This window comes from Panicum hallii, chromosome 7 (assembly GCF_002211085.1).
Source record: "Panicum hallii strain FIL2 chromosome 7, PHallii_v3.1, whole genome shotgun sequence".
NCBI lineage: Eukaryota > Viridiplantae > Streptophyta > Magnoliopsida > Poales > Poaceae > Panicum > Panicum hallii.
In genome coordinates this window covers 45899330-45969305 of record NC_038048.1, presented here as the reverse complement: position 1 = coordinate 45969305, position 69976 = coordinate 45899330, and the positions used below count along the sequence as shown (strand labels likewise).

Sequence of the window (69976 nt, the reverse complement as noted above, 5' to 3'; positions counted from 1 at the left end):
CGTTTGAGTAGGAGATAAAGCTAGTCGGTACAGAAGAAAACTACTCGAGTTATACCCGGGTATGACTACTTGGCTTGTATTGGCTACGATTCATGTAACCTTGACCTCCCGGATATATAAGGAGGGTAGGGACCTGTCGGAGGAATTCTCCAGCCGGGTGGCGGAAAGCACCCGCCTAATCCTAGTTAAGGATGGGTTTGGAGGGGACTTACGAGTGCTCGATCGGTGGACAGATGAACACAGGAGGGACACGAAGATTTTAGAGTGGTTCGGGCCGCCGGAGCGTAATACCCTACGTCCACTATGGTATTGTATTGACTGTGAGAGCCCCTTGGGTTGAACTTAGTCTGGACTTGTGCTTGTATATCTGACCCCCCCATTCTAACGAGTGCACTCTCCCTTTTATAGTCCAAAGGGAGTGCTTACACTGAGCGGGGCCCCGACAGGTGGGCCCGGCCAACAGGGGCTGTTCTATGAGAGGTATGGAGGTCATCTCCCCGAGCTCCTCTCCGTAGTCTTCTCGATCGAGAAGTTGATGTGCGTATCTTTAGCCAGGATATGGCCGTGTACAGCCTTGTCTTGTACAGTGTCCGGCGTCAGCGTTGCATAACAGTGAAGCCGTGCTGTCACTGTTAGGATGGGACCTCCCGTCAGGCGGTGAAGCAGCACTGACCCGTTGCGTGTGCACTGTTACAGCGCACGCCTTGGCTTTGCCTATTACAGACCATCATCACGCGCGCAGAGCCGTGACGGGACTGTACACAGTCCGCGCACTATGCACGGTGATACGACGCGCCGCCTTGGAAACAGATGGCCTTACCGCGGTGTCAGCCTACCTGCCCCGTGTGTCAGTGGCAGGCTGCTCTTTTTGACTTGGGCGCGCCCGGCCCAGCTACCGCATTAAATGCTGGTAGGTGGGTTGGAGACCCGCGAAGGGCCTTCAGCCGCAGGCACGTGGCAGGGCCAGCCCCGCTCCCTCTATAGGACGGCACATGGCGGCCCCGGTCCCCTTCCCCGGGGGGAAGGGAGTCCGGGCCCTCCGAGGCCGGTTGTAGCAGTCTGGCCCGTGATGGTCCGGCCATCACACGTAGCAGCCCCGGACCCCCTGGGGAGTCCGGGTCCGCGGGGGCAACCCGTGAGCCCTCCTGCCCTCCTGGGTGCGCAGAGGCCCCGGACCTCTTAGAGCTCCGGGAGGGTCCGGAGACCGTGGTCCCAGCTGTCAGGCCCGGGTAATGTGCCTCGTCACCCAGAAGGCGAGGGGGAGATTATGGATTATGAGACGCCAAGGGCCTGGACACCCTAGCAGGAGGCTCCCCTGTCTGTATGTACAGACAGAGGCCCCCGGGCCCACCTTGGGTGAGGGATGAACCCGCAGGTGGGGCTAAGTCCCAGCTTCGCGCTGGGTGGACAGCTCGTTCTCGCCGGGTAAGGGTATGGATGTCCTTTCGCCCATAGCGGGATCCCCGAGGGGGCCGTCCTCCGCGCGCGCCGTGCGCGTCAGACAGTTCAGATTCTTGTCTTATTCGAGCCCGTCCTGCGGCCTGGGCGGTTCGGATTCCGCCTTTTCCCCTTCCCTCCAGTGGTCACGCCTTTGACTGGCGGGCCCGGGCCCACCAGTCATAGGGTGCGAGAGGAGGGGCCTGGTGTAGACAACCGTTCGGCTTCTCCTCGGTCGCCGCGGGCGAGAAGGCAGCGGCCTTTTGCATAAAAGGTATGCGCCGAAGGGAGCGGCTACCTTTTCGCTCTTGCCAACAACAGACGCCGTAGCGCCCCTTCGTCTCCGCATCCCTTCTCACGATCGGCTTTCTTGCGCTCGGCTCCCTTTTCTTCCCTGCTCCTTAGCAATCCATTCCCAACAATCACCATGGCTTCGCTTCCTTTCCCGCGCCGCTTCCAGAGCCAGGATCAGTTGGACGCGGTGCGGCGCCTTCTGGGATGGACCGCGCCGGCGTACGCCGCTAAGGTCAGGGCCGGCAAGATTCCCCTCCGCGACCTTGCCGCGGGGGAGTTCGTCCTTTTCAATTCGTACATTATGTGCGGGTTGGTTCCTCCGATCTCCTCCTTCTTCCTCCTGCTCCTGGAGGAGTTCGGCCTCCAACTTCATCATCTCACCCCCCACTCCGTCCTCCTCGTGGCGGTCTTCGCCCACTTTATGGAGATGTTCGTGGGGGTGCGCCCCTGCACCACCATCTTCAAACATTTCTACTCCCTGGTTGGGACCAGGAAGAAGCGCGGCGAGATTGGCGCTTATTACTTCCAGCTCCGGCACGGGATGGCGGGCTCCTACATCGCCGCCTTCTCCAGCTCCAAGTGGGAGGACTGGCGTGAAGGCTGGGTCATCGCGGCAGTCGAGCCCCACGACCGCCTGGAGCTGCCAACAGAGGGTCCCCAGAGCGACCGGAGCACATGGAAGGCCAGGCCAACGATACCAGCGGAGCTCGACCCGGTGCTGTACCGGATCAAGAAGCTGGCAAGGAGCGGCCTGACTTCCATGATGGTGCTGGGTGACTTCCTGAAGCGGCGCATCGCCCCCCTGCAGCAGCAGTCCCGGATGGCCTATGTGTACACGGGACTAAATGATTGCTGCAGGATCGCACGCGGGCCCGGCGGCGACTTCACCAGGGCGGAGCTGGAGGCGGCGGTCCGGGTGATGACCGGCGAGGTGTTCGTTCCCGAGTCCCTGGTCCTCCCGAGTGGGGTGAAGGCCCTGTGCGAGGACCAGGCATTGCGGTCTTCTATCCTGGCGTCGATGCCGACCCTGGACGAGGGCGGCCTGGCGGTCCGGCAGCTGGGAGGAGACCCCAACCACGGGCTCCAGATCCCTGGCGCCTCTCCGGACCGCCAGCAACGCCCCAGCGAAGGTCTCGGGGAGCCGGGACCCAGAGGTCTGGCTCCCAGCGGAAAAGGGAAGGAGAAGGTGCCGGCGCCAGCGCACCGGGAGAAGAACAATGTGGGTGCTGGCCCGGCCCAAAGGAGCAACGAGGCTCAGGGGGCAGCACCCGCACAGAGCAGCCAAGCCGAAGGGAGCAAATCCCGGAGGCTCCAGTGAGGCGATGGCTCCTTGGTCGGGGAGCCGGCGCCCGAGCGCCAGAAGACGGCGGGAGTGGAGGAGCAGAGCGGAGCTCCACCACCCCCGCCACAACACCGGCGGACGGAGAGGAGTCCGGAGGGAGCGCGACAGCCTCCTCCGAAACAACAGACTCCTCCGCCGCCACCACCAGAACGGCGTCCGGCGACGCCACCACCCCCGCCCGAGGCCAGGTCACAGTCCCCACCGCCGCCACCAGAAGCTCCGATGGCCGGGGACACCCATCAAAAGTCCGGGGGGTCTTCAGCAGGGAGGAAAGTCCCCCCAGCCGCCCGGGGCAGATGGGAGTGGTGCGACTACGCGTAAGCATCCTTCTCATAGCTTTTCATTATCTCTCTTGGCTTCTGGTCCTTAACCATACTGATGATACGGCAGGCTGCAATCTTCATATGCACCAACTAGGGGATCCGGCCCCCAGCCAGCGTCGGGACCCTCGGCGCCGACCCCAGCAGGTCCCCTGCCAGAGACAGCTCCAGAAGCCCCCGGAACCATGGGCCCGGAGCCGGAGGCCACCACACCGCCGCGACCCGAAGCTGCCCCCCAGGAGGAGGGCACCAGGCCCGCTGCGACGACCGAGGCATCGGCAGCAGAGCCGGGCATCGAGGTCGGGCCCTCTCCAGCTGAGCTAGCAGCAGAGGGGACCGCTGCCACGGTGGAGGCTGCAGCGCCAGAGGCAGCGGAGGTGGTGGAGGTCGCGTCGCCAGAGGCAGCGGAGGTGGCTGCACCGGAGGCGACAGAGGCGGCGGCACCGGAGGTCGCCGAAGTTGCCAGCAACGCCGCCCCACTGGCAGCGGAGGAGGAACCGGAGGTGGTGCTGGGAAGGCGCCTCCTCCCAAGCACAGCGGAGGTCCCCCTCCCCCGGCTCATAGCCAAGTGCCACCAAGCTCAGCAGGAGCTGGAGGCTGGCATGCGCCGAGAGTGGGAGAAGCTGGAGGCCGAGCGCCTCCGACTCTCCGACTGGGAGGTCCGCCTGGGCGACCGCATCAACTCCGTCTCCGCCCGCTACGCCGAGGAGCGCGCCAAGCTCGCGCAGGGGCACGAGCTTCTGCAGGAGGAGCTGGAGCAAGCTCGCGTCCGGGAGGCGGCGGCGCTCCAACGGGAGAAAGAGGCCAGGCGGCGGGAAACGGAAGCCCTTGAGGGGCTGATCGCCGTGGAGGAGATGAAGCAGGCGGTGGCAGACAGGGATCGAGTCGCCCGGGAGCTGGCGGCCCAGGCCAGTAAGGCGTCAGCTGCGATTGAGGCGGAGAAGTCCGCCCTCGCAGATTTGGTGGCGGCGGCAGCAAAGAAAGAAGAATGGCTGGCCGCCCGTGAAGCAGAGGAGGTGGCCCGGCTCCAGGAGCTCCAGAAATGGGAAGAGGCCGTGGAGGAGGAGCTGGCAGCCGGGAACCGAAGGCTCCATGAACGCGAGGCTGCGCTCCAGGAGAGGGAGGCCAAGGTGGAGGGGCTCCTTGCAGAGCAGCGCGCCGGCACCGGCCGATTAACAAGATGAGTTGGGGCGGTGAACCCTCTGCTAGGAGCGCTCGGGGCCAACCCCATCTGGGTACCGGAGGCTCCTTCACCATTCGGCGCCGCACTCCAACTGTTGGACTCCACCGCCAGGCGGCTACAGGATGTGGAGGCCGGCATACAGGACCTTTTGGAGCCAGAGGGACGAGCAGTTGCTCGGGAGATGGCAGAGTACATCCTTACCAGCTTCCGGAGCCAAGATCCTGCCGTCCAGTTGACTCCCGTCCTGGTCGGACCCCTCCGGACGACTGCGGCCGCCGCGCGAGAGGGGGTCCAGGAGGCGGTGGACATGGATTGGGAAGTTGCATTCCATCCTCCGCAGCCAGGCGAACAGATCCGGGTCGGCACACCTTTGTCACCTTGAATGGCCCTTCCCAGCCGGGGGAGAGCTTGTGCATGCCCTCCCGGTTCAGGATTCGCCTTAGGACTAGGTCCCCGACCCGGAGCTCCCTACTTCGCACGAACCGTTGGTGGTAGCGCCGGAGCGCTTGGTTGTACCGTGCATTTCGGACTGCTGCTCGCCATCTGCGCTCGTCGACGAGGTCGACGTCTTGGCGACGCTGCTGTTCCTGCAAATCCTCATCAAAAGCCTGGACTCGGAGAGAGCCCATGGTGATCTCCGCGGGAAGGCACGCTTCGGCCCCGTAAACCAGGAAGAAAGGGGTTTCCCCTGTTGCGCGGCTGGGTGTGGTCCGGTTCCCCCATAACACACTCGGAAGCTCTTCAATCCACCTTGCGCCATGCTTCTCAAGATCACAGTAGGTCCGGATCTTGAGTCCTCTGAGGATCTCAGCGTTGGCCCGCTCAACTTGGCCATTGCTCCTGGGGTGCGCCACTGAGGCGAAACAGAGCTGAATACCCATATCCTCACAGTACTCCTGGAAATATTGGCTCGTGAACTGAGTCCCATTGTCAGTAATGACCCGGTTCGGGACCCCGAACCGGCACACAATTGACCTGAGGAAAGCGGTTGCCGACGCCTTGGTGATGTTGACCACTGGGGTTGCCTCCGGCCACTTAGTGAATTTGTCAATGGCAACATAGAGGTACCGGTACCCGCCTACCGCCCTGGGGAAAGGTCCCAAGATATCCAACCCCCACACGGCAAAGGGCCAAGAGGGAGGAATCATCTGCAGCGCCTGAGCTGGAGTGTGTATCTGCTTTGCGTGGAACTGGCACGCTTTACAGGTCCTTACCAACTCAGCTGCATCCTGGAGTGCTGTCAGCCAGTAAAAGCCATGCCGGAAAGCTTTACCAACCAGCGTGCGGGATGAAGAATGACTTCCGCACTCGCCTCCATGGATCTCCGCAAGCAAGTCGCGGCCCTCTTCCTGGGTGATGCACCGCATGAGGACGCCGTTGGCGCCACGGCGGTAGAGATCCCCTTCTACCACTGTGTATCGCTTAGCCATCCGGACAATGCGCTCAGCAGATGCTTGATCTTCAGGAAGGTAATTATCTTTCAGGTAGTCCCGGACCTTAGAGATCCATGCATCGGGACCTTCCTGAGAAACTGGGCGTGGCTCCCTGAGGTCTTCGGGTCCCTCAAGGGAGCACACGACCCTTGGCGGGCACCAAGGATGGAGCGCCGCCGGGACCGCTAGCTTCGAGGTGCTAGTCCGACCCCCATCGCCCAGGTCGGCAGGCTGGGCGGAAGGCTTCGGCAGACGTCTCTGGAAGACGCCCTCAGGCACGGGTGCCTGGGTCGATGCGCTCGCAGAGAGTGCATCAGCTGCTGTGTTGCCTTCGCGTGGAACATGTTGCAGTTCTAGCACATCGAAGTCCTTCTCCAGCCTCTTCACATGAATGAGGTAGGCTGCGAGCTAGGGGTTATTGCAGCAACACTCCCCCCGGACTTGCCTGATGATGAGTTGAGAGTCCCCCTTGACTAGGAGCTCCCGGACCCCCAGGGACAGAGCCGCCGTGAGCCCAAAGATTAAGGCCTCATACTCCGCCATGTTGTTGGTGGCCTCAAAATCGACGTGCACCATGTACTTTAACTGCTCGCCACGTGGGTCGATGAGGACCACGCCAGCCCCGGCCCTCTTGCCGCGGGCGGATCCGTCAAAGAAGAGGGTCCAGTGAGGTTCGGTAAAGACCGGAGCCTTGACCTCCGGACGTGGGGGGTCCGTCCCTTGGTCCGGACCCCCGGAGGCGCTTGGTGCAGGCGTCCATTCCGCGATGAAGTCAGCAAGGATCTGGCTCTTGATGGCATGACGCGGCTGGAGGTCGAGCTGGAATCCAGCGAGCTCTGCTGCCCACTTGGCGATGTTGCATGTGGCGTTGGAGTTGTGGAGGATGGCCCTCAATGGGTAGGCAGTCACCACCACAATCTTGTGGGCCTGAAAGTAGTGGCGGAGCTTCCTGGACGCAACAAGTATAGCATAAAGGAGCTTATGCGTCTCAGGATACCTGGCCTTTGCCTCATGAAGGACCTCACTGACATAATAGACCGGCTTCTGGACAGTCCTGACTCTGCCAGGTGGATTAGATCCTTCGGCTCCAGCTGGGTACCCGTCGGCCCCCAGGCTGCTTAGCGCTTCTCCGGGTGGGAACCCGGCCGGATCCTCCGAAGTAGGGCCGGTTACTGGAGTGGTGGAGGCCAGACCTCCTTCTCCTGCAGGGGGGTCTGGGGGGGCCCCTGCAAGAGAAGCTCGGACCTCTCGGTGACCAGCACCATACTGATCACTTCGGTCGTTACTGCAAGATAAAGAAACAGTGTCTCACCTGGGTCCGGTGCGACCAGGACCGGCAAGGAGGTAAGGTACTGCTTCATCTCTTGGAAGGCACGTTCTGCCTCTTCGGTCCATGCGAATGGGCCGGACCCCCTCATCAACTTGAAGAAGGGAAGTGCCCTCTCCGCCAGCCTCGAAATGAAGCGGCTGAGAGCTGCCAGGGACCCCGTCAGCCTCTGTACATCCTTGAGGCGTGCAGGGGGTCTCATTGCCTCGATTGCCCGGACCTTATCCGGGTTGGCTTCGATTCCCCGGTGGGAGACCAGGAAACCAAGGAGCTTCCCCGCCGATACGCCGAAGACGCACTTCTCGGGGTTAAGCTTGGTGGAGGTCGCTCGTAACTTGTCAAAAACTCGAGCTAAATTTTCCAATAGGGAATACGACTCTCTAGTCTTGACAACGACGTCATCGACATACACCTCTACTATATCTCTAACCAAATCACCTAGAGTGATATTCATTGCACGAGCAAAGGTGGGTAGAGCATTAAGCAATCCATAAGGCATCACTATATAACAATAAAGACCATCCACTGTTACAAAAGCTGTATGCTTCCTATCATCCCTAGCCATTTTGATTTGATGAAAACCATAATAGACATCTATGAAGGACAGCAAATCACACCCGGAGGTGGAGTCTACAATCTGATCTATACGCGGGAGTGGATAAGGATCTTTTGTACATGCCTTATTAAGATTGGTGTAGTCGATGCACATCCGAAGTTTCCCATTGGCCTTTGGGACCACAACTGGGTTGGCCAACCATATAGGATGGTAGACCTCCTCGATGAAGCCAGCCTGCAGCAGCTTGCGGACCTCTTCACGGATGAAGTTTTGCCGCTCAATGGACTGCTTGCGTGGCTTCTGCCGGACCGGCCTGGCGCCGGGGTGGATCTTCAGATGATGCTCAATCACCTCCCTGGGGATCCCGGGCATTTGTGACGGTTCCCAGGCGAACACATCAATATTTGCCCGGAGGAAGGCGATGAGCGCGCTTTCCTATTTCTCTCCCAGGTTGCCACCGATGCGGGTGGTCTGGGAGGTCTCCGCTCCGACCTGGACGGTCTTCACGGGAACATCGTCTGTGTTGGACGGACAGACCCTAGGTGCCATGGCCAGAGCCTTGGCACGTGAGGTCGAGGGGTCGGACCCCTGGGCGCCAGCTGCAGGGGCAAGTCCTGTTGCCAGCGCATGGAGCTTTTCAACCGCCACAACAGCAGCGGCACGGTCACTCTGGACAGTGAGGACGCCTGCCGGAGAAGGCATCTTCAGGACCAGGTACCCGTAGTGGGCGACGGCCATGAACCGGTACAGGGCCGGTCTGCCGATGATGGCGTTAAAGGGGAGGTTAACTTCCGCAACCTCGAACTGCACGTTCTCGGTATGGAAATTATCCTCCATCCCGAATGTAACCGGTAGAGTGATGGTCCCCACCGGGTACACGGGATCCGGGCCCACTCCTGAGAATGGGCGTGATGGAGCCAGCTTGGACTCCGGGATCTGCAGGTGCTTGAACGCTGCATAGCTGATGACGCTGAGGCCGGCGCCTCCGTCAATCAGCACATGGTGAAGGCGGACATTGGCGATAGTGGGTGCCGTGATGAGCGGCAGCACTCCAGCGCCCGCCATATTCTCTGGGCAGTCAGATGGCCCGAAGGAGATGGTGGTGCCCTTCCACCGCTGGTGGGGCGCCGCCCTCGGCACCCCTGGCTTTACCGAGAGAACCTCCCGGCGAAGGGCCTTGACGTCCCGCCGAGAGACGAGCCCTGAACTGCCACCGTACATAACGTACAACTTCTTGCGGCGCTCGTCCCCGCCGGACTCGGAATCGGACTGCTGGAAAAGTCCCTTGAGGTCTTTGTTGGGGGCTTGATACCCCAACTCCCTCTCAGTCGCAGCTGCGTCGGCATTGGAGGCTTTTTCCTTACCGGACCGCCGCGGAGGGGAGGTGCCTTCCTTAGAGGCTTGGTCACGCCTCTTACTGAGGCGCTCCGCGAGCTTCTGGATCTCGCGGCACTCGGCGGCGCTGTGGCGAGCCCCTGGATGAATAGGGCACGACCCGGGGTCGGTGCGCTGCTGTCGTGGGCGCTTGCCACGGGAGTTCTGGCCCCCGGTCGTCGCAGCTGCAATGGCCGGGCCCCCAATCCGTGACTTGTCAAAGCCACGGTTCTTCTTGTTCTTCTTCTTGCCACTGCCAGGGGCAGCAATACTGGGCCCACTCGTTTGAGCAGGTCCTGCATGGGTTGTAGAGTGCCATGCACGGCCTTCTGCAGCCCGAGCGCACTTGTCCGGCAGAGCGAACAGGGTGGTGACGGCTTCCACTTGGTGGGTCGACCGCTTCTCTAGCATCTTCTCGTCTCGGACCCCCTGTCGGAAGGCCGTGATGATAGATGCATCGGAGATACGTGGGATAGTTCCACGTACCTTGGTGAAGCGGGAGATGAAAGCCCGGAGGGTTTCCCCGGGTTGTTGCCTCACGGCGTGGAGGTGGGCCTCCACGCCATGCTGCTGGTACGCACTGGCGAAGTTCACCGTGAACTGTGCGCAGAGCTCACCCCAGGACTGGATGGATCCCGGGGTAAGATTCATGAGCCAGGTCCGGGCTGGCCCGGTCAAGGCTACATGAAAGTAACTTGCCATGACGGCTTCGTTACCTCCAGCCGCCGTGATGGCGGTGATATAGACCTGCAGGAACTCTGACGGGTTGGTGGACCCGTCATATTTTTCTGGCAGGTGAGGCCGAAACTTGGACGGCCAGGCGACCGCGCGGAGGTGGTCTGCAAGCGCCGCGCAGCCCACGCCCGCCACCGGTGCCTGGGGGAGTCCCCGCGGCCTGGCTGCAGCCGCATCGAGCTCGGGCGCAAGGTCCCGACCCTCAATGTTGAGCCGTCGGTTTCGTGCTCGCTCGATGGAGATCCTGGCATCCTCTCCCGCATGCCTGCGGTTGAGCTCCGCCCGGAGGTCCTCGGTCCGTGCACTCCTCACGGATGGTGAGTGCACAGAACCGGATGCGCCGCCCTGGCGACGGCGCTGCCTGGATACAGACCCCCCGCTGGGCTTGGGGAAGCCTGCGCCAGGTTTAGGAGGCGATCGACGTCGTCACGCCATTGTCTGTGCGCGTCTGGCGACGCCGCCTCACTAGGGGGGTTGCGGAGCAACTCCCTGGCTGCCATGAGGGGCCCACTCGGTGAAGGCACCGATTAGGCCACAGAGGCCCGCTCTGCTGCACGCTGTGGAGCAGCGCGCGGGGCCGCCCGAGAGGGGGGACGGCACGAAGCGTGTGGCGTCGTGGACGCCACTTCTTCTCCAACCATGAGGTCGTGATGACCGTTCTCCTGTGCCATCGCAGGAGTCGAGGAGGTCGACCGAGTGCTATCCAAACCTAAATCCCCCTACCTGGCGCACCAAATGTCGGAGGAATTCTCCAGCCGGGTGGCGGAAAGCACCCGCCTAATCCTAGTTAAGGATGGGTTTGGAGGGGACTTACGAGCGCTCGATCGGTGGACAGATGAACACAGGAGGGACACGAAGATTTTAGAGTGGTTCGGGCCGCCGGAGCGTAATACCCTACGTCCACTATGGTATTGTATTGACTGTGAGAGCCCCTTGGGTTGAACTTAGTCTGGACTTGTGCTTGTATATCTGACCCCCCCATTCTAACGAGTGCACTCTCCCTTTTATAGTCCAAGGGGAGTGCTTACACTGAGCGGGACCCCGACAGGTGGGCCCGGCCAACAGGGGCTGTTCATGAGAGGTATGGAGGTCATCTCCCCGAGCTCCTCTCCGTAGTCTTCTCGATCGAGAAGTTGATGTGCGTATCTTTAGCCAGGATATGGCCGTGTACAGCCTTGTCTTGTACAGTGTCCGGCGTCAGCGTTGCATAACAGTGAAGCCGTGCTGTCACTGTTAGGATGGGACCTCCCGTCAGGCGGTGAAGCAGCACTGACCCGTTGCGTGTGCACTGTTACAGCGCACGCCTTGGCTTTGCCTATTACAGACCATCATCACGCGCGCAGAGCCGTGACGGGACTGTACATAGTCCGCGCACTGTGCACGGTGATACGACGCGCCGCCTTGGAAACAGGCGGCCTTACCGCGGTGTCAGCCTACCTGCCGCGTGTGTCAGTGGCAGGCTGCTCTTTTTGACTTGGGCGCGCCCGGCCCAGCTACCGCATTAAATGCTGGTAGGTGGGTTGGAGACCCGCGAAGGGCCTTCAGCCGCAGGCACGTGGCAGGGCCAGCCCCGCTCCCTCTATAGGACGGCACATGGCGGCCCCGGTCCCCTTCCCCGGGGGGAAGGGAGTCCGGGCCCTCCGAGGCCGGTTGTAACAGTCTGGCCCGTGATGGTCCGGCCATCACACGTAGCGGCCCCGGACCCCCTGGGGAGTCCGGGTCCGCAGGGGCAACCCGTGAGCCCTCCTGCCCTCCTGGGTGCGCAGAGGCCCCGGACCTCTTAGAGCTCCGGGAGGGTCCGGAGACCGTGGTCCCAGCTGTCAGGCCCGGGTAATGTGCCTTGTCACCCAGAAGGCGAGGGGGAGATTATGGATTATGAGACGCCAAGGGCCTGGACACTCTAGCAGGAGGCACCCCTGTCTGTATGTACCGACAGGACCTATTCAAAACACAACATCAACACCTAAGGGAATACAAACCACCATACAAGAACGTAGGGTATTACGCACCTCGCGGCCCGAACCTGTCTAAATCTTGTGTTCCTTGCACCTTCGAGTTCCTGATCTCGGCATCTCCTCACCTAAACTTACCACCTCGGGTATACCCCTCGGTGGGCAGCCGGTAAAATACCGATAGCTGGCGCGCCAGGTAGGGGTGCGCGTCGAAGATCCACCGGCGAACTCGATGGCATTGTTTAAGTTCACCAGTGCCCGGCACGACGCTCGTTTTTGGCTCATGGGTCTGCGTCGCAGCTGGCGCCCACCGTGGGGCCGATCGTCGCGATCGTTGGGCGAATTTGAAGGATCTCTTCATCAACATCAATCCACTCAAGGTGGCGGATTGCTACTTTGTACATATGCATCGGCAGATCGATTCATCATCGGATCCTTCAACGAACAGCTACATCGACCTCGACTACTCGGCTCGACTTCACCTCGCGCTGCAACATCGATGCACCACGACCACCGACCTCGACGACCCGGTTTAACTTTGGCTTGTGCCGCAATGTCCGCGCGCAGCAGCAACGAGTTCGACTACTTTGACTTCGCGAGGATGATCGGCGGCCCGCCGACGACTACATCAACTACTCGTCTCGACTTGAAAACTAGTCAGAATTGACTCCGACTAGTCGAGCTTTATCAACAAATCACCGCAGCTCCATCAACGAGCTCCACGGTTTCGTCGACATTCGTCCACGAATCAAGCTAAGTGACTTATACCTTTTCCGACTTGTTCTTCACAAAATCGGCTACCTTTTTGGGTACGCCTCTTGACGGGCATGAAAGCCTCGGGGGCTACACCATGATCGGCTACCTTTTTGGGTACGCCTCTCGACGAGCATGAAACCCTCGGGGGCTACACCATGATCGGCTACCTTTTTAGGTACGCCTCTCGACGGGCATGAAACACTCGGGGGCTACTCCATGATCAGCTACCTATCCGTGTACATCTCTCGATGGGCTACACTTCGTGACTACTTATCCGTGTACGACTCTCGATGGGCATTGAAACCCTCCAGAGCTACACTTGTCGACTACTTTTGCGCACTGCCCATCCTCTATGTCACATGACGACTACATTCTGCTCGTTGTCTCCTCTTAACGGTCGCTAATCTACTCGGGTAGCACATACCTTAATCCGTGAAACCTCGGCTCTTCTATCATGCCTAATGCCTTTACATGTACACGAGATAGATCTCTTACACGCTATGAGCAATGGCTGAAACGGGACCAGGTGCTTAAATGTAACAGGCATACTACTCAGGAGTTTTAAATGACCTAAAAAAGAGCTCAGCATAGCAATTTTTACACCGAATAAATTTTTATGTCTTCATATTATTACTGAGTACTACTCGGTATCTTCGCATTATACTACATAATGTATGCATTTTCTTTTGTCAGATAGCTTCGGCAACAACTCTTCAGGCAGCACGGCGTGCTATTACAGTTTCAATAGTTCCCAGGCTCGGGGGCTGGGCGATGCACACTACTCAACATGGCTCTTTTGGCTCTCCTGGCTTGTAAGCTCTGGGGCTGGATGCCGCAAAACTACTCGAAGACGACTCATATGAAGACTGAGAGTGCAGAAGAAATTTTAAGTCACCGCGCGGTTAAATAAACCAGCGGGAGGCTTAGTTTCACTATGCAGAAGGCGAAGAGTTTTTCTCGAAATTTCAGAGTAACACTGCATGCCACGACTTTTGGATCCTTATTTCCAAACCTGAGAGATTTGGATTCAAGGCTCGGGAGCTGCGGAATACGTGGCATCGACTACTTATTTTTTTTGAATTTATTTGAAAAGTAAGTAAGGAAACTTCAAGACTAATGTGACCCTCAGTCTGATTCTCCGATTCAACCTGAGGCTCGGGGGCTACTCCATATGGAGTGCGATTTTTCAATTGCACACCATACCAGAGAAGTAATTCGGGGTATGAGCACCTCATAGCTTCGATGCAGCCAAGAAAGTACTCGAAGAAGAACTTCAGGACAGAGCTTCAAAAGAAGCTGAAGACTACTTCGAAAGTACTCGAGAAGCCTGCAGTACTCAGCTACGAAGAGCTCGGGGGCTTGTCAGACCCGGGGCTACGGGGCTATGTACATAACGTAGTTTAAACAGGATTAAGAGATAAAGTCTGTCTTATCTCTTATTTATGTTGTTTTCTACTCGTTTGAGTAGGAGATAAAGCTAGTCGGTACAGAAGAAAACTACTCGAGTTATACCCGGGTACGACTTCTTTGCTAGTATTGGCTACGATTCATGTAACCTTGACCTCCTGGATATATAAAGGGGGGTAGGACCTATTCAAAACAGAACATCAACACGTAAGGGAATACAAACCACCATATAGGAACGTAGGGTATTACGCACCTCGCGGTCCGAACCTGTCTAAATCTTGTGTTTCTTGCACCTTCGAGTTCCTGATCTCGGCGTCTCCTCACCTAAATTTACCACCTCGGGTATACCTCTCGGTGGACAGCCGGTAAAACACCGCCAGCTCCTTCTACTAAATTCAGTTCCTTCACATGCTTTCATTTAAATGCTGGCTCCTGCAGCACCCCGGCCCGATCACTCTCGGCCCGGTTCGCTCGGAGGCCCCACGGGGGTACACCGCCACGTGCACTGTTACCCTCTCTTTCCTTTTTGCAAATCACGCACAAAAAGACAATTTTTTCACCCAAGCGAAAGGGCGACCCGTTCTCTCCACGCAACCTAAGTGATATTTGTTGGGCCACCGGATCTACCGAACACTCATCACAACCTACGGTAAACTAGCAGCTGACGCCCTCGGGCCAGCCCGCGGCTACATGCTGCAGCCTACAGTTAACTAGCAGGTTCGAAAGGAAAAGTGCAAAGGTAGAAATCACTCTAGAAAAACAAGGGACACAGGCGGGACTAGCTTCCCGAAAACCATAAAACGAAAGCGATTACAAGCACTTAGATTGTTCACTCGGGGCCCTTCAAGACACCCGCACAAACTGCTCTATAAATGAAAGATAACTATGCGACGAATGCGTTTTATTGCGGCACCCCATCCGCGTTGGCCGACGACGTGGACGGGAGGGGCCGCGCTACAGGGTCAACCGGAGGAGCCCCCTGGCTAGGGGCCAGCGAAGTCGGGGCAGCGCTCGACCCGGCTTTTGTTGCTTGGATACCGCCGCTGCCCAGGGCTGTTTCCCTCTCCGCACGACGAGCTTCCTTCGCTCACTCCGTGGTAGTTGCCTCTGCAATCGCCATCGCGACCGGCACCAAGCTCTCTCCGAGTTCCCGAGCTAGTCGATGGCCCACCACGACCGCAATGCGGGCACCAAAAAAGGGCAACGCACCGACCTCCCGGGTAAGCCTCAACGCGCCACATCCCTAGTCAATAATCGCATTTAATCATTCGATTCATGAAGAACATTAAAACTGCCAAAACAAAAATGGCGCAGCCGATAAAGGTGTGCTAATGGATCCTGATTCAGGAGCTGGACCGACCGAGGTTCGAAGGCCGGTCCGCGGAGGACTTGAGGCCGCCTTGCGTCAAACGGGGTCAGGAGAGAAAACGCAGATGAGCCCTAATGGCCCTCGCCCGACCTGCTCAGGCAGCGATTCCGGTTATCTTAAACTTTTCGTCGGATCCGGACCTCGAGCCATGCCCACAGAATCTACATCGAGGAGAGGCTAGCGGGCCACCTGAGCCAGTCGGACGACTCGGGCATCTGCTGGGAGGCGGGTCGCGGAGCAGTGGAATGCCACCTGCGGGCTATGTCGACCCCATCACGAACGACGGACCTGGATTCCATTCGGATGCCCGAAATTATGCTCAGGCACACCCGTTAGGAGCTCACCGAGCCCGTCACTTGAGCCATCGAGGCAAGTGATGCCGGTTGAACCCCTACGGTCGTGGAGACCGCGGATAGGGCCACCTCCACGCATATGCGCCCACGACGCCGTCGACCCGACCGCCCTTCTTCGTAGCAAAGGTGCAGTGAGTCGGGGCACCGCATTTCCACTCGGAAAAGATGACAAAATTCCGGCCCCCGACCGGACTCACGGACGGGCGCGACAAATACAATACACCCCGAGATAAACGCGCCTAGGAAAGAGGGCCAGGACCAAAAAACAAAAAAGACCGGAACCAAACTGAAATTCAAGAGATTCATCCTCCACTCGAAAACTCGTAACTCCCCAACTCTCACGAGCACCTAGACTAAGCAATACAACCGACCGATCCCCGACTGGACGTAGGACACATTTATGTGAACCAGTATAAATTTTGAGTTATTATGTGCTAGGTCACATCCGATCACGACCCACGATACACACTTCGAGTAGGTTTAGCTACCGGCCATTTCCGCAACAGACATACTTATTTTGTAATATACATGTTAATATTATTTTGCATAAATTTGATCAAACTTCAAATTATTTGCTTCTCGAAAAGCGAGAGTTGCATTTTTTTTGGACGTAGGGAGTTGCATTTTTTTTGACGGGGGAGTACACCAGAATTCAGAAACTGAATACAGGATACTACGATTGGTTGCATCTGTACAGGTACAGCCACCGAAAATAGCAGCAGTAACACCGACATAAAATCGGTGCGGTGCGTATCTGCTGTAGCGGGATTTGTTCTTTAATTTAACCCCTCTAGCTTTGTTCCAAAGTCACCTGCTGTTACTTTCCTGCCAATTTTTTTTATCTTTCCTAGACAACAGTGCGTCGCCAAATTTTGACCTTACCAAACCTCCAATGGCATGCTTTCTCTACTGGCTACTGCCCATGATCAATTCCTGGTGATGCCCAAGTTGCAGCGGGTACACACCAGCACGGCCGTGATGGGCGCTGGCTGTTCCGCCGCGCGCCTGGACTTCGAAGCCGCCGCGCTAAAGCTTTGAGCAAGGACACCGGCAAGGCGAATGTTCTGCATGCGCGTGTGCAGGGGCAGCGCGGCGACCTGGAGTTCCAGGAATGGAGTGGAGAGGCAGAGGCCGGGCGGCCGACGAGGCGGGCGCCGAGCGGACACCGCGCCACGCACGCCGGAGCCGGGGCTCCAGTCCGGCGCGCGCGTCGGTGTCCGCCGCACGTGCAGTGCGGGTTGCGTGCGTCGCTCGCCTGTCCGCTCGACGGCTTCGGGAGGCGTTCAGGGGGTGGACGGATTGGGCGACCGCTGTGCGCTGCCTGTATTTTTTTTCTACTGAAATTCATGCACGGGACTGGAGGATATGGGCGGCCTGCTTGCTTCGGCTTCACTGCATTTTCTTTTCTCCACTTCTCCTCACTGCTGATACAGAGGGGGGGTGTTTTATGGAAGAGAATTTTATCACTTAGGAGTATTAAATAAAATTTTTGCAGAATTCCTAAACTAATTCGCGAGACGAATAAACTAATTCGCGAGATGAATCTAACAAGGTATACTAATCCATGATTAGCGGATGGTTACTGTAGCATCACTACCATAGCAAATTATAGATTAATTAGGTTTATTAAATTCATCTCGTGAATTAACACCCATCTGTGCAAAAAGTTCTATAAGCAAATTTTATTTAATACTTCTAAATAATAGGATTCTTTTTAATGTGACAGGGCTAAAATTTAGCCTTCCAAAATTAAAAGGGTCCATAATGCTTCAGTTGATTGAAGCTGCGCTCCTCTTTTCTTTCCAATCATTTTCAACTTATGGGAGACGAGAAAACAAGCGGAGGGACATGCTTTTGTCGGTGATGTTGACATTTGGTTTATGTAGGTAGTTTTAATTTTCACCCACGCATCCACCTGTGCATATTCAACGGATCCATAAATTTTGTTGATTTTTTTGGTCCGATTCACAACTTTGAGCATTGGCAAACCACAAAGCAGTGAGAGGAAACTAAAAGATGGGGCTAATAGTTTTTAAAAACAAAAAAGATGTGGCTAATTGGGCAAAGAAACTGGATACGAGAGTCGACATCACACAGTCCAGACACATGTTCGCTTATAATGAAGGTATCGTCAGATTGACTCTTTCTCCCACGTCATACCAAAGGAAACCGGCAACCATCTTGACTTGTTGAGGGAATATAACGAGCTATACGGACTTATTTGCCATCAGATGTACACATGGGCACTAGGGAAGACCAGCTTGGATGCAGAAGCAACCATGATTATGAAGACATCATAAACAAACCAAAAAGAGGGGAAGAAAACTTCTGCCAGCATCAATCATACCCAAATATACATTGTGCAACCCAATAAATAAACCCGAGGAATACAGGAAAAAAGGGCCACATTCACTCAATTAATTGAATATAACAGGCTGACATTTCTTGTTTTTGTATACATTGGGACTACCACTAGTACCCCTCAGTATCCACATAAATCCAAGAATTCCTTCAGCAGTTCATGAAGGAACCGTCCATGGGTGATGTTCCAGTGCCAAAATGCTGCTTCAGGCAGGCTGAACATTGCTATGGTGGTGCACCTCAACAGAATAGGATTATCAAGTCCTCGAAGGTATTTGGACATTACTTACAGCATCTGTGACCTCAGCCATCACCTGAAAAAGAATTGTATGCTCATATTTATGATTCAGGCAGTCTCAAACCGTATAAAAGAAAATCAGCTCCAGTTAGTCTATAGTGCCACTGGTTCCTTTTTTTTTAATTCTAGCGCATAAAAAGAACAAGCAGGCAAGAAAGAGCAATACAGGAGACAACAGCCAACATATGCGCAGAGGGAGGGAGGGAGGGAGCGAGGATATAAAAGTAGCATAAATAAACTCGCTCCTTTCATGCACAGTTTATTAGTTCCTTGTAAAATAACTAAACTAGCTGGAATAGGGAAAGTAGCGAAAAGCATGACTAACTATGAAAATGCTACTCACTCGATTGCGGATCAACATGAACAAAGAAACTGGCAGCAACTATCAGATAACATAGGATCAGCATAAGTCCTTTCAAGTAGTTTGCAGTGCCATCCTGTGATGAAACAAACACATTGCAAAGGGTCAGATATCAAATGTAACTCAAGTTTGGAGACAGATCTCAGTGAAAATGAAACAAGGCAGCTAGCCAAGCACATCACTATTCAAGGAAAGAGACCATTATAATTGGGGAACTGAGTGAAAAAGGTGACTTGTAAATAAGAAGATACTTGCTAACAGCCATATGTAAAACTAAGAAAGTTGGAAAAGCAGCTTAGCTTCACCAGCATTTACAGTGATCACAGTTAACGTAAAAGGTTTATTTGCATAGTACATGTAGGATCAGTTTTTTGTTGAAACCATTCAGAGTAATTATATGTTCTAAGTTACAACACAGCCAATAAAGCAATGCAGCTAATAACAGCCATTTAATTATTAATATTAACCTAGTGCGGTAACACTTCAAACCAGTTCCACTCTAGATGAATGATGAAGCATTACCAAGATGGGTATGTTACCACTGCCCAAAGGGCAAATTGGACACATTGCTCGCAATCCATATGATAGAAGAAACAAATTTCACCAACTTCCATTTCAGCGGGTATTTACAGAAGTGTTTCTTAGTGTCCACTTTAAGAACCTACCTGTAGCATAAATGCCACCACAAGTACTGTTATGAAGAGAGTTGCTGTCTCAAAAAGTTGAAAATTCAAGTCCATCTTTTGCCCCATCATCCAACCAATAACAACACAAAATGGAATCTGTATTGGAGAACAGATGTCAAACATCAGAAACAAGGAAAAAAACAGTATGATGAATAAGTAGAAAGCTAAGAACAGAAATCTAACAAGGAGCAGCCCAACATTTGAAAAGGTGTATATTTAACAGAACGAGAATGTGGATGAAAAGAACATAATTCAGATGACAAAGCCAAAAGTCAAAAGAAGTACCACAAACATTGATATCTGTGTTGATGAGCCAATTGCAACACCTAGTGTTATGTCCTGCAGGAGAGACAATCGCATGCATGACAACTGACCAGCTAAGAAGCAACAGAAGCATGAAAGCTAAGCACGAGTGAACACTTACAAGTTTATCTTTCATGGCGAACATTATTGCACTAGCATGTTCAGCTGCATTGCCCACAATAGGGAGCAAAATAACACTGATAAAAGCGACTGGTAGGTTCAATGAATCAGATGCTCCCTGACAGCAATAGATCAAAACAGTGGCCAGTTAGATCCTTGCTCAGGTATAAAGATGACCTGTAAGACTAACTATGCACATCATGGTAAGAGTAGAAGTAACTAGATATATCCTAACCTACATGCACACCCTTAGTAAAATATGAAGAATACCTCAATAGTGTTAACTAGGTATTCAGAAAGGACTGACACCCACAGTGTTAGCACTGCAAGCCAGGTAACGGCCTCCCACATGCCAATCTCAGCTTCTTCCTCCTCTTCCGTTGCATCCTCATTATGCACCTCTTCCTACAATATATAAGAATATGGTGAAAATATCAGCAAATGACCAAGCATGGATTGTAACTTTATATAGTATGCAATCCAATGTTACAAGCAGCTTTTTATCATATAGAGATTCGGATTGGCTTTAGGACCAAACCCACACAGTGTGGATTAGCTCAACTAACATAGACTAAAATAGTCATACGCAAAATAGAAATTATAGCATCATATCAGCAAGGAAGAGATAAGATGAGACAATGGACTTACACTGCCAATTGGACTGTAAATGTTGCTCCGACCACTCAGTTGGAAATAGAGATAGCTCGCATATGCCACGAGCATAATGCAACTACTGAACCTTGAAAGAGCAACCTCAGACGCTCCTTGGCGCACTTCTGAATGTGTGAAGTGAAGGACAGCGGGAAACATCAATCCCATAACAGCCATCAACAGTAAACCTGAGTTGACAACTGCAGTTGCCTGCAGTGATAGAATATTAATCCCTCTATCATAGCATATCTGTCGAAGGACACAAAAACAGTCACACAAACATCACCTTACTGAAGACTTGGTCTTTATTACGATGAATTATACCACCAGCAAAGAAAGCACATCCCAAAACTAACAGCATATTTGATAATATGGAACCCAATAGCGACTGCTGCACTACTCGAATCATTCCATTTTTCAAAGCATATATTGCGATGATCATTTCAGTTGCATTTCCAAATGTAGCATTCAGAAGGCCACCAACTGCAGTTCAGGAAAGATAAAATGGGTTGTTATTTGAGGACTCCGATTTCAAAATTGACTATTAGACATAAATAGAAACAGTCATACCTGTTGGACCAGTGTATACTGCAAGCTGCCTGTACAATAACCATTGCCATCAAAACTCTATAAGAGCAAGAAAAAGTAAGAAGACAGTTTAGCAACTTACTCAGTTGCATATCCCAAACGCTCTGCTAATGGTGTTATTCCTAGCATGCTGAAAAGGAAAATCAATCCCTGCAATTTTGATGGCATAGGAAGCACATCAGAATTAATCGAACATAACAGGATCACCAATAACACATGTTGAACCCACCTGACGAAGACCTCCTAGACTCCTAGTGATAAACATGTAGCAGTAGCATGCATGACCAGAACTACTGAACTAACCATGTTGTTCAAGAGCAAAACTAGTGTGCAAAGACTGATTACTCTTAATTCTTCTTTTATACATGTTGTTTGAAAGTTGATATTCATTGTCACTGAACAAATAGATGTTGGACAGTAACACCATACTACCCTACATCTATCCAAACAACCCTACATCTATCCAAACCATCCATAGACAAACCGGACAGAACTGCAGTAGAGTTGGTTTTTTCATGACTAACACTTACATGCCTCCTAGAAGTGAAGTGGAGAATGATGGACGCAGGCCCGAATGGCATCAGCAAGTTGAGCTTGGAGGTGAAAATGACGATCTTGATGCTCCTGAGCGTCCTCTCGATTGTCCCCCGCGAGTTCCAGGACCCACCCATGGTCGGCCGTAGCCCACCGTTGGGCACTTGCGGGCTGTTGACCTTGAAACCACCCATCTCGATTTGAGGAGTCTCCATCTTCTAGTCTACGACCACAGGGTGGAAAATAGTAGTACCAGTGAGCGAATACACATCGAAAGAAGGACAATTGCTCCAACGAGACTAATTGTTTTTCCGGAAAACCGAGACGGACTAAATTTGATTTCATTCATGTGAGACGAGTAAGTATGCTGCTTCTCAAATCTACTACTTGCTATTTAAGTCTGGCTGCTTTTAAGCTACTCACTGATTAAGGTATGCAGCTAAATCGGCCTCCCAGATCCAAACCAAGCCTACCCACGCAGCGACTAACCGCGCATCTACCAAATCCAAAAAATTTAGCAACCGCCCCAAATCCGAGCGCACCAACTAACCTGGACACTGCAGCGGAGACGCCGCTACGATCGGCGGGGGGTTCGGGATCAGGAGTCGGACGGGGGCTCCGGCCGCAGAGGTTCCCTAGGAATCATCATCCCCCGCGCGAGGCCCGCAGGATGGTGGGAGGCCGGGGGCGGGCGGGAAACGGCGCGTGCCGACTCGTCGTCGCACCGGCCGCGGCCGGCGAAGACCCGCGCGGGGTTCCAGATGGAGGGCAGGTGGCTCGCTGGCCCCCTCGCTGCCGGCGCCGGGTCGGCTGCTGTCGCTGGCTGCTCGCTGCTGGCTCACACCGCCCGCGCCACCAAATATCCCTGCTAGTTTCCTGGCTGCCTGCCTGCTTCCTTGCTAACCGGGCAGGCGACTTGGGCTTGGGGAGGAGGTGGGGGAGGGTAGCGAGCACGTCGTCTTTGCGTGGTAGGGTCTTGGTATTATTTTCTCGGAAGCCTCGGAGACGACTCCTACTGCCATTTTTGGGGCACGCAGTATCAGTGTGGTCTGTGAAATTTTCTCATCCCGTTTAGACTCTTTGGTCGGCACGCGCGTCCAGGAGGTAAAAGTACGGTGAAGAATGGTAGCCCGTTGCCAGCGAATAAAATAGACTTGGGTTATATATTAGATTCTAGTACTAGCTAGTCTTTGTGAAAGTCTAGTAGTTCGTTTTTGAAGAGGAAAGTCATAGCAGTTTGTGAATCAGAATGTCGATGACGTGGCAAGTACTAGAAATGGTGTAAATCAAAGTGTGCTTTCTGAAAACTTTCAGAGCGGATGATTGATTGATGGTTTCTTGGGGACAAAAATTCTACTCCTACTCGGTAGCCCGGTTAGCTGCACTTTAACTCAATAACATCATTATGCAACAGAGAGTGACCATAACCCTTTTCTCTTAAAAGCGTGGTCTGGCTGTATGTCTTCAGTCAACCAGTCTGATTATACCACAAATAGTGAAGCCATAACATCATTATGGACAATTACAAATACCAAAAACTAATCGGAGAGGCCTCTCCATTTAAGAGTATCTCGAGAGCTCTTTTGTTATTTTCTTAAGTCTATAGATGAAAGTAACTGTACTGCGGAAAAAAGTAACACAACAATCTATCTATTGTACTGTGAGAAAAAGTAACAAAGCAACCTACGGATATACTGCGAGGAAAAGTAACACCACGATTTTGTTACTTTCTTAAATATACTGCAGAAAATACTTTCTTAAATATACTGGAGAAAGCAGAAAGTAATTGTACCATAAGAAAAAATAACAGTACCGTGAGAAAAAGAAATAACATTACTGTGAGAAAAAATAACACTACAAGCTCTCTGATTAATGCATTAATGCTAACAGGAGACCCCTATAGCTCTCTGATTAATGCTAACAGGAGACCCCTCTCCCGATAGTTGCCTCCTTACAAATATAGAGTAGGCTGCCGACGGTAATTCTCGCCTAATCACCCTCAGGCGTCGCTTCTTCCTGTCTGATAAACAGCAGAATTGAGCAAAAACATCAGAATCGAGCAAACTTAAGGTCAGAGTAGATGTGAAACAAGTTTGAAGAGTTAAAACGCCCGTTCCAGGTTACAACAGAAATCGAAAATGATTTGCTTAAAAATTATTTGTTTTGAATTGTGGGGTTCCTCCTAGAAGGAGAATCCCCTCCAAAAATAGGCGTATGCTGCTATTTGCGGCGCGCACACGGTATTCTTTAGTAAAAGGCGAAAGAATAGTTCGCTCTGTGCCCACCGCGCAGCTGCGTGCTTCAGCAAGGTAGCCCTGGCCCTCCTTATATTCCTCTCCCGCGGTTCGCACCGCGCACGGCTAAGCGATGTGGTACTAAACCCTCGCAGCATGCCAGCATCTCACGCGCTCCGCTACGCCAACGAACTTGGGCTAGGCCCGCGAGAGCTCCAACCAGGCCATCGCCAACCACTAATGGGCCGGGCCCGCTCAAGATAGCACGCTCATTTTTTCCTGGACTGGCCCCACTTGCAGTGTAACAGCAGCTACCACCTAGAAAAATCCCCATCGCAAGCACCACCGCCCACAGTGAAGACATGGAGTCAGCCATGGCCCTCGCGCTCGCCACGACCCCACTCGCGCATCTCGCCCTCGCCCCGCCCCCGATCTCCGGCTCCCAGTCCTCGCTGCTGCTGCTCCCGCGCCGCCCGTCGCCCGCCTCCGTCTCCCTCTCCCTACGTTCGCGCCTCACCGCGGCAGTCGCGACCAAGGAACCCGAGCTCGGCGGCGGCGGATCGGAGGGCGGCGACGGTGCAGGAGGGAGCGGCGGCGGCGGCGGCGACAGCGACCCGAGGGAAGGAGTTCCGGAAGGGGAAGGGGAGGGGGAGGAAGAGAAGATGGGGCAGGGGCTATCCATGTCGCAGAAGCTCACTCTCGCCTACGCCGCGCTCGTCGGAGGTAAATGCTTTTACCCCAGAGTGATCCGTTGCAATTTGCAGATGCCTTGATTGGGTGTGAAGCATATGTTTTCCAATTACGAATTGGGATCAGTGACAAATCACTACGAGCCAACCTGGTCCGAAAACTATTCCTAGCTAAGAAGTCATCATACTGAAGGTTGATTTGAGGGGAAGGGCTGGTCGATCCTGGAGTGTCCTGCGTTTGTGCTCCAGCGCTCTTTTTATGTTCCAACATTCGACTACTATCAAGTATCAATTGTTTAGTTGTTTTCACTTTTCAGCTATCAACGTTGTCTATGTGATGGTAATGAGTCAGAACTATCTACCTTGCTGTTGCGTATCAACGAAAAATAGTACCTGAATTCCTTAGAAAGTGGTGTATTCACCAATCTTATTACATGCACTCCATATTCTGCATACTGCAACGTTGTTGCCTCATTAGATGGAGACAACACATGTGCACAATTAAATGCTATTGCCCCTGAGAGTCACATAGGATTAGTGTAATGGCATTGGCATTGGTTGCAATTTAGGTAGGACGAACCAGAATAAAGATGATATTGGTATGTTTTGGCAAATATAGAAATAACTTACCGCTCTGTGTACAGAAAATAGAATGCTTTGCTTGCTTGTTATCTAACTCCATTAACAGCTTAAGCGAAATGATAATACTGTACTGTTGCTCCTAGTGTGAAGGATATCATGAGCATCCAAACAAGCTAGAAATGGTTGACTTAATTATACAACAAAGTGGTTATTTCAATGATATAGCTGCCGGTGGTCTTTCTGTATGGTGCCTTTGATACTGGGTGTTCCTTATCATGTCTATTGAAGTTAGCAGAAAGAGATTCCAGGCATAAATAACCACAGCTCCGCCAATCAAATCCTGCAATGTCTGCATGTTTTTTTAGAGGCACAACACGAACCAGTGCCCTTATTATCAATCCCCATTTGACTCGTATAACTTGTTTAATTGTTTTGTTTCACTTTCTGCTCTCATTGTTCTCCTTGGGATCGTGATAAGTCAGAATTATCTATCTTTGTGTGCCAGTGTGGTGATATCTACAAATGATAGTAATTGAATTCTTTAGAAGTGGTAATTACTCACCGCTCTTATTTCATGCACTGTTCTGCTTACTGCACTATAGCCACTGTTGCCCTCATTAGATGGAGTTTCTTGGCTTCATACTGTACATATGATTGTCGCCCATGACATTTCTAAGGATCAGTTTGATGGCATTGGTCAAAGTTGACTTGGAAATAGGATAAATCAGAATGAAGATGACATTGAGATGTTTTGGCAAACATAGAAGTGCATTACATCTCTGTGTGCCACAGAATGCTCCTTTTGCTTATATTATCTAATCCCATTAACGCCTAAGGAAAATAACACTGTTATGATATTGCTCCTAATATGAATTGACTTAATGGTACAAAGAAGTGTTTTAGTTCTTTAATTAGCAGCCGGTGGTCTTTCTTTTTGGTGCCTCCGATACCTGGGGTTCCTTTTCCCATGTTTACTGTCCTTGTTGAAGTTAGCGGAATGTAATGGGTTCCTGGCATAACCTCAGCTCCGCCAATCAAGTCGTGCAATGTTTACTTACCTGTTTCAGATGCACATATTTACTGCATTATGCGTGGATATATCCTGAGATGCAAATGTTTTCTATGCTGACTGTTCCTGCCAAAGTGCAAAAAAATATGGGAGCTGATTGTTCTGCCTTTAATTTTTGTAGCTGGTGGTGTGATGGGATATATGAAGAGTGGAAGCCAGAAATCCTTGGCTGCAGGAGGCATATCAGCCCTCGTCCTGTACTTCGTCCACACTCAACTCCCAGTGAGGCCTGTCTTTGCATCATCAATCGGTTTAGGTACACAAACTTTTTTCTGGTCATTTGGTCCTTTCCTTTGCTTGGCAGTTTTATCAACCTGGATTTTTCACCTGATATCTTTTTGATTTTGCGTTCTAGGTATATCTGCCGCACTACTGTCAGTGATGGGGTCTCGCTTCAAGAAGTCCGGGAAGATATTCCCAGCCGGTGTTGTGTCACTCGTGTCCCTGGTCATGGTCGGAGGCTACTTCCATGGGATCTTGCGTAGCTCCCATGCTTGATACAACCCGTTCCCATCACACCACTGCACTACACATTGGCATTGTTTATCATGTTTTCTGTTTCGTGCACTTTAGGCACCCTTCGTTGTTTTAAAATCTTCTGATGAACTTTTTCACTCTTTGGTGGATGTTTTAAGTGTTATTAGTGTTACCGTTCTCAAGTTTAGTTCATGTTCTGTGCCGCTGTGGGACAGATAGCCAATAAGCATGTGACTGTGAGCTGGTAGTGGTGAAAGACGAACATGTTGAAAATCAGTTCTAGGTCCTGATCTAATATTCCGGTGAACTGGGCCAGCTGACCAGACACAGATGCAGATTTTCATGTACTTTATTTTGTGGGTATGTCCGTCCTTAAAAAATAAGGAGATTTCAAAAGAAAAAAGAGAGAGCATAGATGGCTGGAAGGCCCAACGTGAGGGGCTCGCACATCTAACAGAGAGTTAATGGGCCGATGCGGCTCGGCCCATGAAGGCCCGCGCGCAGCCTTCGGTATATGTATAGCAAAAAAGAAAAGCTCATCGTAATAATAAAAAAGGAAAAAGAAAAACACTGCGTCCCTCCCACCGCGGTCCGCCCCCATCTTCCGCAAACCCTACCACGCAACGCCGTCCCGCCGCCGCCGGTTTCCTCTGCTCCGCCAACGCGGGCGACTAGCGAGCCAGCCGCGAGCGGGATGGAGGAGGAGGAGGAGGCGCGACCTGTGCCCACGGCGGACAGCAACCAGGAAGCTCCGGTGCTGCCCCCGGAGGTCATCACGGAGATCCTCGCCCGGCTGCCAGCCAAGTCGGTGGGGCGATTCCGCTGCGTCTCCCGCGCGTGGTGCGCCATGCTCTCGACGGCCTACTTCGTCGACCTTCACTTGCGGTGCGCCAACCGGCCGGACCACCCCAGACTGCTCCTCACAGCGGTAGGGTCCGGCTACGACGGCCATCTCCATTCGTGGCGTCCCGGTGGTGCGGTCGAGAAGCTCAAGCCCGACGATTTCTCGGATGGGGTAATCGTGCCTGTAACTAAGCCTTGCCGTGGTCTTATCCTCGTCCGCGGCGCCGGCTACTGCGGGTACTTCGTCTGCAACCCTTCCACAGGTGATGTACTGGCTCTCCCAGATACCGAGGCCCCGATGAAGACGACTCAGCGGACTAAATTGTTTCAGCCCCATCCGCCACCGTTGTTCTTTGATGTATCTTACGGTCTTGGTTACTGCACAGTGAGGAAGGAATTCAAGGTAGTGCGATTGTTCTGCGACCCTGAGATTGAAACTGGCTTAGCGATAGCCACAAACTGCGAGGTGTTTGTCCTTGACAGACCTGCATACTGGAGGCCAACAGCTGAAGAGCCTCCCTTGCGCTGGGTGGTGGAAAATAAGCCAGCTGTTTTCTTAAACGGATATCTGCACTTCCTCTGCCATGATGGTAGCATCGTCACTTTCAGAATCAGTGATGAGACCTTTGGTTTGTTGCCACCACCGTCTTGTTTCGAGAATGCAGCATCTGTGATGACGGAGCTGGATGGGTGCTTATGCTTGTGCTATGGAGAACCAGATAGTGAAGATCTCTATCATGTATCTTTCCTAAGAGGTTACAATGAAGCCCGGTGGGAGACATTGTGTTCCATTGATCGAACAACTTGGCTGGAAACTGAGCGCATGCTACTGGACTCGCTCTGGATGGCCCCATTAGGCATATACTTTTCAGATGGTGGACAAAAGATCATGTTCGGTACAGGTGCTTGCAAGGTGTTTGCGGTAGACGTAGATGGCAGTGCCCCACAGATTTTATTCACACCAGATGACACTATCATTGGCAGTTGTGAGGATGATAATCTCCCAGTACTAGGTCTGTATGACGAGAGTCTTGTCCCTGTAGGCCGCACAATTGAAGAGATTATTTCCTCATCACCAAGAGCTGAAGCTTGGTTTGACATCCTCAAGTGGTTACCAGTGCGCTCTGTTTTGGAGTTGAGCTTGGTATGCCGGGAGTGGCGTGCAATGATCATGACAGATCACTTTATCCAATCACATGTTATTCATGCAAACTTGAATAAGAGCCCCCGGATCATGTTCATCATGGATCCCCGCTTTGGTATGTATATGGATCTGGAGAAATTTACTGATGGACATGGACCACACTTGATTTCCGATCTTGTATGTTCCCAGCCTGTCCATGGCCTTAATGTGGGGAGCTGTGCTTTCTGGGACTTCGTATGCAATCCTGCCATAGGGTACTGTGAGCACATATCATTTGACGATAATGATGGCACCTTCTTTGCTGGCCGCATTGGGTTGGGATACAACTCGGAGATTAACAAGCATGTTGTGGTGCATATTACCTACAAAGAGAAGAACCTGGAAACAAGATATTATGAGGTGCAATGCAAAATGCGATATGTGAATCAAGAGCAATGGCGTTCACTAGACCCTCCTCCTAGACCAGTAGCTGCTGTGCCACCCACATTTGTCAATGGCAAGATCTTCTGGATGGTAGAGCCAAATCTTGGGCCAGTTTCTGCAACATGTGAAATCGTGTCATTTGATGTCCAGACACTGGAATTTGAAATCTTGCAAGGTCCACCATGCAGCCATGACTGTGGGCATATGACCATCCTCCAGCTTCACGGTGCACTTTGTGTGGCTTGTTCAGATCGAAGAGTGAACACAATTGATGTATGGATGACGGAAGATCATGGCTTCTGGTTAATGAAGTATCATATAGAGCTCGAGAAGTTCTTGCCGGATTACTTGTTGGAGAACACTACCCCGATAGCTGTTGATCCAAAGGATGGACGTATTTTGCTGAATGCTGGTTGGTCATTGGGCTACTATGACCCCAAGACGTTAGAAATTGAAACCATCTACACTGAGAACATCCCAGACCATGGCATCAAGTTCTGTCCTATTATCTGCCATGAAAGTTTGGTCTGGCCATTTAGCCCATCCTGATCTGGGGTAGGTAAATCATACTTTGCAAGTACTTCTAAGGCTGCTCTAGCTGTTGTTTTATTTGAAGGATGTCATCAATGAGTTAGTTCTATCCTCAAGAAAATATGTTCCAGTTTCGTAGAAGTTTTATGTTATTTTGGTCTTGGGACCTTAGCCTACTTTTCTAAGCGTCTCTGCCACGTAATTTTGACTTTCTTGGAACTGATAGCGTTAAAAATCTTTAACTTATGTCTCCATAGGTAGAGGATGGCATTGGTTAGGTTTGTGTTGTCATGAAACCTATCTTGCTATTGCATGGTATGCTTTTAGAAACATTCAAGTTTGGAGTTTGTATGAGCACTGGTTACTCAAATACTGCAAATTGTTAAAGCAAACAAGTAAGGATAAATTATTAACGTTCAGTGTTAATACGATAAAGTTCATGAGTCTGGCCGTATGTCAGCAACATGGTATGGACAAGAAACACAAAACAATACCACATGAAGTTCCAAGAATCTGAACTGAACCTTTGATAGTGTTGAAAACAGTTGATCAGAGAACCTAGGAGTTGGCAAAGTTGAAATTGTTTTCTTGCTGATCTCTTGTATCATCATTGCCCATGTCAAGCTTAACCAATTATTTTCTTCGTTCAATCCTACTTTCAGTTTTTCATATTTAGATTTATTCATCCGTGTCTGCGAATGGACACAGAGCGACTTCTGCAAAGCGAAGAGGTCTGCAAAGCGAGCTGTAAGTGTAGCGAAAAGTCAGGTTTTTGATGACCTTTATCAATGGCTAGGTACGAAGGAAGGAGAGAAGAACATTTATAGGATCGCTAGGACCCGCGAGAGGAAGACAAGGGACATAAACCAAATCAAATGCATCAAAGATGGGACAGATCGACTTCTGGTGAAGGATGAGGAGATCAAGGACAGATGGCGAGAATATTTCGACAAGTTGTTTAATGGGGAAAATGAGGGTCCTACCTTCGAGTTGAACGACTCATTTGATGATACCAACATACGCTTTGTGAGGAGGATTCAGGAGGCAGAGATCGGGGAGGCTTTGAAGAGGATGAAGGGAGGTAAAGCTATGGGTCCTGATGGCATCCCTGTTGAGGTGTGGAGATACCTGGGCGAGAGGGCGGTAGTATGGTTAACTAAGCTTTTTTAATCTAATTTTCCGGTCAAACAAGATGCTGAAGGAATGGAGGAGAAGTATACTAGTACAAATCTTCAAGAACAAGGGAGATGTTCAAAGTTGTACTAACTATCGGGGGATTAAGCTGATGAGCCATACGATGAAGTTTTGGGAGAGGGTTATCGAGTATCGCCTAAGAAGATTGACAAGGGTGATCCAAAACCAGTTTGGGTTCATGCCTGGGAGGTCGACCATGAAGGTGATTTTCTTAGTACGACAGTTGATGGGGAGATATAGAGAGGAGAAGGACTTACACATGGTCTTTATTGACCTAGAGAAGGCGTATGATAAAGTACCGAGAGACGTCATATGGTGGGCTTTGAAAAAATACAAAGTCCCAACTAAGTAATTACCCTCATCAAGGATATGTACAAGGATGCGATACTTGTGTTCAAACATGTAATGGCGACTTGTGTTCAAACATGTGATGGCGATACCAGTGACTTTCCAATTAAAATAGGACTACATCAGGGGTCAGCATTGAGCCCTTATCTATTTGCTTTGGTGATGGATAAGGTCACAAGGGATATACAGGGTGATATCCCTTGGTGTATGCTCTTTTCTGATGATGTGGTGCTAGTTGACGAGAGTAGGGCAGGGGTTAATATGAAGTTGGAGCTGTGGAGACACACGTTAGAGTCGAGGGGGTTCAGACTAAGTAGGACCAAGACTGAGTATATGATGTGCGACTTTATCCAGACTAGGCATGAGGATGGGGACGTTAGCCTTGAAGGTCAAGTGGTGGCCAAGAAGGATACTTTTCGGTATCTAGGATCAATGCTTCAGAAAGATGGAGACATTGATGAAGATGTTAGGCATAGAATTTTAGCTGGTTGGTTGAAGTGGCGGCAGGCTTTTGGCGTCCTTTGTGATAAGAAGGTGCCACAGAAGCTAAAAGGTAAGTTCTATAAGGTAAGTTCTATAGGACGGCAATTCGCCCGGCGATGCTATACGGTGCTGAATGTTAGCCTACAAAAAGGCGATATGTCCAGCAACTGAGTGTAGTAGAGATGCATATGCTGCGTTGGTTCTGCGGGCATACAAGAAGGGATAGAGTCCGGAACGAAGAGATTCGAGATAGGATCGGGGTGGCACCTATCGAGGAGAAGTTGATTCAACATCGGTTGAGACGGTTTAGACATGTACAACGGAGGCCTCCCGAGGCGCCGGTGCGTAGTGGAGTTTTAAAGCGGGGCGATAATGTAAAGAGAGGTAGAGGTAGACCTAGACTAACTTGGGACGAGACGGTTAGGAGAGACCTTAAGGAGTGGAATATCGCTAAAGAATTAGCTATGGATAGGAGCGCTTGGAGATTAGCTATTAACGTACCTGAACCGTGACTTTTGTTATTTTTTGCCTTTGTCTTGTGCCCTTTTTTTTTCTTATTCTTATTTTCTGTAGGTTTCATCTCTAGCCTACCCCAACTTGCTTGGGACAAAAGGCCAAGTTGTTGTTGTTGTGTCTGCGAATGGAGACAGTTTTTCTTTGTCACTTGCAAGCAAGTACTAATCAAAATCATTACTATTTCAGACTGCCTTCCATCCCTTTATTTCCAAATTCTAATTCCCTGCATCCTGTTACTTGTATGGCGCAGAATGGGTTGACAAAGCACTGCTGGTGAAGCTATGCAGCTGAATCTACGTGGGTGCCTTGTATATCTCTTCATGAGTCCCATTTATCCTTGGTCCGTCTTATGCGAAAATTTGTAATCCTAGCAAAGGCTAGTAAGTTTGAGTAATTTAATTGTTGAATGCTTGGTGCCAGTAAGATTTGTTTTAACAAAACAGTAAGATTTGTTTTTTTACTGGCGCTTGGCTGAACTTTAAATTCTTTGGCCTTTACCAATATTCGTGATTTGTACTGTGAAACTAGTACATATATATTTTAGTTCTAAAAATTGTATGACCATCTGAAGATGAGGGATAAGGAAATGATACCCTCACTCTTCGACAGAAGAGTAAAATCTGCAAAACTTTCTATCCATAACTCAAGATGTGGCTTGTTCGGGGTTACCTTGAAGCCGTTGCTCAGCCTTGATATTGAAATCTATCAATCTTTTGTTGATTTTGGAAGTAGCTAGTTGTCTTTTTACCCTTTTGTTTGAGAGTGAATTGGTGGTTATCTACCTGCATTGGACATGTCTTTATTTTTGGAAGCTTGGATCAATGGTATTTCTATGTGAAAGATGCGTAGGTTGTTCAGAGCTTCTCCAGCGCGAAAGCTCAGTCGCGTGAGGCACCGACCACACATCTGCAAACTCCAGGCAACACCGCAGTTGAACCTGGCGCCGCACCACTTGCCGTCTCGTGGCAACCACAAGCCTGATAACTAAAGTCTGGAACCCTAAAGGGCAAAAGGGAAGATGCAAGTGCAAACCCAACTTCACACAAATATAGGAGGATAATATAGATGGTATTTCATTACTAGACGATCATTGTAACATACATAGGGTCAGACATACGACCGGCATGATGTACCACGACGTACCATAGCATAGCAGTTCAGTATGCAGGTAAACGAATTCACGGTAGAATAGAACAACCTAGCACAATGACAACAGAACAGCGAAAATAGAGCTTCCGATCCAATTATTAGTACGGTTCTGAGCTTCGACATAAGCCACCAACACATCCCTGCCCTGCCTTTCCACAACGTCAGCCTTCACCGTTTCGAGCGTCATGGCTCCCTATCTTTTAAGTTACTGCACCTTGCCCTCGGCGGTCACCTCCATCGCAGGTGATTCCATGCCCTCAGATGACTTGGCGGGACTGTATGGAGCCTTGCTCACAATCCTGTTTCATGTGATCATTAATCAGTTGAATTCACAACTACAGAAGAAGGGGTGTTGCAAAGTAACTACACATAACAGGCTTCTGCAGTCATTTAGTTTAGCTCTGATAAATGATAATGACGTGGTTTTAGTTTTCAAGATAAAAGATAGCAGGCATGTTTCAAAACAGGACCCAAGTATATTTACTATAGCTTGGTATCCTCTATTCAGCAGCTAAATGTGCCAAGTTATGAATACCACCTAAAAGGCTAAAACAGAAGACCTCAAGGCAGCAGAGAGAGAGAGAGAGAGAGAGCTGTAAAATGCATGACTGTTCAAAATTGAAGTTTCTGTATCTACTGCTGATCCAGAGCTAACATCAATTTAGTATTAAACTCAATTTGCAGATATTCAAAACTCCGAAAGTTGCATGATCCAAGGCCATCAGCTTCTATGTATTGTATTATGGAAGCATGCTCTCTAGTTATTATAGCTGTAAAGAATTTTTTGACATGTTGCAGGTATGTTTAAAAAGAACTAGCAATATTTTTTATCCAAGCAGTTCATTGGAAAAGGTGCAATTTTTCAAATACAGTTGTAATGCCAAAGGAATTTCAATGTTTGCTCTACCTAGAGGAGAGAGAAAAATAAAAGGTGCAAATATACCGCTGGATGCTGTGGTACCACATATGGCATTTTAAAAGTTAAGAGTTAAAGCTGTAGAGAAGGTGCCTAAGAATAAGCTTCAGATCATCATATATGCTACAGCTATCATGCTAACCTGTCACGACGTTTCTCGAGGAAGCGCTGAAGAGAGTGCCTCCTGGCAATGGGAAGATCTGCTCAACAGATTAAAGCAGTTTAAAATCAGTTACGCAATATCAATACTGAAAAGGTATTAGGTTTCTGGATTTCCCCAAAAGATATAGTGATCTTACCAGCCTGAAGCTTGCATATTGAACTAGGGTCAGCAACAGCCTGTGGTTGCCCAGTTGCTACAGAAGTGCTCTGCAGCGACGGAGACCGTATGAGCACAGGAGAGACTGCTGCTGGGGCAACAGTGGCTGCAGGCATCATTGGAGGCTTAACAGCAGTGGCAGCACTGCTTTTGGTGGCTGCTGCGGCCGCTGCAGCAATAAGCATGATTGCTTGAGCCTGTCAATGACAAACTAGTGTATTAGCATAAGTAGTTTAACAGTTAGTCCAATAAAGAACAAGATATAAGTAAAAAGGTGAAGATAAGATGACCTTTTCTGGTGGCACTGAGTCATACACGCATACTGATCCACCATAGAAAATTGTAAGCTGTGCAGGATTAGCTGAAGGGGTCGACATCGGCAACATTCCAGACCTTGTGGTAAACAAATGCAGGAAATTAAGAACACACAAAGGCAAATAAAATGGCATCACATAATTCCATATATGAATAAAAAGCGGGCAGAGACACGGCAGTCTTTACTCATCGTGCAGATGAAAGCATGTAATGAGTTCAACACACTGGCATGAGATAGAATGTGCACGTGCATGTGTGTAGAAAGTCATCATCCGACTTCCTAACTGACTTGAAAATGGAAGTAGATCTCCAATAGAAATATGTTCCTACTTGGTCATCAAATGGATTGTCTAACCACACTAGCTTGCATGCTAATCTGGCCAGTGACTATGTAATCATCCTTAGGGGACTAACTGGTACAGATACCACAAAGCATTTCGTCAGTCATAAAGCATTTTCCTCGAATCAGGTTAATTCAAAGCGTAGTGCTTGCACTTCAAAGCCGAGTGGATATCAACTAACTGGAGCAAAATGAAAGTGATAATAGCAGAACCATTCATGAAGTTGAGCAAAACAATAACATGTTTTCTACAAATATGGTAAACTAAGTATAGCTCGGCTAACAAACTGTTAAAAATCCCAATTAACCACGTCAAGAGAACCATCCCAGTAGCATGTTTGTAGCAAACAACGAAAAGTAGTATGACATATCAGAGGAAATCTTAAGAACCAGTTCGATGTTGAATTGGTTTGCAGAACCTACATCCTTGGTCCCCTACCGCAGGCCTGTCTCCAGTTGAGAGGAGGGGACAATGCAGTTGTATTTTTCTTCTTGGGCGCCCTTTTTTCTTTCATCCTAATCCTTGCTAAATTGATGTATTAGGGAAACTGTCAGCTTGCTAATTCAGCTGTTATCAGATCTATGCCTGCTTCCCGTTTTTCAACTCAAGGTTTGGTAAATACAAAAATGTATGTGACTTGAAGGAATGGATCAATTGTTAACCTGATCCTACAATTCAGATTAGGACTTCTCAAAAAGCTCTAAAGAATTTCTTTTCTACAGCAAGAAACTCAGCCAATGAGGGACAAAGGTATGTTTGGATCTGCGCACCCTTGGCCACAGTTCCTTCCCAAGGCCTAAACATAAAAACGCTAACCGTTTTGGCCAAAACTAAAAACTCGTCTAGTCAAGGGAACTAAAACGGCTCTCCCATAAAAACCGATTAAGAACCTTTTAGGATTCTTTGGCAGCCAAAATCTACCTTATTCAACTGAGTGCCCATGAGGGAAATAAGGAAACTTCTGCCATTATGCCAGCCACGTAAAGCATCTCCAAGAGACTCTTTATATTCTTCCTAATTTACAGGTATAGAGATTTTGGTGAAAAAAATAGCCTCCAATAGCCTCTTCAACTGGATATCCAAATATAGACATCCACTATTCTGGATTTATCGCTAGCCAAAGATGGAGAACGAGGATGACTCTCTAGACTGCGCATAAGATATAGAAGAACTGTTGGAGGGTGCAAAGATATAAAAAACGATTTTTACTCAAATGACTCGCTAAATGATGATTTAGAGAATAGATTTTAAAGAGGCTCTTGGAGATGCTCTAAGGAGTTGTGTTTGGCCATAATGTCACTAGAAGAGGAAGATGGAAACGCAAGCGAAGCTAATGCCAGCAACGGTAAGGGTTGGAAACGACAAGGTTTCAGAGCTCATCAACGCCTTCCCAGCACTGGATAAGAACATATGCTGCCATAAAATTACACCGAAACCTCTCCCCACCTAAGGTTACCAACGCTGCTTCCATGAAATCCATGGTAACATTAGTCACATTAGCAGCGTAGCACAGGGCCGCAAGACAGAGCCGAAGCAGGGAAGGAGAGAGCAGGATTTTGGTTGCAAGCAGAGGGTGAACAACGCGTTCCTGAATCCGCCTCGGCGGCTCGAAATCCTCGCCCGGAACCGCTGCAACCAGATTTGATTTGATCCGCGAGGGCTACACGGCCACACGATGATACCGCGAAAACCCAGAGTGGAAAGTGCTAAATTGCATCAACCACCAGGAACAGGAAAGGGGAGAAAGGGGAAGGCGGGGAAGGAAAGGGTGAACGAGAAATGAAGCAAAATTTCACCAATCAAGGACCAATCAGCTACGAATCAGTCCGCAGAAGCAGACTCATCGGAGAGCCCTCGCTCGATTCCGAAGGGCGGGGCTAGGAAGGAGAGAGGTTAGTACCTGGCGCTGCCGTTAGCGAGCGAGAGGCTGAGGGCTTGGTCTTGCTGCGACTCCTGGGTCTTCTCCTCCTCCTTCCTCTCCTCTTCCTTGCGCGCCTCCTCCACCTCCTCCCCCTTCTTAATGTTCCTCTCCAACAGATCCATCTCAACCAACTCGCAAGCCCTCTCTCTCTCTCTCTCTCTCTCTCTCCCCGCCGCTTGGGGGTTGGGACTTGGAAGAGACTTGGAAGACTTGGGAGGATCTGGAAATAAAAATGGGCCAAGCCGAGGGGGAGATGAGAGGAGGAGGGGGCGCGGGGTTTGTGTACAGCAAACGCCGCATGTGAATGTCGTGAAGGATTTCATTTTTGTAGTATCTTAAGCTCTCAACCGCTGCAAAATAAAATGATATTTTGTTTCAGCTTGGCTCCTTGCTCTGTGATGAAAAAGACACCCAAAGGCCAAAGTCTACTGCAGTAAACCGAAAGCGTGACCGAGGGGCCCCGTTGAAAAGGGTTATCCTATAAAATTTTACCGGTAGAGGCAAAGCCGCTAAAATTAAAAAAAGAAACTAATTTCATTTAGCTTCTAATTTATTTTACCATGAGCTCACAAAATAATATTTTAATTTGCGTAAAATGGGTGAAGTCGAAGCTAGATAAGCTCTTCCAAACATGCTCTGAGCAGTAAGCACGGTCTCTCGTAATTTCTACTCCTACACGAATATATTTTGGTGATATTTTACCAAGGGTTGATTATTAGATTATAAATAAATTGCCGATGATTATATAATATATATTAGCAAGTGTGGAAATTACGAGGGAGTATATCACTACGTACCCAAAAGTATATTAGCAAACCAAATATCAACTTCAATGGGCAAAAAGAAATAAACAAGCATGCCCTTACACCTCATTTTGTCCTTGTATTAAAAATAAACAGGCACGGCTTCAAGTAACGCCACTACGGCAGATCTTACCAAGTTGCAAATGGTTCGGATGCAGCTAAATCCGTCAGATGCTAGAAACAGAGGTTGCTTCTCTTTTTCCTTCACCCCAGCTCATAGTTTCAAAAATAAATAAATAAATAAATAAAACGGAGAAGCTTGGTCCAACAAACGAGGCTTTACTCTGTTCTTTAGTCGCCAATTGCGCACGATCAGGTCTGAGTGGTCATGAAGTTTTAGCCCGAATCACCGGGAGCCTAGCATACGAGGATGACTTTCCCTGCATCTTGCTTTGGGCTCACGAGTCCCATGAAACTTGGCACCACGCACGATTTGGAACGTAGCGAGCTGCTCTTTTCGTTCGTTCCATGCATCTTACTCCATTCCGGACTCGCATGATCCTGGAACGTAACGTAACGCAACGTAACGACCTGCGCAAGCGTCTGCCACGCTCGCTAGTCGCTACCGCTGGACACCGAGTCACCGACGCGCCATGCCTGCCGACAAAAAGGAAAAGATATGGCCGGAAAAGGTGCTGCCGGGTTGTGGTTGTTCTGTCGGCCGGTAGGCAGTTACTGCTACTTCCCGAAGTGGAGTACACGATGCGACCCAGCCTGCTCTGCAATGGTAGCGCTTACGTCAGATCTACTGTACTGTACTTGTAGACGCCACTCAACAGAGGAAGAGAAGGAATTATTATTGGATTTTTCTCGAGTGAAATTAAACCACGGGCTACTGGGCTAGAGGCTCTACTATTTCACAGGCAGACAGGGACACGGCCGGTGCCGGTGCTGCTGTGCTTCCGAAGCGAGGGGGGCATATCATCGATGCCTCCGTTGCTGTCGCGTGCTCATCTGGCCGGCATGGGCATGGCGCTGCAAGCGCAACTAACCCGTTTATTACCACTGCTAAAATGCTGACAAGACGTGCCTAATTGTTAATCTAGCAAGGCACCTAAATTGTTGAAAACAAGGACGCCCTCCTGACGAAGGTGTTGAAACTGCGCCAATGCTGAGGTTAAATTAGGACCCTAGCCAGCAGTTGGTTTCCAGTGATTGATCATGCCAAATTTTTCTAGTGGGGATTAAGTTAAATTAGGACCCTGGCCAGCAGTTTGGATCCATGGACTAATTTTTATAGTTTGGGTCATATCAAATATTTGGATGTCAACTAGAGGGATTAAATATGAGCTAACCATAGAACTAATTGTATAAATGGAGACTAATTCACGAGACGGATCTCTTAAGCCTAATTAATCTATCATTAGTATATATTTACCGTAGCCCAACATTATCAAATTATGGACTAATGGACTAATTAAATTTAATTGATTCGTCTCACGAATTAGTCTTCATTTATGCAATTGGTTTTGCAATTAATATATATTTAATACTTCTAATGCACCTTTTATCTCTTTACGCAAGGACAAAAACACTTCTAGACTTAGGGCCTGTTTGGATCCTTTGGCAAAAGGGCAAATAGCAAAAAATTTGCTCTTTTTTTTCCATTTGGACCCAAACACTCTATGGTAAAAAGAAAACAGCAAAAACAGATAGCAAAAAGAAACAGCAACCCGCCCGATCCCGCATCCCGACCCCGCCGCCCGACCCCGTGCCTCGGCCTCCGCCCCCGCCGCCCGACCCCGCGCCTCGGCCTCCCCCCCGGGAAAGGGGATAGGAGAGGGAGAAAAGAGGTTTAAATGAGCTTTTGCCAAAACTTTTGCCATTTGGATCCAAACACCCTCTAATGGCAAAACTTTTGCCACTTTTGGCAAATAGCAAAATTTTTACCCTTTTACTCTTTTGCGCTTTAGATCCAAATAGTTGCCTGTGCCTCAATTCGCGGTCATTACCAGCGCTGCCGTTCGGAAAACAAATTAACAAAGTCAGATCAAGCATGTGGCTGTGGCCAGTGGGACCAGTTATTAATTAGCGTCGTCCGGCTTTTTGGTTAATGTACACTAGACTCTGACAATTTGCAACCCTTTTCAAAGAGACAAAAAGCCGCAATTGTCCTTCAAGCTGGGTCAGTATTTACTCTATTTTAACCCCCCGATTCTAAACCTTTTACTGTAGCGCCTCGTTAGTTAAGACTAGCACGCAACAAAGTGTAAATGTGGTTAGTGGGGAAAAGATAAATTGCATAATAATCATTGCGTCGAAAAATAATCTAAGACCCTATCTAGCATCTTGAAGAGTTTTCTACTAAAGTCAAAAAGGCTAATAACCGATTGCTATTGTAGTCGCTTCGTTCACTAACGTCACAGTGCATTACATTATTTAGTTTATTCGTGGGGGAACTTATAGCTATCCAGGTGAGCTCTGGTCATCATTCTGTTTTGTTTCAAATTTGCATTGGCGGGCACACTGTCCCCTTGTATTAATTACGTGATGCCTTGCGAGTTAAAACTTTGAAATTATTCAAACATGTGTTTGGACTTTGGACGATTCATATAATATATAGCAGTAGTACAAATTAAACAAGGGTTAGAAAACTCGCGGAATCCGCCGCTCGCTTGCTCTCGGGCGTGTCAAAAGATTCCTCCGAAGTAGTTAGGGACAGCGGGAATCATTAGGCCCACTGCCGTCCACGCAAAGTGTACGAACTCGCCGTCGCCCAAGCCAAAAAATTGTCTCGCTAAAGCACGCAGCTGGCCGTCCCTAGCTAACCTAACCGAGATTATTGGTTAGCCTTGGGGATTAAAGAACTAAAGAACCCTAGCGGCGTTTGTTCTCGGCTGGCGGATGCATGGTTGGGCTGGGCCTGTGAGTGGTCGAGTAGGTTGTGCACGCATAATCAATCCAGCTCCCTCTTCCTCTCTCTGTCAACCCTCAAAGTAAACAAAGGTTTCTGATTGCCTGCCTCTAGCGTGCAGCTGCACGATCTCGTCAAAAAAGCAACGAAATGCGATCTCCAGATTGTGTAGGTGCACGATCTCGTCAAAAAAGCGTAGGCGATTTGCGCAAGTTTAATCGAGTTGCGCCCAGATCCAATGGATTATCTGTGCAGCCATCTGTTGATTAATGCATACGTCAAAACATGCCAGAAATATTGGGAGCTCTGTTTAAAATCAAATCAAAACACGGCGAATCTCGCGGAAGCAAGCAAGAACCTGAGCCTGGCGTCCTTGAAAAACTCGCAAAAGCCCCGCTATCGAGACCGGGGACGAAAAGGGAAAACCGGGGGCAAGGCGGGGCCCACGCGAACATGACAGAAGCGCGAGGTGACGACCGAGGAACAGACCGGCCGCGAAGCTTCCTAGGCTAAACGCACGTGCGGAATCCCGTGCCCGCCGCGTACAGTACTCTCTACGTCTACGCGTGGCGACGTTTTGCTGTACCCGGCGCGGGGCCCACCACGTCCGCCTGGGGTCGGGGGACCACGCGGACGCGTGTCCGCGCCAGATGCTCGTGCACGGCGCCTGGCCGGTTGGCCGGTTTGGGGGAAATCCGCGGAAACCGCCCTGTTTTCTTGGCGAAATCGCAGGATGTGAAAACTACAAGACTTGAGGGGCTATTCCGAAAGGGGGAAAAAAGAGCCTGCGTCTCCTTTTGCAACACTGACATGGGCCTACAGTGCGCGAACCGTGTCAAACGGTAGCTGAACAATGACTAGTGTTGCTGGTCTCGGGGAGGCCCCGCGATGGATCCATCAGCATGGCCTGTCATGTTTGGAAAATCGAGTGGCCCATGCCAGACAGCAACCGGGAAAGCGACGACTGATGCAGCTGCACTTTGGATCGCATTGCCATTTTTTTTAAAAAAAAGCTCGAGTTTCCTTCGTGGTTGCATGCTCAGTGGGAGTACTGTACAGTGTGTACATATACAGCACAGGCATTGAGGACAGTGAATTAACCAGAACTGATTGATGATGCAGCACACGTTAATGCATCCGGTCACTGCACCTGATCGGTGACGCACAGTTGCGCCGGCCGACCTGCACCCACGGGTTATTCCCACGAGTAGTCCTTGGCCGTTTGCTCTCATCATCACATGCCCCGGTCCTGATCTGATGCGGTGATCACGGTCACCAGTAGCAACTTTTTTGCGTCGATCGCATGGATAATTTAGCTATTGGCAGGCTTGCGTTGCACACATGCATGCGGGTCGCGCGCTGCTGCATGAACCCGCAATAGCAAGCGGCGTTTCGCGGGCAGCCGCATGAGGGGCGAAAAAAAAAACGGGTGGCTGATGCGGACGGGTCGTGGGCACCCGCAGCTAGGGATGAAAACGGTCGCAAACATCGGCGAAAGGCTCCATCATTTTTACTTTTATATTTTTTTCATCGGAAACAAAAACGATACGGTATTATCGAAAACGAAAATGACATGGATACTATGATAATTTTGGAAACGAAAATATACGATCGAGAATACATCAATAATGATCGAAATCCATCGAAACAATATTTTGAAAAACGATAAATATGTCAAACCATAGAGCACAACACTAATCATATGACTTGATTCATTTTTACACAACTAATGATGGTTAAGATATTAATCTAAGTATCCATCCATCCATGATACGTATCTCATTTCATAGTAATAAAAATTTAGACATTAATCTCACCATTCATGAAACTATTTATAGCCCCATGAATTCAGGTCGCTAGGTTATGATTTAGGATTAGGATAAATGAGTCATGACTATCTAAAAATATAGATATGATATTCTAAATCTATTGATAGCAGGGTGTGCTGATATTGTACGTGAATAAGATATTTTTATCCATAAAATATGGTAGAATACCGTAAAAATATGATATTTCCCAACGATCGGAGGACGCTCAAAAATATGATATTTTCATTTCCATATTTTTTTCACCATTTTTAATTTTTGTTTTTTATAATTGTTTACATTTTTATTTAGTCTTAAAAGTTGATAAAATCTAAAAACGATCCTCAAAAATAAAAAATTATCATTTTTATTTTCACCCCAACCTGCAGCCGCCCCACTTGAAACCTAAGTGCCGAGCGTGCATGTTCCTTGGAGGACCAGTCCAGGTGAGGAGCGAGTGCTCCATCGGCCCGCCGGCGCGGTTACCAAGTCGAGACCACAGCATGAAGCCTAGGCCCTAGGGACGTGGGACGACTCTACGAGACTACGGCGACATTAATCGGTGATAGGTGTTCATGCGGAAAACATGGCCTAGTGATGAGCCAGACAAGTCCATCTCCATCTCCATCTCCATCCAAGGCGCTGTGGACCCGTACTATAGATGGCCAACGGGCCGGCCCGGCACGGCACGGCCCAGGCCCGGCCGGGTTCGGGCCTTTTTTTCTCAGCCCGGCACGGCCCGATTAGGACCTCGGGCCGTGCCGTGCCGGCCCATGGGCGAGGGTCTCGGCCCAAGGCACGGCACGCCACCGGTATAACCGTGCCGGGCCAGCCCGTTTGGCCCGTCTAGCCCGTCAGCCCAATAGCCCGTGAGCCCTTATTTCAGCCCGTAAATTAGAACTTCAGTAATTTCACATCAATATTACAGTTAAGTTTCATTTTCAGAACATTCAATGATTCAAAATATAATCAAATTTCAAACAGTATAATCAAACTTCACACATTCTCAATAGAAAGAACAGAATAAAGTCTCAAAATACTGAAAGTTCAATGCCTTTGTGAGGTTATGAGTTGTACGAGCGTTTTGCTGCCTCGTTAAAAACCTTTCTAAGTAAAACTCATATCAACTACATGAGAAAACCCTAGAAAGGAAAAGAGTACAGCAACAACTCATTCCCACTTAGGCATTCTTCAATCCTCATCTAGGTACAGATTTTCGAAGGCATTCTCCACTTCATAGTCCACCAAATTGTGTTGCGCCCTAGCTGCTCCAAGCTCCCAATCCTTCAAGCAAGACAAAATCTCGACCATATCACTTGTCAAACGTCGCCGCCGCTCCTCAATGACCCTGCCAGCAAGACTAAATGTAGATTCGGAACTAATGGTAGAAACAGGAACAGTCATAACATCTTTAACAAGGATAGAAAGTACCGGGTATATACGCTTGTGAATTTGCCACCAATTAAGAATGTTGAATTCATCATCATATTGGTGAACCGTCTCACTTTCAAGGTACGTTACCAACTCAGAACCTTGAGATTCAAACGCTGTGGAGGTTGATGGCTCAATGACTTCAGAACCATCACCATACATCATTTCAAACAATAGTCTCTTCTTTCCAGTAACACTTGATGCTTGTTGGCTTTGTCGCTGTAAACGAACTGCACCAAACTTTGTTTCATACTTGCAAAAAATTCTAGTTAACTCAGCACGCACATTATCATAGTAATTGGAATAATCAACATCAGTAAATTGACTAAGAAGGTTTAAAACTTTATTAAAACCTCTCATCTTGCATCTAGGATCCAATATAAAGGCAATTGAGTACAGCAAGGGTATTTTTTTCCAGTACTTAAAAAACTTTTGTTTCATAGGAATCACTGCATGACCAATCAAATCATCATTCTCATAAGTTTTCAAATGCTTAGCAATACTACCAATATGATGTAGCATAAGAGGTGCAGTGGGATAATAAACTCCAGATAATTCAACAGTAGAATCATAGAACAACTCAAGGAATAGTAAAATTTTTTCAGCAACATACCAGTGATCGTCTGTTAGTAAGGTCTGACCTGTAACCTGCTTGTAGTGAGTATCAATAAACACAGAAAAAGTACTTCTGTATGGGATAAGATGCTTAAGCATGAGAAAGGTAGAATTCCATCTAATGTCCATATCTAAACCAAACTTTCTAGGGCGTACCCCCATGGCAATACAATAGGATTTGTATGCAGCAATGCGTTGGTTAGATGAGTTGACAAATGAAATTGCAGTTCTAAATGCATCAATATAAGGCTTAAAACGCTTTAAAGCAGACTTAACTATCAGATTTATGATATGGCATGCACATCTTTGATGCAAGAATAAAGAACCAATATATCCAGAAAATTTTGGAGTCAAAGAATCCATAGCAGAAGTATTGGCAGAAGCATTATCAAGTGTAAAAGAAAAGATTTTATCATTTAAACCCCACTCATCAATCACTACACTAATACGCTCAGCAATATTGACACCAGAATGCGAAACATCAATCAATTTCAAACCTATCAACCTTTTTTCTGGCTCCCAATCAGAATTGATATAATGAGCAACTACACTAAGGTAATCCTCCTTAGCATTACCATTCCATATATCAGAAGTTATAGCAATAGAAGAACAGGACTTAAAGCATTCCATAAGCACAGTACGACTCTGATTGAAAAGCTTAACAAAGTCTCTAGTACTGGTTTGCCTAGAAACAGATACATATCTAGGATTATGAGCAGTTTGAATAAAGTGAACAAAAGCATCATATGCACCAATACCAAGTGGAAGATCTAATCTAGCAATTAAACGACATAGTTCCATACGAGCAACATCAGCATTATATTCCCAATTACGAACAGAGCCATCAGAATTGAATTGAAGTACTGATTGAGATTGAGTCTTAGCAGTACGAGCAGCCTTAGAAATACAAGCCTTTTGATGCCGTAACAAGTGACCAGTGCCACCACCAGATGTAGCAGTCAAGACTTTCTTACAGAAATTACACTTAGCAGCATACCTGAGTCGCTTACCATCCACCATCTTGTACAGCTGCTCGAAGTCGTTCCAACAAACAGAGGTGCAAGCCCTAGTCCTTTGGCTCTGACTCTGAGCAGGTGCGCTCGCTGCTGTGCTTGGTGTTCCTGCTGCAGCATCCCCTGTTGCATTTGCATCATCCCCTTGAGCTTGAGTCGCAGAGCCACCCACATCAGAGCCGAACAAGGCATCACGTCCATCGGCATCTCCACCACAAGCGTCGTCGTTGTTTCCCTGCAACATAAAATCGTAATCTATAGAGATCGGGTCAAGAGACTCTGCATTCTCACCCGTCATCGAACCCTCTCCAGCAGACCGACGGGACGACCGCGGCGGTGGCCGGAACCCATTTCCATTGGGAGGCCGGGGTGTCTCCATGGGCTAAGCCTGCGAGGCCGCCGCCGGGCGCGGGGGAGGGGGCCGCCGCCCGCCGGGGGCCGCAGGCCGCCGGGCGCGGGGGAGGGCTCGCCGCCCGCCGGGGGCAGCAGGCCGCCGGGCGCGGGGGATGGGGCCGCCGCCCGCCGGGGGCAGCAGGCCGCAGGGCGCGGCGGCGCGGGGGAGGGGGCCGCCGCCCGCCGGGCGGAGAAGGCCGCAGGGCGCGGCCGCGCGGGGGAGGAGGCCGCCACGAGAGGGAGAGGGACTGAGGGTCTGAGGGAGGGAGGACGGGTTAGGGTTAGGGTTAGGTCGGGAGACGGGGACTCGGGTATATATATACGGGCTCTATACGGGCCGTTTTTTTTCGGGCCGTGCCATTATTCGGACCGTGCTGCCCACGGACTTCAGCGGGCCGCTAGTTACACGGGCCATGCCGTGCCGCCCATCGTGCTCAGCTGCCGGCCCAAGAACGGCCCAATGACCGGGCCCGTGCCAGCCCGGGCCCGTTTACAGTCGGGCCGTGCCGTGCCTGGACCGGGCCAAAATCGTCGTGCTTCGTGCCAGCCCGTATAGCCCGGCCCAAATGTACATCTATAACCCGTACTACGCCACTTTGCTTTGCCGCCGCGCAAAAGCAAAATCGAGAAGAAGAAGATGGCCTAGGCGCTGTTTGAATACTAATTAGAAGACCAGTAAAGATAACCTCGTCCGCACGGTAAAGTCGCCCGTACGTCTCTCGCGCACAGGCTCGCCGTAGGCCCATCCGATCGATTGGCCTAGCTAGCTGCCGGTCGTGCCAAATTTCAGGGCCACACGCACTGCACGGCTAGTTCGTCCAACCGGGACAACAACTCGCGAGCTGTCGGTCTACGCGATCGTCTAGCTAGGTATCAAACTGGCCCCTTTGGCATGTCCGCATGTAGCATCACCTCGATGTGGGCGTTTGGTTATTGCCTTGCGGGCTACACATCCAGTCGTACAGCTCCGATCCTACTGCAACCGCGGGACCAAGCTCGAACGAACCAATGCAATGGCGGAACCTAGGACCAGACGCAAAATGTCTCTTCTTCCACGCGCGCGCGTGCTAAACGTGAGCGCGACGTCGACGTTCCGCTCGCTTGCTCTTTTGCTCAGCCTCAGCAACACGGCGGTTTGGGGCCAAAATAACTGAGATGCATGATGCATCTCGGTAACGAGAGACATGCCGCCTGTATTGCAGAAAGTGTCGCGCTACTACTGGTCGAGCACTAGTCTAGTAAGCTAATAAAGCTAGTGGAAATTATGAACCTAGCTATATACGGTCTCTCTGTTTACAGGCGGACGTGCATGGTGAAAGTGAGACGTTTGCAGAAGTCAGAGCGAGCGCGCAGGCTTGAACAGGAAGCCATCTATTGCTTCCAACTGTAGTACCGAGTTAATCAGCTAAAGCTAGGCCACCAGGGTAGCTAGAATGCTAGTAACTATAATACTATAATACAGTGCGGATAGATAGGGAGGGGATCGGAGCTAGGCAACTAATTCAGGGCGCTGTCAGCCCGAGCGTACACCACTTTGCCACCTTGCTTCGCCGCCGCGCGAAAGCAAAATCCCGTCATGATCGTCGATCAAAGAAGAAGACGACCTCTACCTCTATAATCGTCGCTGGCCGCACTAGTACGCCGTCGGTCTCTGTCGTGCTGGATCCGCCGGTCCCATCAGATCCGAGCACTTATCGTGCGGTGCGCTCGCTCTCAGAGTCTGAGAGTCAGGGAACACGATCGGCACGTACGGGGCACGGATGATCCGTGGCTACAGTGAACATAACTCCGACTAGCGACCAGTGTCGCGTCCTCGGAAAACAAGCGCCGAGCAGTGTCACGCACGGACGCGCAAGGGCGTACGTACTCGAGTGATCATCAGTGTGCAGCGCCCGTGCATCATCTCTCCATTCCTCGGTCTGCTTCGCCGTGTACGTCGTCCAGCGATCGGTTTGACGTCGCTGCAGTCCCGTAACGATGCACGGGCCTTCGTTTGTCACAAGGCGCCATGAATCGTTGCTGGTACCGGGCTTCCGGCGCGCGCGCAGCGTTTGAACTGAAAGCTTTCGCCAAACCTAATACCACGACCAGTTCGATTAAAAAATTCTCTGGACTCCCGATCCAGAGCCACCGTATTAGAGCCCCTCACAATCAATGTGTGCAGGTCCACCAATAGAAGACGCGTCCAGGCTCCCGTTTCTCTTGCGGCTCGGTCGTTCTCCAGCCGGCTCGCACATCCGTCCCGTCGTCGCCCCCACCCGTCCATGGCGTTCGCCGCCTCTCCCTTTCCGACGACAAGCTCACCCGTCCCTGCCGCCGGCGCGTCACCCGTCCGTGGTGGCCGCAAGATCCTCGCCCGTCTCTCCCGACAAGAGCATCAGCGTGGTCGCCTCTCCCATCCCCATCTGTCGTCGCCGCTTCTTCCTTCTTCCCTGCCCTTTCTTCCTTGCTCAGCTAGCACGCAGGCTGTTTGCCACTGCCTATTCAGGAAGATTCTGTCGCATACAGAGCAGCTGGTTCAGTAGAGGTTGGCGCAAGCACTGGAACGGAGCGAGCTGGTGTGCGATATACTTGATGATGCAGCATAGGAACCCGCGGCTGATTGGATTCGTTGCCTGGCTTGGAGCCTGCAGCAGGAGGATGATACGGATCAATCGGTGCACCTGTACCTTCCTTGGAGCTTTACCCTGTAACTTCATTCTCAGAAAACGACTGGCCGCTTGCTTTTTCTGATTGTTCCCTTTCGAAATGGGCTCAGATTATGCTTGAGCTACAAGTGTCCGATGATGACCTGGGAATTCTCTTCACTCTTCAGCAGTGAGTACTTGATTAGGTCAGAGCGAGAAATTTTTAGAGAAACGCTCACGCTTACACAACGATGAATAGAAGAATTTTATTGTTATATACTGGACAAAAGAAGAAAAGAAAACTAAATACAATGACACTAAAGTTGCTTATCATAGACATATGTTCCATACAAAATAATCAGCAAAATTCCAGACAACGCGCGAATATCAAATTAAGCTACTGACAAAACAAATACGCACACAGAACTCAGCGTGTTCACAGCAGGCAGGCAGAACAGCTGTATACTGTACCATACACAATGCATTGAATTTATTAGAGTAACAAGAAAATTTCAGTGACATGGCAGTCAAATTGTATGTTTGCTCCCGTGTTAAACGATACTGCATCTCCAAAGCATGCGTAATCCATGATGGACTGACCAATGGCCCAAAAGAAATTAGCTATCATTCCATCGTGCTTATCAATTTTCATGGCATAAAAAAATGCAGGATCCTCTGTCTGCTTGTTCTTCAAGTATTCCAACAATATTTGTGCATCATTGGATTCTAGGTACTTCTTCCGCTCGCGACCAATCTCATTATTGCAATCCATCTGTAAGAAGGGAACTTTATCAGCACCACCATAAAACTGCTTCATGAACTTATAAACTTGAGTTGGCTTCATCCGTGCTTCCCGTATTTGAGCAATCAGGTGTTTGTCTGCATCTATAACCTGTCGTTGTGACCTCAGCATGTGCTTCTTTTTTGGTATCACTAAAGTATGATTGTGATTAAGTTCAACCTTTTGCACTGTCCAAATTTCCTCTCTGCGGAAAGTAAACTTTATAAGAGCTTTGCAACCCATCCTTATAGTGGCATGTGATGCTCCTGTTTCTGCATATCCTTGGCTGCTACAAACTATAACTCTGTTGTATATAGTTTTATCTGCTCGACGCTTTATAACACTCTTTCTAATGTTGAACCCAACTGTACCAGCATAGGTGTTGTACATCTCATAAGCATCATTCTCGGACGCAAAAGACATCCCGACTTTAGGAACGATCACATGTGGTCCATCTTTATCAACAACCTATTGTAAAAATATGCTTAGAATAAAAGACACATTATTATAGTATAATTTAATTTATTACGGTACCGTGTTTTCATTGCCTTGAGTGTTTACATCGACAGACAACGATGATGCGTGCGGATCTGCCACTTGTTCCATTGTGATGGAATCGTTGTTCATTGTCATCTATCATATATATGCCGTATGAGATCGATAGTAATTAGAATACGATTGTAATTACAATACGTGTAAAAAGGAGTGCCATCTACCTGTGTTATCTGCTGCTCCTCAGTTGCTACGGAGTTTTCATGGCCTCCTTGTAGGATCACTGGACCAGTAAAGAGGCCTAGAGGGGGGGGTGAATAGGCCTGCAAAAACTCAACTCCAAATTCTTGTTAGAGGAGAGTGCGGCACTGCCGTGCCGAGTGTGGCACTGCCGTGCTCAGACAGAACACAAATTACAGAATTCAAAAACTGCTGAACCAAAAGTAGATCGAGTTAATTTCTAGGCTTCCTGCAGGTGTCAGCAACACATATATGGAACTAGAGCAGGGAACACCGCAGTAGATAAATAGATCGGCCTCAAACCTTGAACAAGAACGAAACTAACCAATAAAGTAAATCAGCACGCGAGACAAGGATTTATCCCGTGGTTCGGCGTCGCCACAAAGGCTGGCCTAAGTCCACGTTGTTGAGGCTGCCACAAAAGGCTTGGGCTTCACCACAAAGGTCGGCCCTTCCTCGTTCTCAAGTCAAGAGGGTGAACTCTTGAGATGAGGGGTGATTTTACTAGCTGCAAGAGAATGTTACAGACCTTCCAAGGCTGCCACACGAAGGGGCAAGCTCAAGGGCAACGCCTAGCCGGCTAGGAGCAAGCTCCAAGAGTAATAAACCCTAGATCCGCCGGCCAAACGTGAACCAAATGCTCTTTTGAGTGGGGGAATCAGTAGATCCGCTCTCCAATCGAAGTTTGCTGCCTTTTCCCTCAAGATTTGGTGGTGGGATGTGGAGATCCGCTTGAGGGGAGAGTTGGGAGCAATGGAGGAGAGAGAGAGAAGCACTGGTTCTGTCTTCTGCGAATATGAACGTTGGGAAGCACTATTTTGAGGTCTGTAACCGTTGGGGAATTTATACCCCTCTGGTCCCAGCGGTACATTAAGTGCAGCACTGCCGCACCAAGGCGCGGCACTGCCGCACCCATCAAAACAACTCTGCTGGATGTGAAATTTTGCTGGCTGTTTTGGTTGAGTACGAGGATGTGGTTTTCAGGATTTGAGCATTTGGTTCAACAGTTGGACAGTTGATCTTGGATCCCTCTTTATAGTACGGCTTTCCTTAAACTCAATATTCAAAATATAAAATAAATTAAGCCTTCATGAGTCAAGATAGCCATCATATCAATTTGGGGAATCCTCCAACCTGTACATCATCCTCTTTTTAAATTTCCTGCATATCATCTCGATGAATCTCATTAGTTCCCTAATTAGGTGGTCATCAACACCAAAACCCACAAAGAGCTTGATTGCACTTACAATCTCCCCCTTTTTGGTGATTGATGACAACCCAATTAGAGCTTACAAAAGATATAAATTATAACTGAGAATTTTCGAGAAATGGATGTAGGAGCCTCCCCCTAAATATATGAGTTGGATTTGAATTCCAATTTTGACATAAAGGTCAAAGTTCATATATTTAGATGTGATTTGGGGCCTCCCCCTACATCCATGCCTGCTGTGGGGTGCTGAACACTGTGTCAAAATAACAATACGTGATGCATGTGACAGTTCAGAGCATAATAGGATCTGCCTGTTGCAATGGGGTGCAGCACTGCTGCACACAGGTGCAGCACTGCCGCACTCATATGCATCAGTCAGATCAACAAGAAAGATTTCTCAGCAAGACATATATGAGAGATAATATCTCTAGCATAAATATGAAGTACGCTGCAGCACACAAACACATGCATGTCCTTATCCGATACAAATAGAGTCATATAGGTAGTAATATTACACAAATAGAGTTTTGATCGTCTCTCAAACTCACAACCTAACATTTGCTCTCATCGGATCTGACATGAAACGCAGCTGCAGCAGGGACACGGCATCAAAAGAAAAGAAAAGTTTGACCCCTCTAATTTTCTCCCCCTTTGGCATCAAGTACCAAAAAGAGAAGAGAATATAGAGGAATCACTCATCATCATCATAACTGGAATGCTGTCCTGAGTCACTGCTCTACTCTGTCCCAGAAAGATCAGGCAACTCAAACTGAGGTGGGACAGGAGCAGGTGGAAATGGTGCAAGCCCAGCACGCTCTCTGGTCCTTTTGAGTGACTCTCTGAGCTCCATCCTTGTGTCATAGGCTGTCTGAGAAGCATAAGAGCAATGTCCAAAGATAGCTTTCATCCAGGCCTTGACAGTGCTACTCAGTCCTCTGCCACTGCTCCTAGAGCGAGACCTAGAGTGAGAACTCTCGGGAATGTCCTCACGACCCCTGGAGGTGCCACCAACTGTCTCTGTGGCTGCTGCATAAGACTGGGTCTTCTCAATATTATAGACGGTGTGGAAACCATCCTTAGGAAATATATAACCAGAGACCCTCTCAATCATGAACATAAGATAGGGAGCATAGGGCAGACTCCTCCTAGCATCATCCATAGCATAAGCTAGCTGCACCCAAATGAACCTACCAACATTGAATTTCTCACCATCAGGAAAACGAGCAAGCAAGTTCCTCACAAAACCACAAATATCTGAAGCTGCTCCATCCTTAGGATCAATGGTGTTCCTCAGAAGGTTGTTCATGACATAATAGTAGCTTTTCAGACCACTTCTCTTGCCATCTGCCTGGTTGGGGTCTCTCCAACAATGGCTAATATCACTGACCCTGAAAGGATTATCCTGGTGAATCCTGGAGTAAGTCCTGTGCATCTGCCCAAAACCAAGAATCTGACAGAAAGTGATAAAGCTAACACGGTAGTGTCTACCATCAGTCATCCAGTGGATCTCATCTGAATCTCTGTTCCAAAAGTATGTGGAATGAAACTGAGCAAGGATTTCCACATTCCAATTATACCTAAAACCCATGATGTTAGTCAACTCATATTTCTCACAAGTGTCAATTGCAGCATTGAACTCGGGCTCATTTTTATCTCTCATAGCTGCCCAGTCAATATAGTGCATCTTGCAAATCTTACTCTTCTTACAGTCGAAGATGACAGAAGCATAGAAGTTGGAATGGAACCCATCCCAAAATCTATGGTCAACAACTAGACTCTTTGGATTTGTGTAAGTATTGATCTCTCTAGCATCTGCCACTTCCTTGAATTTTCTGTAATAGCTTTCAAAACGGTGATTTGCTGCATTCTTTGGAGCTGTGAGGTTAAACTCTTCTGTCCTTAAGACCATGTATCCAATGTTAGCATTTGCAAGATGAAGAGGAGTGCCTTGATCACCTTCAGGAGGGATGGTGTACCCAATCTGCTGCTGCAATTCCTCCTGATGCATGTCCTGCCTGTGAGTCTCTCTGTCAACTGACTCTCGAGGGGCTGCACTGCTGCTGGATCCCCTCCCCCTGCCTCTGCGAGCAAGCTGCTTTCTAATTGGCTTTCTCTTGCCTCTCTGATCATCACCATGCTCCATCTTTTCTTTATCAAAATCTCTGAATCACAGTCTAAAAAATTATGATATTTGCTCATGAATTTGAGAGAATAAACATGGGAAATAAAGACTTGACTTTGTAGAGAGTAAATCCAATCTATTTGGTTATCAATGATGTGGATGAAAGAGGGGTAAATTGCTGTTTGAATCAACACAGAACATTGATGTTCTGCCTTGGGCAGCACTGCCGCCCTCCCCCTTTTTTTTTCCAAATCATGGAACACCAAATTGATTCAATTTAAACCATCAAAATCAATTCTAAATACCCCACATTGCATCTAGAAACAGAAATCCAAGAGCAAAAACATCTCATTGCATAGATCAGACACAAACAGATTTGGTTAGGGTTTCACCTTGACTGCCCGCGTGGAATGGAGAGGAAAGGAGAGAAGGGGTCCGGCCAGGAACCCTAGCCCTTGGGTGCTGTCGAGCAGGAGGACACCCAGGGGCGGCGCAGCACTGCTGTGGCAGGGGCGCGCGGCGGCCGTCACCCCGTGTGCGCGCGAGAGGAGAGAGAGAGCGCACGGTCACGGGCGACGGGGAAAAGAGAGAGAAAGGAGAAGAGTTACTGCGGGGCCAGAGTAGATAGGGAAGAATAAAAACCGGGCTCCCACAGAGAAAAAGAGTCACGGGCGAATTTTTAAAGAAAACCGTAAGTGCGGCACTGCCGCACTAGGAGCGGCACTGCCGCACCTGCCCAGTGTGACCAGTTTTAGCTACCATCTAGGTGACTCTTCCTATCTTAGATATGGACCTATATTTTCCAAATTTCATGACCAGAAACAAATAATCAATACAAGATATGGTCAGAAACTTTGGAGCTAGTTTTGCAATTAGTTTTGAAACCCAATATGATGTTTTATTTTAAAATTCTTTTCTACACATGCTAGTTGATCACTCAAAAGGTGTGCAGGAGTTCAAACCACGTTACGAGAATCAAGTATATTTAGCTCACTGCGCAAAGCACAAAACCTTGACTCATCAAGAGGTTTAGTGAAGATATCGGCTAGTTGTTTTTCGGTGCTCACATGGCGAATTTCGATATCTCCTTTAAGTTCGTGGTCTCTCAAGAAGTGATGACGGATGTCAATGTGTTTGGTGCGAGAGTGTGCTACAGGATTGTTTGCAAGTTTGATAGCACTTTCATTGTCACACAAGAGTGGGATTTTTGAGTATTGACATCCGAAATCTTTAAGGTTTGCCTCATCCAAAGTAGTTGAGCACAGCATGCACCGGCTGCAACATACTCGGCCTCGGCAGTGGAAAGGGCTACACAATTTTGCTTCTTAGAGCTCCAAGACACTAGGGACCGTCCAAGGAATTGACAAGTCCCCGAAGTGCTTTTTCTATCTACTTTGCAACCGGCGTAATCGGAATCCGAATACCCAAGTAGATTGAACTTAGAGCCCTTGGGATACCACAAGCCAAGGTTAGGAGTGTGCACTAAATATCTCAAGATTCTCTTAACGGCCATTAAATGCACTCTTTCGGGTTAGCTTGAAATCTAGCACACATGCACACACTAAGCATAATATCGGGCCTAGATGCACAAAGATAAAGTAAAGAGCCTATCATGGAACGATATACCTTGGTCTCCACGGGTGCTCCTTCTTCATCAAGATCAAGATGTCCATTGCTTGGCATGGGAGTTTTGATTGGCTTTGCATTCACCATGTCAAATTTCTTTAACATATCTTGGGTGTACTTGGTTTGGCATATGAATGTCCCTTCCTTCATTTGCTTGATTTGAAATCCAAGTAAAACTTGAGTTCACCCATCATGACATCTCAAATCTCTTTGTCATGGTCCTACTAAACTCTTCAACATACACATGATTAGTACTACCAAATATTATGTTATCGACATATATTTGGCACACAAATAAATCATTACCAACTTTATGTGTAAAGAGTGTAGGATCGGCTTTGCCTATTTCAAAGCCTTGTTTGAGTAAGAAATCCTTAAGGCATTCATACCATGTTCTTGGAGCTTGCTTAAGCCATAGAGCGCCTTATGGAGCTTGAAGACGTGGTCGGGGAACTTGGGATCTTCAAATCCTGGTGGCTGCCTCACATATACCAATTCTTGAATTGGACCATTGAGAAATGCACTTTTGACATCCATTTGGTATAACTTGAAGTCATGATGAGCAGCAAAGGCTAAGAGTATCCGGATTGATTCAAGCCTTGCCACCGGTGCATATGTTTCGTCAAAGTCCAAGCCTCAACTTGAGTGAAGCCTTGAGCTACCAATCTTGCCTTGTTCCTTGTCACCACGCCATTCTCATCTTGCTTGTTGCGGAAAACCCACTTGGTGCCGATGATGTTGGTCTTGGGTCTTTCCACCAAGCTCCACACTTGATTTCTCTCAAAGTTGTTGAGCTCTTCTTGCATTGCCAAAACCCAATCTGGATCCTTTAGAGCATCTTCCAATCTTGGTTGGTTCCTTGGGTGACACAAAAGAGTAGTGTTGGCAGAAACTTGCCAAATATGATCTTGTTGTTACTCCCCTTCGGATGCTTCCAATGATGTTGTCAATAGGGTGATCCCGTTGAATGATTTGGCGTAGTTTAGGATGCTCAACATCTTCTTCTTCTTCTTCTTCTTCTTCACCTTTAGCTTCTTCTACTTCAAATATGGGATCAAGATTGACCCCCTGAATTGGTGGTGCAGGAGTTGGTGAAGCTGTTGCCGAGGAGAGGGAGCAGCACTGCCGCTCCTAAGTGCGGCACTGCCGCTCTGCTGATTTCCAGCAGGAGTGTGCTGCACTTGGTCATCGAGTACGTCAGCGGAATCTTGTGCAGCAACAGCTTGTGGATCCTCCTCGTCTGTGGCCTGAACTTCTTGTGGCCTAATATCGCCGATGGCCAATTGCTTGATTGCCTCACATGGTGGATCCTCCTTTCCTACAACACTTGAATCAACTTGCTCTACTTGAGAGCCGTTAGATTCATCAAATGTCACATCTATTGTGACTTCAACTCTACCCAAGGTTTTGTTGAAGACACGATAGGCATGCTCATTTGATCCATAACCAAGAAGAATGCCTTCATCAACTTTAGGTGCAAATTTAGAGGTTCGGGGCCTTTTGTTTAGAATGAAACATTTGCACCCAAACACCCTAAAGTATGATACCTTTGGTTTGTTACCGGTGAGAAGTTCATATGAAGTCTTCTTAAGTTTCTTGTGTAAGTAGAGGCGGTTGATAGCATGACAAGCGGTGTTGACGGCTTCACACCAAAAGATGTCCGACGTCTTGTACTCATTAAGCATCGTCCTTGCCATGTCAATGAGTGTCCTATTCTTCCTCTCTACTACACCATTTTGTTGAGGGGTGTATGGGGTTGAAAACTCATGCTTGATGCCCTCATCATCAAGAAATTCTTCAACTTGGGTATTTCTAAATTCGGTCCCATTGTCGCTTCTCACTTTCTTGATAGGGAGACCGAATTCCTTTTGTGCCCTTCTTACAAATGTCTTTACCTTGTCCTGTACCTGTCACTTATCAAAGACAAAGAATACCCAAGTGAAACGGGAATAATCATCAACAATAACTAATCCGTATTTGTTACCCCCGATGCTAAGGTAGGCAACCGGTCCAAAGAGATCCATATGAATCAACTCCAAAGGTTGAGTGGTGGTCATGATGCTCTTTGGTGGGTGAGGTACGCCTACTTGCTTTCCGGCTTGGCAAGCGCTACAAATCCTGTCTTTGTCAAAGTCAATATTGGTTAGTCCAAGAATGTGGTTGTCCTTTTGTAGTTTGGCCAAGTTCCTCATCCCAACATGAGCTAGTCGGCGATGCCATAACCAACCCATGCTAGATTTTGCCACTAAACAGGTCTCAAGCGTAGGCTCACTTTTGTTGAAATCAACTAAGTAGAGCTTGTTCTTGAGGTGACCTGTGAAGACAATAGAGGAATCCTCCCTACTAGAGACTTCCACACCCTTATCCGTAAAGAGACAATTGAAGCCTTTCTCACAAAGTTGTGAAACCGACAACAAATTGTAACTCAACGAATCAACATGTAAAACATCAGAAATTGAATGCTCAAGTGTAATAGCAACTTTACCAAGACCAATCACATCCCCCTTTGAGTTATCACCAAAAATAATATTCTCACTAGAATCTGTAGTTGGGGAATATGATGAGAACATACTCCTTTCTCCGGTCATATGATTTGTACATCCGCTGTCAAGCACCCAACTTGATCCACCGGAGGAGTATGCCTACAAAACAGATTTAGTTCTTTGATTTAGGTCCCCAAATATTTTTGGGGCCTTGCATATTAGTAACAAGAATCTTAGGAACCCAAATAGAGGTGTTAATATAAACATTTCTGTCCTTGCCAACATATTTGGCATACACCTCCCCCTTGCTGTTTTTCTTCAGCACAAAGCATGAACTCAAGCTTTGTCTATATGCATGAGCCTTCGGTTGATAAGAATATCTGTTTGGGGTGGCCCAGATGGTATTCTTCGACTTCTGGAGCTCATTCTTCACTTTATAGATCTGCTTCTTGGGCTTATCATGAGCAAAGGAAGAGTAGGTGACCTTCCCCTTTCTTGGGGTTGTGACACTGCCGCCCTTCACAGCAGCACTGCTGCGCTTGACAGGCTGTGCTGCTCGGGTTGGCTTTTGTGTCAACCACTGTGCAGGTCTATCTGTACCTATCTTTCCTTTGCTGATGAACTGAACACACTCAAAACCATTGATCACTTTGCGACCATTGGTTTTGTTACCCTTTTTATGACCAAGTCCATTTTTAATGTGAGGTAATCTTCCATCCTTGTACTTTGGTCTTTTTTGTTCATCTTTGCCACTTTTATTCAGCATAGCATTGAGCCTTGTAATCTCCTTTCTCATGGCCTCCATGTTTGCAAGGTTAGTGAAATAAACATTCAAATCAACATTATGACATTTTCCACAATCTTGACTAGTGGAGGGAGTAGAGGTGTCCTTTGCTTTAGAAGGATGTGAGGTGCTCTCCCAAAGAAGGTTGTATTGCATCTCAAGGTCCTTATGCTTTTCATCTAAGACACAATACTTGTCATTGAGTGCAATATTTGCCTTCTTTGTGAGAGCATGTTCTCTTTGCTCATTAGCCAAAGCTTTGCGCAAAGAGGACACCTCACTTCTCTCTAATGCAAAAGCTTCCTTGCAAGCAATGTACAGCTTTTCTTGTGCTAAGAGATCATCATCTCTAGCTGCTAGCTCAGCTTGAACACTCTCTAAGTCCTCCAAAGTTTTAGTGATGAAGATTTTAGTTGAAGGGTCTAGTTTTCTAGTTATCTCATTTAGTTCCTCATCACTAGAGACATCATCTTCACTAGAGCTATCACTAAGTTCACTAGAGATATCACCAAGAGATGGTGAGGGAGGAGATGTGGCTTTCAGTTTTACCTTCTCACCCTTTGCCATAAGACAAATGTGAGAGGAGTGGTAGTCATCATCATCGGACATGTTGTTGAAGAGTCTTGGTGTTGAGGATGTCTTTTGGATGGCTATGGTTGCAATCTTCACATCCTCTTCACTTGACTCCTTGCTCGAATCCCATTCATGCCCAATGTGTGCCTCTCCCATAGGCTTCTTCTTTCTCTTATACTCTTGTTTGTGCTCATGCTTGCTTTCATGATTGTCCTTCTTGTAGTTGTTACTTTTCTTCTCATAAGGACAATTTGCTATGAAGTGCTCGGTGCTGCCACACTTGTAGCAAGTCCGTTTCTTCTTGTTTGGGAACCTTCTTTGCACAAGCTTGTACCCATTTGATTTCAGCCCTTTGTGATACTTCTTGATGAATAGTGCCATATCATCTATCTTCTTGAAATCTGCCCCATGGTCTTCTTCTTCGCTTGAGGAGGAAGTTGGATCATCATTTTGTTGCATTTCCTTCTCTTTCTTGGGCTGAGACGTAGAAGTTTGCTTGCTGCCCTTTGCCTTGCTTGAACAGCCTTGTTTGCTTGATTTGTTGGCCTTGAGAGCTACATCTTTGATTTTCATGCCATCCAACCTTGCTTGCAGCTCACCAAGCTTTCTTCTCTCATTTGCTTCTTCTCTTTGCATATCAAATGTCAAAAGTCTTCCAAGCACATCATTAGGAGTGAAGTGCTCAAACTTCTTCTTGTCTCTAATCAAGGTGACTACGGTCTCATTTCTCGGTGAGTAAGCTTCTAACATAATCTTCACTACCTTGTGGTCATCAAGCTCATCACCACCATAGCCTCTAATCTTGCCCACCAAAATCATCAACCTATCAAACATCTCTTGTGGTCCTTCTCCATCAACAATGACAAACCGGTTGAGCTTGGCCATCAACAAATCAATCTTTGCTTTTCTCACTTTATCAACACCTTCATGTGCTAGATGCAAAGTGTCCCAAATCTGTTTTGCAACATCAACATTCATCACTCTATTGTACTCATTTCCATCCAAGGCGCTAAGAAGAATGCTTGTGGCTTGGCCGTTGAGATGGACAGCAGCTAGCTCATCATTTGTGGGAGCTTCGGGATCCTCCGGTCCTTCAAAACCACTGCACACAATTTCCCAAAGACCGGGGTGAAGGCCAATAAGATAGGCTCTCATTAAGTGCTTCCACTTGGCAAAGTTGGTCCCATCAAAATGAGGCAACTTGCCCGCGGGTACATTAATGAAAGACTTCTTATCGCGGTTAGTGAAATAAGAAGAATAATTGAAGGATACAGCGGAGTATTTATTCTTGTTGCTGCTGCTCTCATCCTTCTTCTTCTTCTCACCATTCTTGCTGTCCTTAGAGACATGGTATGATACATCATCATCACCATCATCCGAACTAGATGATAGTTCACTTGATGATGCTTCATACACCTTCTTGACCCTTTCTTCTCTTCTCTTGGCTCTTTCTTCTCTTGTGATTCTTCTAGCTTCCTTGCGGCTCAGCTTCTCTTGAAGCTTCTTTTCTTGCTCACGCTCCTCTCTTTTCTTGAGCTTTGCTTCTCTTCTTTCTTTTCTTTCTTTTCTTCTCGTAGCATCGGTGGTGTTTTCTTCGGGAGCATCCTTGAGAGTGGTGTTGCTGGCTGTAGATAGTGACAACTCACTACTACTACCAACATCCTCCATGCGAACTTCTTTTCCCTTGCCACCGATCTTCCTCGAACCTCCACCGGTCTCCATACTTCACGCGGTGAAGCGTATACGAAGCAACACGGCTCTGATACCACTTGTAGGATCACTGGACCAGTAAAGAGGCCTAGAGGGGGGGGTGAATAGGCCTGCAAAAACTCAACTCCAAATTCTTGTTAGAGGAGAGTGCGGCACTGCCGTGCCGAGTGTGGCACTGCCGTGCTCAGACAGAACACAAATTACAGAATTCAAAAACTGCTGAACCAAAAGTAGATCGAGTTAATTTTTAGGCTTCCTGCAGGTGTCAGCAACACATATATGGAACTAGAACAGGGAACACCGCAGTAGATAAATAGATCGGCCTCAAACCTTGAACAAGAACGAAACTAACCAATAAAGTAAATCAGCACGCGAGACAAGGATTTATCCCGTGGTTCGGCGTCGCCACAAAGGCTGGCCTAAGTCCACGTTGTTGAGGCTGCCACAAAAGGCTTGGGTTTCACCACAAAGGTCGGCCCTTCCTCGTTCTCAAGTCAAGAGGGTGAACTCTTGAGATGAGGGGTGATTTTACTAGCTGCAAGAGAATGTTACAGACCTCCCAAGGCTGCCACACGAAGGGGCAAGCTCGAGGGCGACCACTAGCCGGCTAGGAGCGAACTCCAAGAGTAACAGACCCTAGATCCGCCGGCCAAACGTGAACCAAATGCTCTTTTGAGTGGGGGAAACAGTAGATCTGCTCTCCAATCGAAGTTTGCTGCCTTTTCCCTCAAGATTTGGTGGTGGGATGTGGAGATCCGCTTGGGGGAAGAGGTGGGAGCAATGGAGGAGAGAGAGAAGAGCTCTGGTTCTGTCTTCTGCGAATATGAACGTTGGGAAGCACTGTTGAGAGGTCTGTAACCGTTGGGGAATTTATACCCCTCTGGTCCCAGCGGTACATTAAGTGCAGCACTGCCGCACCAAGGCGCGGCACTGCCGCACCCATCAAAACAACTCTGCTGAATGTGAAATTTTGCTGGCTGTTTTGGTTGAGTATGAGGATGTGGTTTTCAGAATTTGAGCATTTGGTTCAACAGTTGGACAGTAGTTCTTGGATCCCTCTTTATAGTACGGCTTTCCTTAAACTCAATATTCAAAATATAAAATAAATTAAGCCTTCATGAGTCAAGATAGCCATCATATCAATTTGGGGGATCCTCCAACCTGTACATCATCCTCTTTTTAAATTTCCTGCATATCATCTCGATGAATCTCATTAGTTCCCTAATTAGGTAGTCATCAACACCAAAACCCACAAAGAGCTTGATTGCACTTACACTAACCCTAGCTGATTATGATACAATCTCTAACTTACTATGTTTAAACTATCCTTACTAGATACACGGCCATCCCGGCCCTTAATACGCTCGCACAAGAGCCGATTCGCAAACTGTCACGATGATCTCCTTCAGCACATGTTGCTCTCGGTCCATCCTTTGGCCTAGTCAAATTATGGCGATAACACATGCCCCTCTGGTTTTGGCAATGATAATTCCAAAACCATCGCCTCTTCGACTTCTAAGACTTGTACACGGACATGCCGCTCCCAATGCCATCGGATGCGAGCCCTCGGCTTCCAGAGCCTGTACGCGCATGCTACCTCCCAATGCCATCGGACGCGACCCTTCGACTTCTCCCTCGGAAATCGTCATTGCGCCGCTTCGCCTTCCATCTCTGCCCTTATAAACTGGCATCGATGGATCTACTTCTACCCATCTCCTTCCTCCGTGCATTAACCGCACCAACATATTCTGCATCCCCCGGCGATGGCTTCCTTTTCCTCTGCCTCCACCAATTCCTCTTCCTCTTCTCCCATAATCTCCATCACCTCTCCTGACTCCGAAACCTCCAGGGGGGCAATGTCGGAGTTTGATTTAGTAACTTCATACGAGGCTCTCGCTCCTCTGCATTGGGATGTAGAGGAGTGGGACTTCAGCATTTGGTCAGAGGATGATGAGTCCCTGACCGACGATGAGGACCTCCAGATTCTCCTTCATGGGGATCTGGATGAAGGCGACGAAGATTCCTGGGATGACGACTTCTTCTTTTCCTCAGAAGAAGATACCAAGGACACTTCAACCAACGATGACTCGGCAGCAGGAGGGTTCCTGCATGGCGGATTGTTGACTTCAGAAGACGACGGGGATGCCAGCGACAACGCCAGTCATAGCAGTGATGACGGCGACAACAGCAGTAGCAACGGCGGCGGCGGCGATGGCAGCGGCGATGATGACACCAGCGCGTCTCCCCCATACAAGCGCCACAAGTCCTTAGGGACTTACTGGTGGTAGTTCGTAGGGTCTTCCACCATTGTGCACAGAGCCGGTAGATCGGCTTCTTTTGTAATAATTTCTCGTAGATGAACCCTTTCATTTCAGTAATCCAACGTCTGAAAATCCAATCTTCTAAAGTCCGATGGCATCACATCGGCCTTTCTCCTTGAATTGTTCGATCCAATCCCAAGCTTTTCCTTTATTCCGGATCAGAAATCTCGGAGATCTTCAAGAACTCGAATACCCTTCAAATGATTTCGCCAATAACAAGAGTACTCTGTCAAGATCCATCCCTACTTTTCTTTTGCCATCTGGCTATGTGCCAAGGCAATTTGTCTGACTCTTCCTCGAAATTGACTTTTAAGGAAACAGACGTGCCCCTGTTATTACTGCTTCCCCCGATCCCAAATCAAGTCAAAAAATATGATTACCAAGAAAAACCTGCAAAGAAGTCGAACCATTTCTTTTAAGTTCAAGAGACACCTGCAATCAACTTCTCTGCTTTTATCGAAGCCCGGGACTTGCAGGTTCTGATTATTGCTTCTAAAGTCAATGGCTTAACATCGGCTATTCAATCTTTAGCTCCGTGCGCGGACCTGCACTGTTCTTTCTTTACATATCTGACTTGTTCATCTCGTTCTACCTTACAACCTGATGCACTGTACCGGCTTTTAAAGTACCCGATGGATACCGACCTGCAGCCTAATGTACCACAAAGTACCTGATCATGTCGACTTGCAGCCCGATGTATCACATCGGCTTTCCTCACAGATACCCTGATTGTGTTGGTCCATAGCCTGATGCATTACATCGGCTTCATCACTCGTCTTCCCACATGCTCGGGAAATATTTCTTGAGGTGTTGGCCATTGATGGCTACCGGAAATTTAACTCCATCCAATTCTTCAAGCATGTACGCATTCCCTGGTAGAACTTGATCAACTCTATAAGGCCCATGCCAATTCGGAGACTCTCTACCATATATCGCATCCTTAGTCTCCAATGGTAGCACCGCTTCCCATACTAAATCTCCAACTTGAAATTCCTTCGGTTTAACCTTCTTATTATACACGCGGGCTACCTTTGCCTTATTTTCCTTGATCTATTCCAGCGACCAAAGCCTGAGTTCCATAATATCTTCCACATTGTCGCTCATTACTATGGCATATTCTTTAGCAATCAAATCATTCTGAAACTCTATCCGTCTCGAACCGGCCGTAATTTCCTATGGTAATACGACCTCCTACCCATACACCAAATGATATGGTGAAGTTCTTGTTGCCCCGTGGCATGAAACACGATAAGCCCATAATGCTTCTGATAATACTTCATGCCAACGCCGTAGGTATTCATCAATCTTCCTTCTGATCAGCTTGATCAAACTCTGATTGGACGCTTCGGCTTTTTCATTTGCTTGAGCGTAGTACGGAGATGACCTGATCAATTTAATCCCCATGTCGGCAGCGAACTTTTTGAATTCATCAGATATAAACACCGACCCTCCATCTGTTGTAATGGTCTGAGGAATCCCAAACCTATGAATAACGTGTTCTTTGATGAAATTGATGACGTTGCTCGACGTTACTGACTTCATAGGAATAGCCTCTACCCACTTAGTGAAATAATCTGTGACGGCCAAATAAACTAATGGCTTTTACTCGATGGAGGATTAATCTTACCGATCATATCCATGCCCCAGCCTCTGAACGGCCAAGGTTTGATGATAGGATTCATTGCTGATGCTGGTACTATTTGTATTTTCCCAAACCTTTTACAGGCCTGGCATCCTTTATAATACTTGAAGCAATCTTCCAGCATATCAGGCTAATAATATCCCGAGCGTCTAATCAACCACTTCATCTTGTGGGCTGATTGATGAGTACCACACGTACCTTCATGGACTTCATGTAAAAGCCGATTGGATTCAATCGGCCCCAAGCACATAAGCAGTAGCCCTTCTAGAGTCCTCTAGAACAAGTCGTCCCTATCAAGACGTACTTCATGGCTTTGTAACATATCTTCTTAGGTGCCCCCCGAGCCGAATCCTTCAAGTAATTGAAGATATCGGCTCTCCAATCCCCCTAATCCAGCAGGTTTATTAGGAAATCAGCTCCATCCGCCGTATCCTTGTAACCTGAAGCCATCTGGGCGAGATCATTGGTCTCAGAATTTTGTACTCTTGGTATCCAATAGAAATTTATATATCTGAACCGGGTCATTAACTCCTGGCATTGTCTCCACAAGGGAAACAACAACTCACTCTCACATCGGTACGTTTCCGTGAGCTGAGAGATGACCAGTTTTGAATCTCTGAAAACTTCTACTGCTTCTGCTCTGGCCTCAAGAAGTAATTCCATACCTTTGAGCACCGCTTCATACTCAGCTAGATTGTTGGTGCAAGGTGTTGGCAATCTGATTGAAAAGAAATATGTTGCCCCCCGAGGCGAAACGAGCAGGATACCTATGCCAGAACCATCTCCACAGATCGACCCATCAAAATACATTGCCCATGCGCGGATGGAAAGCGCTGCTATGTCTGAGCTGGTCCTTTCTGCAATGAGGTCAGCCAGCGCCTGCCCTTTGACTGCCTTCGCAGGCTGGTACCAGATATCAAACTCTGACAAAGCAAACATCCACTTACCGAGTCAGCCTTTCAACACCGGGGCGACAATATATGCTTGATAACATCTGATTTGCAGATGACAATCGTCTCAGCGGAAAGCAAGATGTGGTGGAGTTTCGTACAGGTAAAGAATAGACAAAGGCATAATTTCTCAATTTCGGGGTACCTGGCCTCTACATCTAGCATCCTTCTGCTGAGATAAAAAACAACTCTCTCCTTACCATCCTGCACTTGTACGATGACCGAAGCAATGGAAGTGTCACCTACTGACAGATAAATATAGAATGGCTTACCCGGCTGGGGTGGGACTAACACAGGCGGTTTGAATAGATATTTTTTGATATCTTCAAACGCCTGTTGTTGCTCTGCCCCCCAGCGGAACTCGTCATTGGCTTTAATTTTTACCAACTCCATGAATGGCTCGATTCTTCCTGACAGATTGGAAATAAATCTTCTGGCAAAATTGATCTTGCCAATGAGTTGTTGGAGTTCCTTCTTTATAGTAGGTGGCACCATTGTTCTTACAGCTTCTTGACTTTTTAGGCCGATCTCAATTCCTCGTTCATGAACCAGAAAACCCAGGAACTGACCGGCCGATACACCAAAGACGCACTTCTTTGGATTCATTCTAAGCCCGAACTTCCTGGTTCATTCCAAAACCCGCTGTAGATCTCCTAAATGCCCCTCAGCCGATGCAGATTTCACCACCATGTCATCAATGTAAATTTCCACCAGCTTACCAATCAAGTCATGAAACATATAATTCATGGCCCGTTGGTATGTAGCACCAGCATTTTTCATCCCAAAAGTAATGACCACATACTCGAATAATCCCACTGCACCTGGTACTCTGAATGCGGTCTTATGGATATCCTCTAGAGCCATAAAAATTTGGTTATAACCAGCGTTGTCATCCATGAAACTCAACATCTTATGACCAACAGTTGCATTAATCAACGTCTCCGCAACTGGCATCGGGTACTCATCTTTTGGTGTAGCTCTGTTAAGATCTCTGAAGTCTAAACAGACTCTCCACCGGCCATCCTTCTTCTGTACAGGCACAACACTGGAAATCCATTCAGCATACCTGCATGTCTGATAAAGCCTGCTTCTAACATCTTTTCGACTTCTTTCTTGACTTCTTCTAGGACTTCGGCCTTCATTTGCCGCCCTCATTGCTGGAACGGCCGAAATCCTAGCTTAAGAGGGAGCCGATGCTCAATAATACTTCTATCCAACCCAGGCATCTCTGTGTAATCCCAGGCAAAACAATCCGCATATTCTTTCAGCAACACTATCATCGGCTCTCGCAACTCTGGACTCAATTTCTTGCTGATAAATGTTGGCCGTGGCATATCCCCAGGACCAATGTCAATTTCTTCCATCTCATCAGCAGATGTAAACCCGTATCCTAGCTTTCCTTCATCCATTAAGTCGATACTGCAAATAAACGATGAATATGACGTAAAGGATTCGGCCGATCGTAGGGACGGCCAACTTGTTCTTTTCATTAATTTGTGCCACTTTACAATCAACATATGGCCATCATCTCGAGCGGGCCTCTTTGTGATATTATAATGATGTAACATGGTTGACAAAACAATTCAATTCTTATTTTTTGGGGCCGATCGCAGGGATCGGCCTCTCCTGTTACCTTGGTACAAACTAACTTTGCACCCCGTCTACTTCGTAAGGCTAGTGGATAAGACCAGCCTCACCCTTTTTTGTAGCTTCCACGCGGTCGCAACCTTCCAAGCTAATCCCTGAGATCGGCTCCTGGTCCTCCGCATCCCAGACACTCATGGCAGCATGTGAAACTTCACAGAATCGTCCACATGAACTACTTCTACTTCATCTCCATCCCATTGAATCAGACATTGATGCATTGTAGAAGGGATACAACAATTGACATGGATCCAATCTCTCCCAAGTAGGACGGTGTACGAGCCCTGCTGTTGACAACATAAAATGAAGTAGGGACGGTCTTGCCTCCTACCGTCAAATCCACGCTGAGGACTCCTTGCGCCTCCGAAGTTTGTCCGTTGAAGTCACTTAACGTGATGTTGGTTTTAATTAGATCCCCAACAGAATGTCCAACCGGCGCAGCACTGAGTACGGCATTATGTTAACCGCTGCTCCTGAGTCGACTAGCATCCTACTGACAGGCTAGCCGTTTATGTAACCCTTGAGATATAAAGCTTTCAGGTGCCTGTAATTCCTCTCTCGGGGATTCTCAAATATGACTGGCCGTGGTCCCAAGTCAAGCTGAGCCACTGGCACCTCCTCATGGCCTGGTGCATGAAACTCTGCAGGAAGAACAGACACCATTACATCGGCTTTCGACTTCTTGGGATGCCACACCTTCTTGGAAGAACTTGCCTCTGCTTTTTGGGGGCGGTGAACTTTCTCCGCCAAATCCGGTCGCGCCTTCCTCAGCGTTTCCAAATATTGGGCCTCGGCTTCTTCCAGGCTGCGCAACGCTGCACCCTCCGCTTCTGGGACCGGTTAAGCCCATCAGGACACCAGTGTGGTCGGTGACATTTGTCTTCCTCACCTTCTGAGTTCCCCACTATGCGTGATGACTCGGCTTGTCCATGGCGGGGCTGCACTAGTCCTAAACGCTGAAAAACTGAGGTACTTCTTGCATCTTGCTTCTGAGACTTCACTCTGGGCAATCCTCAAGAGTGGGTAATTGTTTCATACCAGAATCCCAACAGTACTTGAAGAACGGGCAATGCCATTGATCTCGCATATCCTCTCGCTTCCTCAGGCGTTTCCCAGTGCGCCACTCGTATTCTTCTTCTTCAGTCTCGTGTTGGGAGACGCTGTTGATACTGATACTGGTATTTTCTCAGAAGATGAGAGGAAACCGGTCGTTGATTCCTGACGTGCCTCACCTGCTCTTCGGTGATATAGTCCCTTTCTTCTTTTTAGGGCTGATCGCGGGAATCGGCCTCCTGCTATCGTGATGTGTGTCCTGCCATGTTAATCCCGAATGTAAAATCTAGCTGATGACGTGTTGACCGGTCGTACCCTTCCACCATGTTTACATTCAGGAATGGTTGAGTATCAACCTTCATGGTGTACTGCCCCAAGATTAATCGGCCTTGCTCAATAGCCGATTGTATCTGTCGCCGGAGTTCCTTGCAGTCACCGGTACCGTGAGTGAAAAGTTATGTCACTTGCAGTATGATCTCCCCTGGAGCTCCTGAGCTGTTGGGATTTTGCAATCTTCAGGGAACTTCAACTGCTTCTTCTTCAAGAGTAAGTCAAATATTTGTTCGACCTTGCTCACATCAAAATCAGATCCTTTCGAAGGCCCTTGTTGTTTCACCCACTTGCAGGACACGGGTTTTGCCCCCCGTGCCCACTCTACAACTGCTATCTCCTGGTCATCCCCAGAATCTTTGGAGTCTTCAGCGTCAACCATCACTACTTGATGTTTGAACTTGTCTTGGTATAATTCTGGGTGGCGTTGCTCGTATACTGTCATCTTTTGTACCAGATGTACCAAAGAGTTGAACTCCAGCTGGAAAACCAGATCTTTGATCGGTTTTACCAATCCAAAGACGCCAATTCAACTGCCTCTTTTTCTGAAATCCGAGTCGAGTAGCACCGGGTCTTAACTTCTCTGAAACGCTGGATGTATTCCGCCACCGTTTCTCCCCGCTTCTAGCGGACCTGTGCCAAATCAGCAATCCCAGCCTCTGCAGCTTCTGAATGATATTGTATATGGAACTGTTCCTCTAGCTGCTTCCAGGTGCGGATAGAATCAGGACCAATGATGTGTACCATCCAAAAGCCGGCCCTGTGAGAGACTGCGAGAAAAATCTTACTCGCAATGGATCCGACACCGAAATCATCCCTAGTTGCGCCAGATATCGGCTCACGTGCTCTATGGAGCTGGATCCTTCCGCTCCGCTGAACTTGGTGAACTTAGGCAGCCGATACTTGGGTGGCAGGGGAATCAAGTCGTACTCGCTTGGATACAGCTTGGTGTAGCCGATCGTCGCCTTCTTGGGAGAATGCCAAATTAATCTCTCAAAATGGTACTAATTTGATCCACTGTATAAACTCCTAGGGCCGAGTGCGTACCTTCGTGACTCGGCCCTGTCGCGTAAGTAGCCAGCCATGCCTGTTTGTCGGCATCGACTACAGATGTTCCTCCAGCTGTTCTCTGCGTAGGTTGCACCGGGCTACCGCCATATGGTATGTACGCACAAACATGCCCATGTGGTACCTCCTTTGGGGTTCACTGAAGAATTGGTGATCAACAGGGTCACCTCCC

General features: G+C 48.6%; 5 protein-coding genes and 1 non-coding gene across 12 annotated transcripts; 2 read left to right on the top strand and 4 right to left on the bottom strand.

Annotated features, from left to right (window-relative positions):
- Nucleotides 1-18150: 18150 nt before the first annotated feature.
- LOC112901070 (vacuolar cation/proton exchanger 3) lies at nucleotides 18151-22730 on the bottom strand. 2 transcript variants are annotated; one of them, XM_025969900.1, is made up of 12 exons: nucleotides 22291-22730; nucleotides 21737-21958; nucleotides 21289-21356; nucleotides 21189-21217; nucleotides 20905-21101; nucleotides 20616-20828; nucleotides 20238-20372; nucleotides 19969-20085; nucleotides 19830-19883; nucleotides 19524-19640; nucleotides 18841-18934; nucleotides 18151-18513 (listed from the first exon to the last, which is right to left on the bottom strand). In XM_025969900.1, the coding sequence occupies exons 2-12, from the start codon at nucleotides 21953-21955 to the stop codon at nucleotides 18503-18505; spliced, it is 1254 nt and encodes a 417-aa protein (XP_025825685.1). In that variant the 5' UTR covers nucleotides 21956-21958; nucleotides 22291-22730; the 3' UTR covers nucleotides 18151-18502. The 2 variants fall into 2 exon arrangements, with proteins under 2 accessions (XP_025825685.1, XP_025825684.1); XM_025969899.1 differs by having other exon boundaries at nucleotides 21737-21963; nucleotides 22291-22727.
- Nucleotides 22731-23915: 1185 nt separating this feature from the next.
- Nucleotides 23916-24034, bottom strand: LOC112901789. The gene has a single exon (XR_003230368.1). It is a non-coding gene; the product is annotated as a U5 spliceosomal RNA (small nuclear RNA).
- Nucleotides 24035-24307: 273 nt separating this feature from the next.
- Nucleotides 24308-27114, top strand: LOC112899534 (protein FATTY ACID EXPORT 2, chloroplastic-like). Its single transcript, XM_025968039.1, has 3 exons — nucleotides 24308-24697; nucleotides 26436-26570; nucleotides 26670-27114. Exons 1-3 carry the CDS (start codon nucleotides 24337-24339, stop codon nucleotides 26810-26812), a joined length of 639 nt encoding a protein of 212 aa, XP_025823824.1. The 5' UTR covers nucleotides 24308-24336; the 3' UTR covers nucleotides 26813-27114.
- Nucleotides 27115-27341: 227 nt separating this feature from the next.
- On the top strand, nucleotides 27342-32908 carry LOC112899532 (F-box protein At3g49450-like). Of its 6 annotated transcripts, none has more exons than XM_025968037.1 (3): nucleotides 27342-27897; nucleotides 32331-32427; nucleotides 32524-32908. In XM_025968037.1, the coding sequence occupies exons 1-3, from the start codon at nucleotides 27486-27488 to the stop codon at nucleotides 32531-32533; spliced, it is 519 nt and encodes a 172-aa protein (XP_025823822.1). In that variant the 5' UTR covers nucleotides 27342-27485; the 3' UTR covers nucleotides 32534-32908. The 6 variants fall into 6 exon arrangements, with proteins under 6 accessions (XP_025823822.1, XP_025823821.1, XP_025823823.1 ...); XM_025968036.1 differs by having other exon boundaries at nucleotides 32331-32431; XM_025968038.1 differs by lacking the exon at nucleotides 32331-32427.
- A 414-nt stretch (nucleotides 32909-33322) lies between these two features.
- On the bottom strand, nucleotides 33323-37472 carry LOC112900352 (protein TIFY 3-like). Its single transcript, XM_025969178.1, has 5 exons — nucleotides 37214-37472; nucleotides 34948-35050; nucleotides 34638-34854; nucleotides 34481-34538; nucleotides 33323-33721 (listed from the first exon to the last, which is right to left on the bottom strand). Exons 1-5 carry the CDS (start codon nucleotides 37354-37356, stop codon nucleotides 33628-33630), a joined length of 615 nt encoding a protein of 204 aa, XP_025824963.1. The 5' UTR covers nucleotides 37357-37472; the 3' UTR covers nucleotides 33323-33627.
- A 6426-nt stretch (nucleotides 37473-43898) lies between these two features.
- LOC112898808 (zinc finger BED domain-containing protein RICESLEEPER 1-like) lies at nucleotides 43899-44895 on the bottom strand. Its single transcript, XM_025967106.1, has 2 exons — nucleotides 44128-44895; nucleotides 43899-44044 (listed from the first exon to the last, which is right to left on the bottom strand). Exons 1-2 carry the CDS (start codon nucleotides 44869-44871, stop codon nucleotides 44036-44038), a joined length of 753 nt encoding a protein of 250 aa, XP_025822891.1. The 5' UTR covers nucleotides 44872-44895; the 3' UTR covers nucleotides 43899-44035.
- Nucleotides 44896-69976: the final 25081 nt, after the last annotated feature.

Excerpts from the sequence above, each read along its gene's own strand:
- LOC112898808 (XM_025967106.1), bottom strand. The coding sequence starts at position 44,871 with ATGGACATTAGATGGAATTCTACCTTTCTCATGCTTAAGCATCTTATC.
- LOC112900352 (XM_025969178.1), bottom strand. The coding sequence starts at position 37,356 with ATGGATCTGTTGGAGAGGAACATTAAGAAGGGGGAGGAGGTGGAGGAG. Across the intron at positions 35,051-37,213 it reads CTCGCTAACGGCAGCGCCAG|GTCTGGAATGTTGCCGATGT; the intron begins GTACTAACCTCT and ends GTTTACCACAAG. Across the intron at positions 34,855-34,947 it reads ACTCAGTGCCACCAGAAAAG|GCTCAAGCAATCATGCTTAT; the intron begins GTCATCTTATCT and ends TGTCATTGACAG.
- LOC112899534 (XM_025968039.1), top strand. The coding sequence starts at position 24,337 with ATGGAGTCAGCCATGGCCCTCGCGCTCGCCACGACCCCACTCGCGCAT. Across the intron at positions 24,698-26,435 it reads CTACGCCGCGCTCGTCGGAG|CTGGTGGTGTGATGGGATAT; the intron begins GTAAATGCTTTT and ends TAATTTTTGTAG. Across the intron at positions 26,571-26,669 it reads TGCATCATCAATCGGTTTAG|GTATATCTGCCGCACTACTG; the intron begins GTACACAAACTT and ends TTTGCGTTCTAG.
- LOC112901070 (XM_025969900.1), bottom strand. The coding sequence starts at position 21,955 with ATGGAGACTCCTCAAATCGAGATGGGTGGTTTCAAGGTCAACAGCCCG. Across the intron at positions 20,829-20,904 it reads AAGACCAAGTCTTCAGTAAG|GCAACTGCAGTTGTCAACTC; the intron begins GTGATGTTTGTG and ends CTATCACTGCAG. Across the intron at positions 19,884-19,968 it reads TCGCCATGAAAGATAAACTT|GACATAACACTAGGTGTTGC; the intron begins GTAAGTGTTCAC and ends TCTCTCCTGCAG.
- LOC112899532 (XM_025968033.1), top strand. The coding sequence starts at position 27,486 with ATGGAGGAGGAGGAGGAGGCGCGACCTGTGCCCACGGCGGACAGCAAC.